At 50.5% G+C, this 72,089-nt stretch overlaps 2 long non-coding RNA genes across 5 annotated transcripts; one reads left to right on the top strand and one right to left on the bottom strand.

Moving 5' to 3' along the window:
- Positions 1-8,608: 8,608 nt before the first annotated feature.
- Positions 8,609-24,374, bottom strand: LOC120101817 (uncharacterized). Of its 4 annotated transcripts, XR_015684065.1 has the most exons (5): positions 23,985-24,374; positions 23,189-23,344; positions 22,964-23,097; positions 14,032-14,276; positions 8,609-12,454 (listed from the first exon to the last, which is right to left on the bottom strand). It is a non-coding gene; the product is annotated as an uncharacterized LOC120101817 (long non-coding RNA). The 4 variants fall into 4 exon arrangements; XR_015684066.1 differs by lacking the exon at positions 14,032-14,276 and having other exon boundaries at positions 10,757-13,984; positions 23,174-23,344; XR_015684063.1 differs by lacking the exon at positions 14,032-14,276 and having other exon boundaries at positions 11,841-13,984.
- A 21,278-nt stretch (positions 24,375-45,652) lies between these two features.
- On the top strand, positions 45,653-47,640 carry LOC108350627 (uncharacterized). The gene is made up of 5 exons (XR_015685016.1): positions 45,653-45,796; positions 45,967-46,046; positions 46,852-46,916; positions 47,008-47,066; positions 47,226-47,640. It is a non-coding gene; the product is annotated as an uncharacterized LOC108350627 (long non-coding RNA).
- Positions 47,641-72,089: the final 24,449 nt, after the last annotated feature.

Genomic DNA, 72,089 nt, shown 5'->3' with positions numbered 1-72,089 from the left:
GGAGAAACCCTTGGTCCTGCCAAGGCTGGACCCCCCAGTGTAGAGGAATGTCAGGGCAAGGAGGTGGGAAGGAGTGGGTGGTTGGGTGGGAGAACACACTCATACAAGAAGGGGGATGGGGGATGGGATAGGGGGGTTATGGACAGGAAATTGGGAAAGGGGATAACATTTGAAATGTAAATTTAAATAATCCAAGGGGGGGGGACAACCTCCCATCTTGTGCCAAATCAACAGGAAGGTCATTTTTTGCCTCTTCTCTTTGTCCCTGCTCCGTGGACTATGCCAAAGTGTTTTCTCTTCACTGTCTCTTAAACTCATGCCTTTCTCATTTCCCAGACTCTCCCAGGGTCAACGAAGGCTGGCATTCACAGACGATGGTGGCACCAAACCTCCTTTAGCGTCAACACTTCCAGTGAGCAGCCTACAGGAGGTGACTCACAGAAAAGACCATGTCGGGTGAGGTCACAGACACAGCGATGGCTCCAGCATGAACCAAGTTTCCAGAGTTTGTTTTCTAGTGACTTTGGAATCTGAGCTCATGGTGGTAGCTGGGGCTCGGGGGAGGGGCTCATGAAAATGCAGCTGAAAATAAAGAGGCCAGAGCAAGGTCACCCACGGGTAGGAAACTGTAAAAATGCACTACCCTCCCTTAGGTGACCCGCTGCAGCCTCCTGCCAGGGGGTCACTGGAAGACTCAGGGAGAGGGAACATTCTTGCCGTCTGACAGAGCAGGTCCATGGTGACCTCACCCAACAGCCCAGCCTGTTTTCCACAGCCTCATTTCATTAGGCTTCTAGGCACTCACGAGCAACTTTTGTCACAAATAGCATCCAAGTCAGCCAGCCAGCTCACCCCAAGTGCCTGCAGGCGTTGTCTTGAACCCAGCAGTGCTCATTTCCACCCCAGCCCCAGCCAATGCACCTTCGCCATGTGACTTTTCTGGGAAGACTCACCGTGACTAGAATCCCAAGTCCAGTTTGGGGGACCAGGGAATCACTTACATAAGTAAGGGACACTGGACAGCAGCTGTAGCACCAGAAACATCTGTCATCCCCCACTCCCTCATCCCACCACTTGTAGGGTAGGGAAGACTCAGTTAAAGTTGGGACCCCTCCATATTTAAGGGGAGTCCTAGGTGTGATTGTTACCACAGAGTTGAATGTACTGTAGACAGGACTTAAACTGCTTAGGACCAATCAGGGCCTAAGCAGTCAGACCTCAGCTGGGGGGTCTATTGGGATGAGCTGAAGGAATATTGCTACCAGGGTGAAAGGTCTTGGGTGTAGGGTTGAAGGGTGACAAAGAGGTAGATGGTTGGAGAAAAGACATCTATTGGAAGAGTGTACTGGCTGGTTTCGTGTATCAACTTGACACAAGCTGGAGTTATCACAGAGAAAGGTGCCTCCTTTGAGGAAATGCCTCCATGAGATCCAGCTGTAAGGCGTTTTCTCAATTGGTGATCAAGGGTGGGAGAGCCCACTGTGGGTGGTAGCATCCCTTAAGAAAGCAAGCTGAACAAGCCAGGGAGAGCAATCCAGTAAGCAGTATCCCTACACGGCCTCTGCATCAGCTCCTGCCTCCAGATTCCAGTGGAATAAACCCTTTCCTCTCCAACTTGCTTTTTGGTCATGATGTTTGGGGCAGGAATAGAAACCCTAACTAAGACAAAGAATCTTAATGCCATGGACAGATAGACAGACAGACATCATGGCAAAGGGTTCTAAATCGGATCCACATGGCATTGTCCAGATCCCTTCTTATAGGTCTCTGAGGGAAGGGGGACAGTTGGGGTTAAGAGTCTAAACCAAGTCTCTCTCTCTCTCTCTCTCTCTCTCTCTCTCTCTCTCTCTCTCTCTCTCTCTCTCTGATTCCACAACAGGTAGGAAAGGGAAAGGGATGGGGAAGAGGATGTGTGTTCACTGGTAGCCACAGATAGCCTTCTGTGTGTACAAGCTTCGGAACTCTCTTCCCACAACTGAAAAACCAGGGAAGCTGAAGTCTGTTAGTGAGGGATTCACAGACACTCTGAGAGCTTGTGGAAGCTGTCAGTGTGTGTGAGAGAAAAGCCAGGGAAGTGGCTGATCTCGGGAGAAAATTACTTTACAGAAAAGGGCAGCAGAGGAGGAGACCCAAGGCCTAGTAGGTGTTCACTTAATCTTCATTCTTTGTTTGTTTGCTTGCTTGCTTGTTTTTCCAAGATAAAGTTTCTCTATGTAACTTTGGCTGTCTTAGAATTCTCTCTGTAGAACAGGCTGGCCTAGAAGTCAGAGAGATCTGCCTGCTTCTGCCTCCCTAGTGCTGGGATTAAAGGAGTGTGGCACCACTGCCAGGTTTTGACCTTATTTGTTTAAGCTGACCAGAGATGAAGACATGGTGGTCAGGGCTGGGTCTCTGGGGCAGACAGAGGCAGACATCTGCACTGACACATCAGGAAGGTGTTACTGAGCCCAAGTGGTGTGGGGAACAGTATTCTGGAGAAGCCTGTAAGGGTGTGGGAACGGGGGTCTGTCCATGAATAACAGAGTCCAAAGAGCTACTAGTGAAAAAAAAAACGTTAGTATGTCAGGGAGTCTATGAAGCATTTAAAATCATTTTGAGTTGAATTGTTGAGTGAAGCTGGTGCCCAGAAAATTTGAGTAAAGACTCAAACAGAAACCAAAATAAAAAGTTTGGAGGGGTTTGTGGGAAGACAAAGAGCAGCAATCTGATTGGACAGACATAGTCAGTATACACATAATCTCTTTGTTAGTAGGAAAAGTGGAATTAAAAATATAGGTGTCTTCTAGATGGATTTGTTTTTTGTTGTGAAATGAATTATTATTCTGCACATGTTAATGTTGGAAATTAATATGGCAGGTAGTTATTCCATCACTGGAGAGTTTCCTAAATAATCACACAGAGACCTGCTAATATTTCAAAGCTTGGGCATTAGATGGAGAGACTCTCAACCAACTCATCTAAGCTAACTAGCCCACCTAGTCCCATCCAGCCACCTGGCTAGCTATACCTTCCAGGCACACCCATCTTGCCTTATATCTCCTGGCAAAAGACCTTCCGGCTTCTTCTTCCCAGAATTCCTTTCTCCCTCTCAGGAAGTCCCGCCTTCCCCCCCCTACTGCCCAATCACAGACTTCAGCCTTTTTACAGCCCAGTTAACTTGGGGAGCAAGGTGTTTTCCGTAACAAAAGCAGTTGTATGTGAAATTCATTTGTCTTGGGTGAGCAGATCTTGGGGTACAGAATTTAGTATTTGAGTACACAGCAGCGGCAGACCAACCCCAACATGTTGTCGTGTTTTATTTACAATTAGCTCCTTAATCTAGATTATTCTCAGTGAGAAAATTCATTTACATGGGACAAGGCAGGGCTAGAAGTTGAGGACACTTCCAGCCAAGAACCTAGTGGTGAATGCTGGGAAGCAGTCTTGTTCTCTCAGAGTTTGGGTCAATTTCTGGGTAATTTTTTTCAAAGCCACTGATGACTTCATAATGGGTTCCTCAGGAGTTGCCAGTGAGTCTCATCCCAGCATGAGCCAGCCTCAGTTCCCTCAGAAACAGCCACCAACAAAGGGTAGGCAGAATCGAGAAGGGATGTGTGTGGGCAGAGCAGGAAGCACTTCAGCGTCTTCTAACCTGACTTCCTGCTTCTTTCCCTCAGACTCTGCTTCAACTCATCACTCCGGATCCTCCCTGCTGCCCACAGTAACTTTCTCTCCTCAGTTGGCTCTGCAAAGTCTGCTCTCAGGCCCTAGCTAACCGCAGCCTCTCCTCTCTCCACTCCTGCTCTCAAAGACTCTGCTGTGCCCATGCTGGACTTTCTCCTGAAACTCATAGTCATTGACCCTCTCTCCTAGCTCTTGGTCCAGCAGCACCATTTCTTTACCTGGCTACACGGGCTACAGCCTGCAGTGTGGGCAGAGCCTCTACCTTCCAACCACCTTGTTTCTGAGTCAGGTAGTGAGGCTTGCTATCTGAGCTTGGGGCACGTATATGCCCATCTCCGGCTTGCTGGTGATCCATCCGTCTGTCTTCTGTACTGGCTGCTTCTTGAAGGCAAAGACCTTGCTTGGCTTTGTTCCTTCTGAAAACCCTGTAGCCAACACAGGGCGTCACTGTGGCCAAATGAAAGAGTGGTCATACCAGCCCATTAACCCATCAGATAGATGGTCAATTCATGCCTGGCTAGATAGGGGTCAGGGAGAAACAGCACCCTATCTTAGGAACAGGGAATGGAGGAGGCTGGGAGGCTCTGTGGTGTAGCTGTAAAATTATATAAAAAGTAAAATGTTGTCTTTTACCTCCACTAGATCCTACACTGCAGTGCCCCAAGATATCCAGTGGATGTCTTGCCAGAAACATGCATCCCAACTCCCTGAGAGTCTAGCCGCCACACACACTCTTAAACTTAAATCACTACATGAAAGAACACACAACACAATAACCTCTGATCCAGTTGATAAGAGATAATTGCCCATCTAAACATACAAAGCCCTGTTCACATCCATCCCTTAAGAATATTCATAACAACCTGTAAATATACAGAGTGGAATCTGTTCTCTCCACAGCTTCCTCTCCCTTCTCGTTCCAGTCTCCTCCTCTTTCCTAAAACTTTTCTATTGCCCATCCTTCCTTCTCATTCAATGACAGGCCTCGTTCTATCCTGTACCTGCCTCACGTATGTAATGACATCATCACACACTGTGGAACCATAGGGGTCCACGGTTACAAGTGTTCCCTGAACAGCACTCCCCAATAGCATTTCCATGTCAACCCTCTACCTCTGATGTAGCCATGGACCTGTCCTGCATGCCGGACCACTGCATGCTGTCCTGTGGACAGCCTTCACATTGTTGGATACTCAGTCCTTCACTCTCTTTCCCTTTGGCAAGCACCATCACCTTGGATGTCTCATACCTATGTGAAGACTGCTCTGCTGGCTCGAAGAGAAAGAGAGGGTTTAGATCCCAGATCACTACCGGGTTTCAGGTCTGCACGGTTGTGATCGTTAATCTTAACTGTCAACTTGGCAGGTCTGAGAGGCACTTGAGAGATCTGTAGAACCTGCTGTGTCTCTGTGGGGCTTTTCCAAAGAGACTTCATGAGGGTTCTGACCTAATGAGTAGGTTCATCCAGGGATGAAGTCAGATTGACACTAGACTGTAGGAACCAGCTTTTCCTGGAGGTGGTGGACCTGAGGAATTGGATTATGGTAGGAACACCTTTGAAAGGTATGTATGAATTTGGCCTCTTGTTCTTATTGCTTTCTAGGAAGCACCCTCAATGCTATGTGTTTTGGCCTCTGTACAAGCCAAAAATCGATCCAGGCAATCATAGGCTAAGTCCTCTGAGACCAGGAGCCCAAATAAGTCTTCCTTCCTATAAACTGCTTCTCTTGGGTATCTGTCACAGCCATGGAAAGACTGGCTAGTGTAGCAGAAAATAATTAACGCTAAGGTAGGAGGGACATGGCTCAGGGGTAGAGCATTTGCCTATCAAGCACAAAGCCCTGGGTTCAACTCCTAGCACTGGAAGAACAAAAGAGTTGACATTGTCTGAGGACTCTGTTTTGTTCCTGGCTCCTGGAGGCTCACCTCTAAGTGCCAGTCAATTTTTTTTGTTTGTTTGATTAAAAAAGGTCATTTTTTTTAACCTGAGCTTGGGCCACACTAGAAAGTCTATGCTGACTCTCACAGTGAGGCCCTTGGACTCTGCCTACTTAGCTGCCTCTGGAGTAGCTAGAGACTCTCACAGACAGTCATCCAAGTCTATGTGACCAGGTCCCAAGTAACACTTCAAACAACAAGGGTTGGGAAGGCTGCTACTGCTGGCCACACCCCCTGGTTAGGTTTTACATCATTGCCAGAGGAGAACAGGATGTCCTGTGTCAGCATCCTTAGGCTCCACCCACAAGTCTCTTCAGTCCTTGGCTGTTTTTATTCTGTGTCCTTTTCTGTGATCAAGTTCCATTGAGCTCTGAGTCCTTTAGCAAACTTATTGAGTCAGTGAACGCTCTTTGGGCATGCCCAGCTTTGAAACTCTAAATGACAGCCCTTGGAATCCCACAAACTTGGACCTTACTGCATGCATTAGTTTTATTGTCCCCTTTTCTAATATGAAACTGGGAAGGCTCGCGGATGGTAGCACCTTGCCCAAGCTACACAACCAAACCAGCATTTGAGCTCTGACTCGGAGCTCTGTATGTGTCAGCCCTCTATGGAAGTCTATCCTGGGCAATGAGAGGCCTGGAGCAAAGGGCCAGGAGTAAGAGGGGAAGCAGCAGGGGAAGCGATGGGGACCCCACACAGCACCAGTGTCTTTCCAAGGGTGGAGTCAGACTGTGATGGGGCCGTCTGTCCTGAGTGTCCACATGACCTCAAAGAAGCAGATGAAGGGGCTCTGTGTCCTAGGTTGGGAGGGTTTCAGATGAGAAATTACACTGCTTCAGTATCCTGCTGATATCAAACAGGAATCTGTACTCTGAGTAGGGGGAACAAAGGATTTTCTTTAGGTTGTCATTTTCTTAGGAGACATGGAGAAGCAAGGGCTGTCTAAGTGGATGATTAATGGGGGAGACTTCCTTTCAGCGAAGTGTTTCCTCTGAGAGGTGGGAGCCTCTCATCAGAGGGGTGTGGAGAGTAACTGCTGGGTTCATGTCCTTGTTTGTGTCTCAGCGGGAGCTGGGAGAAATGGGCTTTCAAGAGAGTAGGGTAGAAAATGAGCAGTTTGTGGCGAAGAGAAGGCTCAGAAGGGGCTCCTCAGATGTGGCAAAGCTGGTGTTTACAGCACAGATGCCATGGGCCAGGTGCCTCACAGAGCCTGAAATCTGCAGTCTTGGGTGTGTAACAACCAAGAAGGTGCTGTCCACCACCTCCAGGAAAAGCTGGTTCCCACTGTCTAGTGTCAATCTGACTTCATCCCTGGATGAACCTACTCATTAGATCAGAACCCTCATGAAGTCTCTTTGGAAAAGCCCCACAGAGACACAGCAGGTGTGTAACAGCAGGTGCCGTAAACACCCATTTTATAGATGATGCACAGAGAGCTCAGGAAATTGAGCCAAAGCCACAGGACAAAGGTATGGCTGGAATTAGATCTTCCCTGACTTGTCAGAGACCACCTTCTCCTTCACCCCCAGTGACTCTAAAGAAGACTCAGTTATGAGATGTGGGGCAGTTTATAAGTCAAGGCTTATCCCTAATCCTTAAATATCAGCCAAGTATGCCCGACTTTGGGGTTAGAGAAGAGTGTAAGTCATGTCCTTCTAGAGCTGAAGGTGGGTGGATGGGTGGGTAGAGGGATGAATGGTTGAATGATTGAAGGGACACCAGTGATGCCTTTGCTACACAGATAGATGTGTAAATGGATAAGTAGGTGAGTGATTGGTAGATGTAATGGAAGAGTGGATGGATGAGTAGGTAGAAAGATGGACATATAAGTGTGTGAGTGAGTAGACAAATGGGTGCATGAGTGGATGGATGGATGGATGGATGGATGGATGGATGGATGATGGATGGATGGATGATGGATGGATGGATGATGGATGGATGGATGATGGATGGATGGATGATGGATGGATGGATGGATGATGGATGGATGGATGATGGATGGATGGATGGATGATGGATGGATGATGGATGGATGGAGGGAGGGAGAGATGGGTAGATGGGTGGATGATGGATAGATGATGGATAGACAGATGGATGATGGATGGATGAATGGATGATGAATGGGTGGATGGATGGATAGACAGATGGATGATGGATGGATAGATGGACAGATGGATGATGGATGGATGATGGATGGGTGGATGGATGATGGAGGGATAAATGATGGATGGATGGAGGGAGAGATGGGTAGATGGTGGATGATGGATAGACGGATGGATGATGGATGGATGGATGGATGATGGATGGATGGATGGATGATGGATAGGTGGATGATGGATGGATGGATGGATGGATGATAGATGGATAGATGAGGGAATGGATGATGGATGGATGATGGATGGGTAGATGGATGATGGATGGACAGATGGATGATGGATATAGATGGATGGATGATGGATAGACAGATAATGGATGATGGAGGGATGGAGGGATACATGGATATTGGGAGGGAGAGATCAATGGGCAGATAGGTATGTGGGTAGGTTGGTATGGTGGTGGATGGATGGATAGATGAATGAATAAATGGGTAGGAAGGAAGTAGGCAGAGAGAGATGGTTGGAAGGGTGGGTGGATGGGTGGGATGGACAGATGAGTGGGTATGTAGGTAGGTAGAGAGCAGGAAGCTTACCAGGATCTGGGGATTCAGCAAAGGCTTCACTGAGAAACTGAGTAGAGCTGTAGCAATGAGCTTGGTGATGAAGGGGACAGAGGGACAGAATGTACAGAGGTCCCCAGGTTGTTTGATCCTGAGCTACCATGTTCTGGGATCCGAACCATGAAGGAGTAAGTGACTCACAAGAAACAAGAGCTGCAGAAGTTCATAACCCCCTTCCTGTTCTAGAAGGGTCCACGTTGTTACACACTCCCAGGAAGGGATGGTTTCTCTTTGGCCGACATCACAGAAATAAGATGGTTTGAAATCACTGTGGGCCTGTGACTCAAATGCCTTCATCATAGCACGTTTATTATTCTGGTGAGATTAAGCCCAGCATCCGGGAGAGGAAAAGGAAGTGTGGGAGACACTCAGAAGCTGCAGGGAGCCCGCACCCCCTGCCTGTTGCCCTTCCTACCCACCTGGGCTGCTCTGGTCCCCAAGTAACTTCCTCTCCAGCTGAGTCACGTTGTGGGGGGTGAGGGTGGGACCCTTCCACAGCTGCATTTCCTCAGCTCCAGGAGGCCAAGGAGATGAAATGGCCTCTCCCCACAGCCAAAGCCAAGCGAGCAGACTAACTAAGGCTGCATCTGCTGTAGATGAAACTCTTGGAAGAGCCATTTTATAAATATTTTTTCCACAGTCGTATCCCATATGGCCATGCTCCGGCCCTCTTCTGATGCGGCAAGAGGCCTGGTGCTGTTGCCTCCGATGTGAGCCGTGGACTCCAGACGCCTGCCTGCTTCTGGCTGAACCATGTGTCCTGGAGGGACTTTAGCTAGCTTCTGGGGGACACACAGGACTCCTGGGTGCAGCCAAGGCCTTTGGCACCTTCCAGAAGTACAATGAGTTAGAAAGAAGGCAGGCGTGGGGTGGTCTCTTCTTATTCTTTGTTTGGATGCAGGGCACAACTCTTTGTCTCTGCTCTGTGCTGAGCGAGGCACAAGGCTTCCAGAAAACAAATTCGTTCTCAAGCTCTCTAGTGAAAACAGTGTGCTGGTATCAGACTGATACTGGCATGGCACATGGAAGACAGTACATCTTCAGGGTCCCCAGTGCCTGCCTTTATAACAGAGCTTCTTGCCTATACCTCTCTGTGCCTATAACCACCCCTTCTCATTCCTGTTTCCTTACCCACCCACCCTTGCAGCTGAAGAATTAAACCTCTGTCAGCATGGGATACCCATGGAAACTTTCCAGCCCTTTAATGAACCCAGGTTCCAGTCTTTGATGATTTGTATATGCTAGGCCCAGGGAGTGGCACTATTTGGAGGTGTGGCCTTGCTGGAATGGGTGTGGCCTTGTTTGAGTGGGTGTGGCCTTGTTGGAGTAGGTGTGTCGCTGTGGGCGTGGTCTTTAAGACCCTCATCCTAGCTGCCTGGAAGCCAGTCTTCTGCTAGCAGCCTTCAGATGAAGATGTAGAACTCTCAGCTCCTCCTGCACCATGCCTGCCTGGATGCTACCATGTTCCCACCTTGATGATAATGGACTGAACCTCTGAACCTGAAAGCCAGCCCCAATTAAATGTTGTCCTTATAAGAGTTGCCTTGGTCACGGTGTCTGTGCACAGCAGTAAAACCCTAACAAGACACAGCCCCACCTCTGAAATATCAGCGTTCTCACTGGAACCTGCAGAGTAGTGCAGAGATGGCCTTGCAAGTCCACAGTGAGGAAAAAGGGTAGGTGTTCTGTGAAGACCCACATCTATCACAGGGTCACACTGTCAGAGACAGGGAGGGGGGAGGACCCATGAGCCCACGGGGAGTGGGAGGGCAAGGCATGGCTTCCTGTAGTTGTCAGTATTCCTTCTGTGGCACTGGGGATGGAACCCAGAACCTCACAAGGGCTGCACCTTGGCCACAGCACGGCCCTTTTTTACTTTGTATTTGGAAGCAGAGTTTCACTAAGTTCCATAGGCTGGCCTTGAACTCACTGTGACCTCAGACAGGTGCTGAACTCGTGATCCTCCTGCCTCAGCCTCCTGAATAGCTAAGATACAGCAGAGCAGGCTCATGGCTCACATGCATGCAGAGGCAACCTGCCTTAAACGGTTTCTTGCAGTATAGACCAGAAGCCTCCATCCCACCAGCCTTGGCCTGTGTATGTGGACTTTCTTCCTCAGGGAGCACCGGTGCCTTTACCAGGTTCCAGATCTGCATTTACGAGGCCTCTTGTTCTTAGGTGAATACAAGGAATGAGGGACTGCCCGATGGAAGGTGGCTAGTGTCAAGATCCTCTGGCAAGCATGGCATGGCTGAGTGACAGAGACGGTGAGAGTTGCTGGAGCGGGAACAACAAGTCTCCAAGGTTGTCTCCTGAGGCTGGGCATGGTGTCTGTAGAAGCAGTTTCCACCTCAGGGGGATAGGAGAAGGTTTACTCTGGAACCCACTATGGGCAACCGGGGCCAAGGAACACAGACTTGGGTCACTGTAGATTCCGTGGTCCAATATGGAAGCGGTTTTATGAAATTGCTATAGTAACAGCCTAGAGAAAGTCACAAGTCAACACACTTCAAAATACATCGGTGGAAACATCCGAGAGGCAGGTTCTTAAAAATCTCAGCTACAGCCTCAGATGCTGTCTGACAACTCTCTTAACTTTGGGGTGGGCAGAAGCTCGTGGTGGAAGATCCGTTGACTTAATCTAAGTTAATAGATTCCCACGGAAAGCTAGTGCTTTGTGCGGTGGCCGCCAGGCTGCTAGGTCAGGCCCAGAGAAGGGCAACCCATAGCTATCAAGAGAACGAAAGACACTTGGATCTGAACCTGCAACATTCTAAGCTCCAGAGTTACTGAGGCCCTGACCAGTTCGTCAGAAGTTACAGTTCTTTCTGGAACCTTCTTCTGCAGACACCGGGTGGGTCTGTGTCACTGTGACTGTTCTCTACCTAGAGAGAGCATCCCCTCAATGGCCAAGGCTAGAGGGTGATGGTGCATATGTGTGCATGCATGTGTGCATGCTTGTGTGTGTGCATGTGTGTATATGAATGCATGCATATATACATGTGTGTATGTGCTTGTGTGTGCATGCGTGTGTCTGTGCATGTGTATGTATGCATGTTGCATGTGTGTATATGTGCATGCATGTATATATACATGTGTGTATGTGCTTGTCTGTTTTTGTGCATGTGTGTATATGCATGCATGTGCATGTATGTGTATGTGTTTGTATGTAGAGACCAGAGGTTGATGCTAGGCATCTTTTTCAATTGTTCTCAATCTTTTGAGACAGTGTCTCACAGAACCCAGAGCTCACCGATTGAGTTACGCTGGCTCTGCATCCCCAGATCTGAGATTGCAGGAGCATGCCACCATACCTAGCAACTTGGGTTCATGTCTGCTTTGCTGATAGACATGAACCAAATGTCCAGATTCCTGGTCCTGGCCCTTAGAGCCTCAGTCTAGAGAGGCCCAGGGTCTTCCGTAGGGTCGCTCTGGGCGCTTGCCAGCGGTCCTGTGCCTGAGGCAAGGCAGCTGAAGCAGGTGTTAGCATCTCCCTGCAGACACTCGGGAGTCATTCGGTGTCAGTGGAGGGTATAATTAACTGAGTCTCCGGCTCCTGTGTGTGACTGTGTGTAGGTCTAGAAGGGACAATAGTCAGGTCCTGGCCTCAGAAGCCTTATCCCCACCATGTCAGCTCTCCTTTAGAAGAAGCTGGAGTCCCAACAATGGTGATGATGAAGGACCTACTGGCCAGGATGGCTTAACTATGCATCCTCTTGCCCTCTGCTTGGACATCAACCTCCTCAGGACCCTGGAGATGGACTCGGGGCCAGAAGACAGCCACTGGCCCTCTTGCTCTGCTGTGTGGTCACGCTGAATGCATCTTCCTCCTCTTCTCACCGTGACGCGCGTCTCCGGTCGCCCACTGAGGATGGTTACTCAGCTACCAGAGCCCAAGCACTGACCCTAACACCTCCGGGAAGAACGGCTTCTTGGCTGTCTTGGGGCAAGGGCCCAACTGATCTCTCCATGAGGAGGATGTCCGTGTGGGGTAGAAGCCTTTTTGTCTGCATACTCAAATTCATAACGTCCCCAGCTAGTGACATTGACTGACCTCCGCCTCTGTATCAGGCTGGGTGTGGACAGCCATGGGCAGCTGTCTTCCACCTCAGGGAGATTTTTTTTGTGAGGTTCCTGAAAGAAAGTGTTGTCTAGCAAGGTTAGTTGTTCGGCTCTGCTGGGGCTGGCAAGACACAGCAGGCTTTAGGATCCAGACAGGGCCTTGGTTAAGAGGAGCCCAGCAGCAGCCCGGCTCTCTGTTCGCATGCAGAGGCAGGCAATCTGTCTTCCCTCATTCCCCACTGCCTGCCACAACCAATCCTGGCCCCAGAAGGCACAGCCCTGTTCTGAAAGTCATTTCCTTTTCCTCGGCCAGAATTACCTAACTCCAGCAGTTGAGGTGTTCCCAGACCCACTAACTCAGAACAAGACGCGCACTTCAGACAATCTACTGGGCAAACTGACGGAGCTTAAGAACTCCGCCCACCCACCAACCCCCACCCCAGCCCCAAAGAGATAAATTCTCCGCTGGTGAGAACGTGCACGAATCATCTGGCTCTTGTAAATTAGAAGGACTTATTGAACCAGGGCGCTTGCTCACTCTCTGTCTGTCTCTCTGTCTCTCTGTCTTTCTCTGTCTCTCTGTCTCTCTCTGTCTCTTTCTCTGTCTGTCTCCCTGTCTCTCTGCCTCTCGGTCTCTCTGTTTCTCTCTCTGTCTCTGTCTTTCTCTGTCTCTCTCTGTTTCTCTCTGCCTCTCTGTCTTTCTGTCTTTCTGTCTCTGTCTCTCTGTCTCTCTGTCTCTCTGTCTCTGTCTTTCTGTCTCTCTGTCTCTGTCTCTCTCTGTCTCTGTTTCTGTCTCTCTGTCTGTCTCTGTCTGTCTGTCTGTCTGTCTGTCTGTCTGTCTCTCCCCCCCCCCAGATCCATGCTGCTGAAAGTTTACGGCAGCAGCCCTATCCTAGGGTCTGAGCTGAACGCTGAGCAAAGACAGAGCTACAGGTAGCGCTTAGGTGGGGGCAGCCAGATGCTCCCTCCCCCTCCAGGTTCAGGATAAGAAGGGAGAGAGTCAAGTAGTTTTGTCTCTAACAGAGGGACCGAGCATGAGGGGGCATGTCCCGGTGTGCTCCCCACCTCAGCATCCCTGCTTCTTTCAAGAGCTACCTTTCCCCACTGCACAGGGTTGGGCAAAGCCACCAGACACAGGCACCAAGCCAGGCCCCATCCACGCTCTTCCCTGAGGTCTCACCCCATGTGTTCTATTGAGCTTAGGCCTAAAGGCACCAGGTGCCCTCCCTCCCATGCACCTTTAGCAGTAGGATGGGTCGGGACACAGGGGTGAGCCCTGGGAAAGTAAGAGTGGGAAGGAAGCCTTCTGTGGAACACCTAAATCAAACCAGGCCTGCAGGCTCCCCCCTGAATTCTTCAGCTTATGAGCCAATAAATTGCCCTGCTTTGTTAAAATCGCGATGCGTTAGTTTTGTGACACCTGAAACGGAGAGAATTATGATCCGAGTCGGGCATCTGAACGGCCTTTGTGGAGAGGGAATCCTTTCTGTGGGATGAAGCAGATGAGGCAGAATGTAGGTGAGACAGCTGAGGACATGGCCCTGCACCTGGTCTTCAGGGTGTCAGCCTGCCTCCCCCAGAGCCAGTTCATGCAGCTTCTCTCTGAGGGAAGAACCATATATATTTAATCATTGTGAATCAAGACTTACTTCATTTCTCCACTGACAAATCAAAAGCAGCTTTGAGCCCACATTCTGGTGTCAAGGGCCTGAGAGGGGAAAGGAAATTTCTTGACCCTCTCGTTGGCATCGAAAATGCCCAGGACATCAAACCACAGGGCTTCAGGGGCAGCAAAAATCTGAGGCTGTGCTCTGACCATGGCAGTCGAATCTGGAGCCAACATGTCTTTCTTAGGACGGCAGCCCCGGGCTCCTGAAAAATACTGTTTTCAATACTGCGGACAGAATAGTAAATTCTCTTGTCAGCCACTATTGATTTTACAGTTTCCTGACTGCCTCCCTGCCCCCACTACTCGATGTCTTTGATTATTTTATTTATGAAAGACTTAACCTCGTCAGACAGCAGCCTCAGCTCTGACAGTTACTCACAGGTTGGCGCCAGGAGACAGGGTGGTATCGCCTCTCCCCGTTGGCATCTGGGGTGGGTGGGTGGGAAGGATTCCCAATGTGGTCAGCACACAAGGCACAAGTCTGAGGCAAGATACTTAATGGGGCAGCAAGGGACTTCCTGAGAACCCCAAGCTACAGTTCCCCCAAGTGCCCCTTAACTGAACCCCACAATCTCAGGGTTCCTATCTCCAATCCTGAGCTCCCAGGAAGTGGAGGTGGGGTGCTGGTTTTCACTCAATTCCCCAACTTGATGCTTTCAGAGAGTATAAGTGACTTTGGTCACTCAGACCAAAGCAGAACTTGGTGGTCTTGTAAGAGCTCGGTCCCCTTGGAGGCTGGGGGTGGGGAGGGGGAGACAGAGAGACAGAAAGAGAGACAGAGACAGAGACAAAGAGACAGAGACAGAGAGACAGAGAGACAGAGACGGAGAGAGAGAAGAGGAGGGGAGGGAGGGAGGGGGAGGAGAGGAAAGGGGAGGGGAGGGGAGGGGAGAGGAGAGGAGAGGAGAGGAGAGGAGAGGAGAGGAGAGGAGAGGAGAGGAGAGGAGAGGAGAGGAGAGGAGAGGAGAGGAGAGGAGAGGAGAGGAGAGGAGAGAGAAGAAAGAGAGAAGAGAGAAGAGAGGGAAAGAGAACCCAGGGCTGTAGTGCAGGTTTCATCAAGGCTGAGGGACCACAGTGAGGATGCTTAAAGCAGGACCTGGCAAGACAGGTGAGCACATTGTCCCTTTGCCCAGCCATGTCCTTTGCCCACCAGATCCTCAACCCAATCCCACTGACAAAGGGAGAGACTGGGGCACACGGCATCTGGCGCCACATGGAGCAACGTCAGACTCTGCGTGGAGTTCATTCCCGACCCACTCCGTCTCTGGGGCCTGTGTCGCAGTCCATGCTAGATTCTTAAACTTGGAATATTTTTAGAAATGGCCACTTGGCCACCCTTGCTAGAATGATCCCTCAGGCTACCCGGAGTGAACATCCTTCCATCCCTTCTTCCTAGCTCCTGGGCACTGCCCAGCATCTCCCAACACGTCAGGAAATCAGCAGTCAGAGCGAAGTCCGGGCTTGCCGTGAAGAACTTCCGGTCGCGTGACTGCCCCTTATCCCTCCAGCTGCCGAACCTTTCCTGAAACACTCCCTCACTCTCGATTGTCCCCAGAGTGTAAAAAGGACTGAAATGTTTTCCTGCTTTTTCGGAAACATCCTCCTCACCAAATTGCAGGTGGAGCCTGAGCCTTTCCCGGCAGTCCAGCCAGAAGTCGGACCTCCCACCTACTTGCTGTTCTCCCTACCTCCATCCACAGAAACCCCACCTACCATCGGGATCCGTGACACCTTGGGACACCAGCTAGAGCCCGGGGGGGGGGGGGGGCTAAAGAATCACAAGTGTGGAAAGCACACCCTCAATGTCAGAAGTGCCCTGTTGTCAACACACTACATCACAAGCAGCCTGCTTGTGTATCTCCACACCATCATAATTTATCGAATAACAATAAAATTCCAAGGCACATAGGTTTCCTTCACAACCGATTGCCAAGCAGTCCTGATTCCCTCGACAGCCAGCCCTGGCGTAGGCTCCTTTATTCCAGTTTTAAGTGCAAATACTGTCAGGTGGTACAACCATCCAGACTCTAGGTGATAAATACCGGTACGGGATGGACGGATGCTGTCCTCGTTTTCTTTCCCTGATACTATGATAAAATCCTCCGACGAGGGCAACAGGAGGGAGACAGGGTCTGTTTTATCTCTCATTTCTGGTCTCCGTCCATTGAGGCAAGGAGGTCAGTGTCTGGGGAGCCGGAAGTAGCTGACCACGGCGTTGTCTACCATCAGAAGGCAGCAATGGATGCAAGCACACTGGTGCACAACTTGCTTTATCTCCTTTAAAAAGTCCAAGATCTGTGCCAAGAAGTCATCACACCCACAGTTAGGATGGGTCTTTCTACATCAATAAATGTAACCAATATAATCTACTCCCTGACAGACTGGGCTAGAGACCTATGGCCCGGGCGATTCTGGATTCTGTCAGATTGACAATTAACACTAGCCATCATAAACAGATCAACATATTTGCACATAAATGTGTGTGTATGTAGATGTATGTGGATATATGCTCACACATGTATATACACACAGACAGTTGGTATATATTTAACTATGGAGTGTTGAAGAGGCTGCAGCAAATTCATGTCATTTCAAAGGGGCCTGAGGAGAGTCTGATAGGGAGGGGCACGGTGACTCTCTGTTGTCAACAAGGCTGCTGTGGCCACCACATCGAGTCAAGCTGCAGGGTCGGAGGAGAGCTGCAAGAATGAGGTATGGTAGAGACTGGAGAAGCAGAAGTCTGGACTGTGTCCAGACGAATGGATGGTGGACAGACACAGGGATGGCAAGTTTGGAGGGACAAAGTGGCAGATAGACACAGCTTTGTGTTGGTCACGTCAACAGTAAAGTTGAAGCCAAAATGAAGCCTGGGACAGTCGAGTGTCCCTTGACGCACGCCCCAGATGGTCAGCTGACAGGTGGGTGGAGGCGTTCCCATCAGAAAGTCAGGTACTGGGGTTGGGGATCTAGCTCAGTGGTAGAGCGCTTGCCTAGGAAGCGCAAGGCCCTGGGTTCGATCCCCAGCTCCGAAAAAAAGAACCAAAAAAAAAAAAAAAAAAGAAAAGAAAAAAGAAAGTCAGGTGCCCTCCTCATTTGGTACAGGGAAAGAGGTCTCAGCTGAAGTGGAAATTTCTGGTTTCTTTGGAGACTCAGTTGGGTCATGTGATGTTTTTTCTGGAAGTTGTCTTCTGGGAGGATGTTTTGCTGAGGCAGACACATGAGACAATGTTTTGCTGAGGTAGACACATGGAACAATGTTTTGCTGAGGTAGACACTTGAGGAGACATGTGATGTTTGGAAAGAATATAAGGGGAACCCAACAGATGAACAACGCTCTTGCATTGGTTCGCCTTGCCGCACTTTACTGGCCTTCGCTGATTTTTCACTTGTCATGACTCCATAGAGAGACACGCACCAAAGAACTTCCTCTCGTGGTGCCCTTGCTGCTTCTCGCCACTTCTGTAGTCTTGTGCCAATTCGTCAGAGCTTTGAAGTTTCTTCTGGATTAAGCCCCTGCTACTGCCGCTACTGCTGTGTGTTTGATGTTTTGGACTGGACTGCTGATATCCTGACAATGAAGATTGTTATCGCCCCCAAAGAACTACTTCTGAACAGGTCCTCACCCCCCTTGTCCTATTAACAGTCTTTCTCCCCTACCTTTGGTCGGTAGGCTAGAAGGGTGGTTGAAGTGTTTAAGAACTCTTACTGAAGTAGGTTCTAAGAATCTAAACCTACACTCACCCTCTCCTCAGTCTGCTGTGTCTACTAAGCTCACAGTCTGCTGTGTCTACTAAGCTCGCAGGCGTGCTTTTCCAATATGATCTACTTGGATAAATGTATAGAGTGTCACCCTTTCTTCTTTGGAGAGTAAGTTATGACTGTGCCTTGTCTGTGGCACGGAAAAGGTGGCGCCGTTTATATGTCCACCAGGTGTAGCCACTCTCTGTCCTCAAAAAGGGAAAGCAATTCTGCTCATAACGTGGACTCTCTCAGAGCAGGATCCCTTGTCCAATAATAGAATCTCTGAGGGCAGGCCCAGTGTACAATGTGGAGCAACCAAGGGCCAGACCCATGAAAGAATGTGGAGTCACTGAGGACAGGAACGTTGTACAATGTGGAGTCTATGATGTCAAGTATATTGTGCAACGGAGTAGCTCAGGGCAGCGCACGGTCTGATCGCAACATGCTGTGCATAGAGAAATCATTTCTCTCCTGGCAGCTTTGTACAAAGACCGTTTCCTCGGGGTCCTAACATCAGCCCCTGGCACCGAGTTTTCTGATGCTACACAGCCTTCATGCAACTCCCTCCCAGATGGCGAAAATCTGTGGGACAAACAAGCAAGCAGGGACCTCAGAGCTGGGTCCCTGTGCTCAGGTGAAATCTTGTAAGCTTGCCCCAGTCTGATTGTGACTCCAGCACTTTTGGAGATCAGTGTCCCACTGGGGTCGTGAGTGACGGGAAAGACATGCCACTGGGGAGGAAGAAGAGACATTCCATACTTCATCACAACTTCATGGGGCTCTGCCACCGCCTCAAAGTGGAAAGAGGTATAGGCCAATGGGTAAAAGCTGTGTCCAGGGGGAGCACAGGTGACTTGAGTAGATCCTATGGGGAGTGGGTGCTGAGGGGTGCAGGCCCCAAACAGACATCAGAGGCCGTGAGGAGCCAGTCACTGTGAGAGGGCAAAAGCTTTGGTTTCCCACAGCTAGCACTGAGTGGTTGGAGTGAAGACCCTGAGTGCTTCCAAAGCGAGTGTTGCACTCCCTGGGGACAGCCAAGATGTACTGAATGGAAGCCAGGAAGAGGTGTTAGTAAGATAGGGATGGATGGAGCAAGGCTAGGAGTGGCAGATATCTGCTACTCCCAGCACTGGAACCTGCCTTAGAGGTACTAATGAGGCAGACTCATAAGGCTCAGCTTTGAGATCTATAGCAATTTCTTGTCCATCTGTCGGGCTACTGTTTCCTTTAGATTGAAATATCCCATCCTGGAAAGAGAATGGAGGCTCATGGGGTTCAGAGAATGTGGGCAACTAACAAGGATCAGGAAGTATCCCAAACATACAGGATTCAGACGGCCCCTCCCTGAGATTATATTAGCAGAGGCAATTGCTGGGGAGGGGAGTCTGGGGAGATGGAGCTGCCTGTAAGTTGTTCAAGGTGGGACTCGGGGCTCCTGGGTCGTCACTGATGTCAGGATGAGCTTCTTGGTGATGGAGCTGGCTACAAATGGCTCATGGGTCTATGAGTAACTGCAATGGCCTTACTAGTTCACCAGGTTGAGCTTGGGTGTAATTGTTACTCTGTGTGTTGTTGAGTCCCCATCTGATGTGAGTAGATGCTTGTTCATCGCCATGGGGATCGGGGGGAACCACCCAATATCTGCCGTGGAGAAAGCATTTCCCCTTCAATAACAGATGGTTCTGGTGCCTTCCTCAGAGACCCAGGGAAATGGATGCATGCCACCTGCTGAGTGGAGCTTTCTGAACCCTCTCTGCTTACTCAGTTCTGGTGAAGCAGAGGCCCCAGCATCCTGACTGCTCACCAAACCTGGATGCAAGGAAGTCAAGGTTGTCTCTGGGTCTCTGTGGATCTCTAAAGGTGGGGCTGGAAGATGGGGGAGCACCTGAGAGTCTAAGTGGAGTTACCTCACCTCTCTGAGGCTTAATTCCCTCATCAAAAAATGAAGGTTTTTGACAACTAAACCAACAGCCAAACTCAAAATCTCAGTGTCTCACGAGTGTCCACTGCTGTTGCAGCAACAGCTACTCAAAGTGGGATTTCACTCTGGCTCACGACTGGAGGCTGCAGTCTGTCCTGGTGGAAGTCACAGGGGCATGAGGCAGCTGGTGACATTGCAACCACAGTCAGGAAGCAGAGAGAGGTGAGCGCTGGTGCACAGCTCCTCACTGTCTCCCTCCTATTCCGTGTGTGGCCCGGTTCTCCGGCCTGTGCTACCTACATGAGTCTCTCAGTTCACCAGCCTGAACTACCCACATTCAGGGTGGAAATTTACTGCTCGGTTAAACCCGCAGCACAGACGCAACAGAGGTACATCTCCTGGGTGAGTCTAAGTCCTTACAATCACATTTGCCCATACAGCTGTAAGTACCATAAATGCTGGAGTTGACTGAAACGTGCCTAAGCCTGTCTCAGTCGAGATGCCCAACCTCCATTCCCGCTAACCAGCTAAGCTTGACGGCTATATATCCTCCCAACTGAAATATCCAGTATAGAGACTGTGAGGCTGAATGCTGCAGGCTGGATAGAACAAGGGGGAGACAGTGTGCACAGCAATTACCCACAACAGTTACCTCTCCGACCCCACATCTCGTCTAGGAAACCCTCAGGGTGGGCTTATCCTAGAGTAGAACATTCCAGAAAGAAGAGGTAATAACATATGACCACCTCAGGTAGGGCATCTCTATTTCCCAGTATGCATCAGGGCAACTATTGACCCTGGTTTAGACTCCGAAGGCTCAGGTGCACCAGCAGCCAAAGGGTTCATAAGGGATCGCTCTCCGAGCTGTACTCTTTCTTGTTGATATTCCAATTTCCAGCACAGGGTAACCTGGATGCAAGGCTCTGTCATGGCCGCCTGGGCCCTCCTACATTCCCATTTGGCTTCTGTATTATTGCTTTAACTGCCACACCTCTCCTCCTGGGAGGCCTCATGGAGCAGAACAGCCTAGGCCCTGCACGCTCCGCCTCCCTAGAGGGCGTGCCCAGGTACCACCTGATGGTGAGGATGGGAACATAAGGGCGGAACTCTCTGATGAGCCAGACCCTCACCCACCAGAGGTGAGCTCCGCCCACTCACCCATCAGAGGCGAGCTCCGCCCACCTACCCACCAGAGGCCCCAAAAGCACAGGAGCTGGGGATCTGCCTGCAGGCTGCCCGGTGGGCTCAACTGCTTCCTACTTCTGTGTCTGTCTTTTCTCCTCCTGAACTCGGAGTTGGATATGCCCGGGGGCATTAAAGGACCAATTGTGTCTGAATCTCCCCAGTTGGGTCCAAGCCATGCTCCCAAAGGCAAACATTCCACCCCACCGTGACCAAAGCCATGCGTTTCTGAGCAGGTAACTACAAACCAGGGGACTTCAGTGTCGGTGTGGCAGCTGCCACCGGAGCACAGGGCACATGTGAGTCTAATGGTGAGTGCGCCTCTGGGACATGTAACTCCAAAGGTTCCCAGCCAGTCACCACTTCCCCTGAGCCACCGTCCTCCTCTCTCTGTGCAGAAGGTAGGAACCACTGTTCCAGTGAGCTTTGTCACCTCAGAGACCGGTGTGAGATAAAATCAGGGCCATGTGGACTCGAGGCGGGAAGGGGCAGGCCTGGTCTGCACAGCTCCGGTATCCACAGCACTGAGCAATGACCGAACCATCCTACATTCCTTTCCCCCCCCTTCACGAGCTCCGAAATTCCTACGACCTCTTCCTGCTTTTAACACAAACACAAATCCTGAGTCGTGGGTTCCTGAGCAGGGCCTGAAAGAGGAGGCCCGTGTTCGGTGCAACTTTGGGAATGCCACTGCCTTACTAGGAACATTTTGTGCCCCCAAGAAGTGAGGCAAACATCAGCCATCCATTTCTCCCCAGTGATCCAGGGAGCCCCTGTCCTTCAGTGCAGAAGGCAGGACTTTCAACCACGACTGGCATAGCCGTGAAGGAGGCAGCCTGGCCTTCTTCACTGAAAATACCACGGGAAGACAGATTGGGTAAGTAAGCCACAAGATGGGTTTCAGAGTCTGTGGGAGTTGCATGGTTTAGACAGACAGACAGACAGACAGACACACACACACACACACACACACACACACATTACATTTATTTAAGATGCAAAGGTGTGTCCCACAGTGAGCATGTGGACATCAGAGGACAACTTACAGGAGCTGGCACCCTTCCACCATGTTGGCCTTGAGACTCATACTCAGGTCCTCAGATTTAGCTCCAAGCACCTCTGTCTACTGAGCCACCCATGGCCCAGGAGCTATTTCCTTTCATCCAAATTCAAGCAGGAAATTTGGAGCGAGCTCCTGTTGTCTGGGTATATGTGTTTCATTTTATTACTGGGTTTTTTGTAGAAAAGAAGTCAGACCCAGCGTTTCTGCTTCCTGCCCGTGCTGTCAGATCCTAGGTGTAGAGCCAGAGTGGTGACGCAGGGCTGGAGGTGGCCTCCCTCGGTCACTTAAGGGTGATAATCACCTGCTGTAAACAGTCTTGGTGTAATTAAAGCTGGAGGCCCAGGACTGAGACAGTTTTCTCCCAGAGAACATCATCTGACAAAGCCAGGCTCAGGCTGCTCCAGGAGGCTGATGTCTGCCTAAGCACAGAATTCAGCTCTGTGCCATGGCCTGTGGCCAGAGGAAAGAAAGCTCTGGAGCCCAGGGAAGGCCTCCTCATTGTGCCTGCTTCTGATTACAGGAGGATGGGAGGTGCCATTCTCATGCCCCCAGGTAAGTTGACAGGCTCTGACTGCCAAGCACTGAGGCATCAGGGAGCTGGTGACCCAATGTGCCCCTCCCCCACACCTTCAGAGTGGGACACTCGCCCCAGGGTCCCCACTGCCTGCAGGAGAATCAGAGATAGCCTGACTTCATGAGACCTCTAAGAAGGGACCCACTGTACTGCATGGGCCTGAGTTCTCCCCAGAGCCCACAACCTGCCACTGTCTGTCTGTCTGTCTGTCAATATATTCACAGTGTTAACAGCTAACAAACCTCTTAGCCAAAACAACAATCTTCCTCAGTCTACCCCACAAAACTCCTGAGCTTGAGCCCGTCAGTCTGAACACAGGGGTCCTTGCCTCCAGCCATCTAGAAGATGCTGTTCTGTTCCCCACCGCTAACCATGCCTGTCACTCCTCCCACAAGAGTGCTCCTCCTCCGTATACGACTAATCAGACCTACTTCAGAGTGTCCGGTCACAGGGTGGAACATCCCATGCTTGCGTGGCTTTGGCACGTCTGTCCTGGTGGTCTGTCTTTCCCAGGATGGGCTCAGTCAGTCTTCATTGCCCATGTGCCTGCTGGGAGGTTTCAATCCTTAAAATGTGGGCAAGACAGTGAAGTAAGAAACCACTCCCACCCACCCCCAGCCCCCCACCCCACCCCCAGCCACCTCCATTGCTGTCACCGTGCTGGCCCTGCACTGTCATCTGGTTCTGCAATGGCTGGGTCCTGGCTTGTGTTTGGGCACTCTGGATGGGGGTGACATTATCTGAACATCTGAAGTTGTCATTTCTGGGGACACTGAGGAGCTCTGTCCTGGTCACCTTCAGCTGTGCAAAGTCTGTTGTTGGAGAGGAGCAGTGCTTAAAAGAGGGTTGGGGAGGGGGAGGGAGAGAGGGAGGGAGGGAGGGAGGGAGGGAGAGAGAAAGGAAGGAAGGAGAGAGGGAGGGTGAAAGAGAGCAGGAGGAAGGGAGGGAGGGAGGGAATTAGAAAGGGAAGAAGGGAGGGGGAGAGAGGGAGGGAAGAAGAGAGAGGAGGGAGGGAAAAGGAAGAGAGAGAGGGGAGAGGGGGCAGAAGGAAGGGAGGGAGGGAAGGAGAGAGAAGAGGGAGGGAGGGTCCTCTACTGTCTCAGCCCCAGGGCATGTCATCTGATGAACAGGACGCCCCCAGCTACCCACTAGGCCGGGCCTGGTTCCCACTGACCAGGGAGATGTTGGACCCGGACTGTTTGGGGAGGCAACCCTTCCCTCCTCCTTCCCTCCTTCCCTCCTTCCTCCTCTCTTCTCTTCCTCCCTCTATTCCTTCTTTCCCTCCTCCATTCCTACATCATCCCCTGCCTCCAACCCCCTTCCCTCTCTACCTCCCCCTCCCTTTTCTTCTCCTCCCTCTTTCCTCCCTCTCACTCCTCCTCCTGCCAGTCTTTCCTCTTCCCTCCCCACCGTCTCTCAGTCCCTTCCTCCCTTCCCATGAGATCCTCCTACCTCAGTTTCCCAGAATGACCTTTTCTACCTCGAGGGCAATGGTGCAGTGTGGTCACCCGACTGCTTACAGAGCAGGTCTCTACGCTGTGCAGACGTTTCCTCAGGTGGGCTTACGTCCTCCTGTTGACAGTTGCCTAAAAAGCAAATAAGTCACGCTCCAGCCACCCACACTCCCTCATATTTTCTTGTCTCATCGACCGGAAGTCACTGGGACCCAATTCTGTGGGTCTCTCGTGGCATCTTCCTCTTGTGTGCTCGATGACTGTGTCTGTGCCCAGGGTCCTCAGTCTGGGGAGGGCAGGCAGTGATGGCAGTGACAGAGGTACCGCCTTCCTGTGCAGCCACGGAGGTCGCATCCACCCAGGGACCTGTGAACACAGAGCAGGGCTCCTGCATGACTCTGTGTCCTCTCATGTCCCCCTCAGGCTCAAGTGGAAACTTAAAATGATCAGGCTCTCGAAGCCTAGCTCGGGGCTGGGCTGTTGTGAGTATTTAAAGGAATAACCATCCTCCCTTCTGAGAGAAGGAGGTTGGGTGGGTGAGCAGATCCAGTGCCAAGGCTGAGGGGAAGAGGGACCTGTGTGACTCTGGTGTGAACAGGGCCACTTACCGCTTGGGGTGGCGGTGGGGTTTCCCCATCCCATAACAACCCCACCATCCCCCGAGCTGAAACAAGATGAGACACAAAGCAAAAAGCTAAGATTGGCACAGCCCTCACCTTCTCCTGCACCCCAGCAGAGAGAGGATGGGATCTAGCTAGCAGGGGGTCTCCAGTCTCCTCCCGCCAAGGGGGTAGAGAATGTTTAATGCTGTCAGGATAGTGTATAGAAGTGAGTCACTGGGGCTGGCCTTTGAGGGCCTTTGAGCCAGCTTTTCTACTCCATCCACCAAGGTGTGAGATACGCTGTCACTACACCTCCTTCCCACCCCCGGCCCCTACCACAGTGGACTGAAACCATGAAATAAGTTCTTTCGCACCTAAAAAGAAAAGTTATTCCAGGAGCCCAAAGGCCAGGAAAAAAAATGCCCTCTTGGGACATTAAGCTGACTATAAAGGCTTAATACCACCCAACACTCACTACTCTGTTTCTTCATAGCTGAGGTTTTCCGCTGGCAGCGAGCCCTGTCCAGAGAGCAGCCACCAGTGTAGACGCTGTCCCTCAGCTCCAAACAGGACTACAGGAGATGCAGTGAAGCCCCCCCACCCCCACCCCGAGGCTCCCAGAGACGTAATGAAAACGGTTTTCATCTTGGCCACACTGTGGGTAGGCAGGCAGGCCCAAAGTCTAGATGTTTTCAAGGGAATTTTTAATTAGTATGTAAATCCGGCTCTCAGCATTCCAATGTCATTTGCTAGGTAAATGTTGTGCCTCTCCGCGCAGGTACCTCTTTGAGGCTGTCCCGCCAAGGTGCCTTTGTGGCTTTCCTGAGTGTGTAATAAGAGCATTTCAAAAACAAAACCAAATGCTCCCTCCGCCGCCGCGACGCCGTCGACGCGCGCAGAATATTTTAGGGAGGCTGTGCCACCGCTGGCAGCTGTACAGGCTCCCTCCGTCCTGCCTGTCTGGCACAGCCTACAGCTGCAAGGGGGACCTCACCCCCCAATCCTGACCCAAAGCAGTCTCTCAAGGGGCCCCAGCTGAGGACATGGGGATTACAGCCAGTTACCTGCATCCAGGGGATTCAGAAGGAGGCCATACACGTGCACATTAAAACACACCAGCATCCACACGTCCCCACAAATCCCCTCAGAGGAAACGGCGGAAGATAGCACATGACTTGATGTAGGGCTCCAAAGGGCAGGAGAGAGAAGCTTCCAGCCTCCCATGTGTGTTCTCAGCATGATCGGAGCACACCCTGAATGTCAAAGAAGCCTCGCCGCACTGTGGATCTGTGTGTGTCATGTGTGCATGTGTGCATGTGTGCATGAGCAGCCTTGCTGTAGCCCTAAGCTGCCCGGTCCCACTCCCATTGGGGGGGCATTGGTTTCCCAGCTATTTAAAGAGAGGGAGTGTGTCAGATCTAAGATGACTCTGTGTGCATGCATGTACGCTTGTGTATGCCTAAGGATAAATACTCGTGTTTGGGTGCACATGTATGTATGTGCATATTTACATGTGCCCGAGTACATGTGTACTATAGATGAGTGTCTGCTTGCAGCATATATATGTGAATAAGCATGTATGTACCTATTAAATACACATACGAATAAGCATGTGTGTATTCCTGAGTATATTGTGTTCTTACATGTCTACAGGACTAAATGCATGTATGTATGAAAATATGTGTGCACCTGTTTGTGTGTTGCTGTTGCATGTGTGTCTGTTAGTCTACAGGTATGCGTGTGTACCTTTAGTTATTAAATATAATTATTCATGTGTTTGCCTATTGTGTTAACATGTAGAAATGTTGATGTGTGCACACATGTATGCATGAGTGTGCATGCATATGTGTATCTATGTATATGTGCATACCAATGTGTCTATATGTTTGAATATGCATGCTTTGCATGTACACACACATGAGAATGTATGTGTGTGCCTATGAGTATGAGATATGGGCAATTCTGCTAAGCCCAGAGCCTCCCAGACGCAGATCAAAGCCTAGCAGCCTAACTCACTGATGCCCCAGTCCAGCACCCAGTCCCTGGGATGGCTGCCAGGGAGGGTGGTGACACAGAGGGACAAGGCCATGCTCAGAGTCCTGACGAGTGTGGCTGGAGGTGTCACCACTCACCACCAGCACCCCAGTGTCTGAGCCATCAACTGTCCCCAGGCCCCCCTTCCTGCTCAGAAGTTCCTTCTTGGGCAAGCCCCAAGGCCAAGTTCCTCAGATGCTCACCTGGTGCATCTCACGATGCTGAGCGGGTCCAAGAGAATGGGCCACATGCACTCGGTGTTCATCAATAAGGCTAGCACAGAAGAAGCCATGTGAACCCCGGGTCTGGCCTCGGGTGCTAGTAGAACACGATGGGCAGGGACGGGGCACCTCCGTGGTTACACCTCTACTTCACAGCATCAACACTCACAGCTGCTGTGTCCTGTTCTCATCACACGCGGTGCTCAGCAGCTTGCGTGGGTCTAATGTTTAGCAGGACCCCCTTTCAGCCAGCCATACTCTGCTGGTGTCCATCTCTTGTTTCTCCATGCACCCATCTTCCATCTATCCATCATCTATCCACCCATCAGTCATCCATCCATTCAGCCATCATCCATTCAGCCAGCCACCCGTCCAGCCATCCTATATCCATCCATCATCTATCCATCCATCCATTCATCATCCGCCCACTCACCATTATTCATCCATCTATCCATCATCTCTATCCACCCATCCTCCATCCATCCATTCGTCAAGTCAACAGACATTTTTAGAGAACTCCTAGTGTATCATACATTGCCCAGATCCCTGGAGACAACCAAGAGAGATGAGACCCCCGCCCCAACCCTGCAGGAGTGTACAGTCTAGAAAGGCAGAGGGATGAGAAACGGGCAATCAAATAGAACACCAGAAAGCTTTGCACAGAGGTGAGTACTGAAGACATCTCTCCATCATTTCCTGGAAAACAAGGAATCTAATAAACCATTTCAAGCCACTACCGAGGTAAACCTGAATGTCTCTTGACATAAGACATGGTGACAGGGTCCATGGTTGATGTCCTTGCTGTGAGTCTAACGCCTGATCCCAGCACCCGAGAGTACTGTGGTCTAGATGTGAGCTCAGTGTTTGTAACTTGGAGCCCAGTTCCCTAACGCCCTGGTATTTGAGGTGGTGGTTTGGGGAACGTGAAGATGGAGTCCCATTAATGGAGTCAGAGCTTGGATCAAGAAGAGATCCCAACCCTGCCACCTAAAGGCCTGGTAAGAAGGTGCTGCCTGTCTAGTGGGTTTCTCAGAAACCTCATCCTGCAAATCAGCCTCCAGGACCGTGATCAATAAATACTGTTCATTCAAGCCACTCAATCTAGGCTCGGCTTGGTTTTGTGCCCTGAGAAGATCCTAGATAAACAGAGGTTGTACTTGAGGAAGCCTTGTGATTCCCAGACAGGAAACCAAGCTGAAGAAGGTAACAAGCTTCCTGTGCTTCCTGTGCTTCCTGTGCTTCCTGTGCTTCCTGTGCTTCCTGTGCTTCCTGTGCTTCCTGTACTTCCTGTGCTTCCTGTGCTTCCTCTGGCTAAGGAATGAGGGCTAAGATGGGCCTGGTGTGATTTAGAGTTCCCCTAAGCAGTGGTCCTATCTCACAAGCACATAGCTTAGGGATCTCTGGTTTCTCACGGTCAGACACAATCACACCTCCATTCCCAGAGTCCTACCTGTGCATTCCCAGTGGGGAGGGGCCTAGAGTCCAAACACAGGTGTCTTCCAACCCCCCAGGTGAGCCTCCAAACAAAAGCTCATGCTGCACTTGATATCATCATGGAGCAGGTTAAGTAACTTTCAATGACGCTACCTGATCTTGCCTTAATGTTGTTGTCTTAACTTGATGGCTGTGTCATGTGCCCACGCTCTCAGCTGAGCAATGAGTCTTCTGGGTCCAACTCATGACCCAGGGAGGGGAAGATCTACAATTCTAGGACATCACCTTCTGGTAGAGGTTGAGATGCCAATGTCCTCATATACCAGGCAAGAGTTGACCCTTGACCCCATCTCAGCAGTCTATGGAAGAGACAGGAAGTTAATCAAAACAAACAAACAAACAAACAAAAGACCCTATTAGGACAGTAGGTCAGAGACAGAGGAAGCAGCTGTTCCAACCTCATTATTTGCAAGGTTCCTGTCGTCCATGGAACACAGCAGAGCTGATGCAATGGTACAATCTGCAGGTCCTTCCTCTCCTGAATTCCCTCTCTCCCACCTCTGTCGGAATGGTTAAAACAGCCACTTACTTCGGCTGGAGAAGCCCCCCAAAATCCCCACCTAAAGCAGGAGCCAGGGAGTGTGGAACAGGTAGCTGAGTGGTGTAGATAATGTCTCCATGAGCCATTCGGTTCTGAGGGAGGGAGGCCAGAGAAGATCAGGCACCATTCTACAGTGAACGTTCCATCCCTTCATGAAACAGGAATAGCAGTGACTGATGAGTTCTCAAGAGAGCCAGGATAACGCTGGTACTTACACTGAATCCCTACAGTCTTTCTCTACCCTCTCAGGGCAATGTGTTCTTACTGATTTTGTGAAGTTCCCTCCTCTCCCGATGTTCTGGGGGGACTGACCTAGGCATTCGCCCCTGACTAACAAAATGCTTCTGGGAGTCTGTCCTGAATGTTGTTACCTGAATGTTGTTGCAGCCTGGCTGAGGAAGTGAGTGGTCCTGAGACCTGAGACCTGTAACCATAGCTGGAGATTCTGTCATCCATGAAAGAGACATTCTGAAAAAGTGGAAGGCTCTGTCCCCTCAATAAGGCCTTTGAGCCATGAGTAGACTCCAAGGTCTTCTTATGACGTCACCATGTACCACACTTAGGCCAGCTCATCATAGACTGTGCCCTGTGAAGCCCAAGGCACCCCGACGGGGAAATATGGGAGTGGGCATGTTCCCTACCTAGAAGAGCTTGTAGGGGACAAAGGTGACAGAGTCTTAGCCACCTCTGGACATAGAAGAGTTTCTTGCCACTGCAGATCTCTTCGTTCCTAAGGAAGTCCCACCTAACTTTTGATCTGGCCAAGCAAAGGCAAATGCATTCGACATCAGTGGTCTCTGCAACCTGGCAGGGTTCCCTGATGATCTGTCTGTGAGGATCAGCCTGCAGCTCTCTGTGGGATTTCCACCTTTGTCCTAAGCATGGCGTTACCCATGAAGAAGGGCAAAGATGAATAGGAACCAAAGACAGAGCTGAGGGAGGTAGGAGGGAGGCAGAGAGGGAAGGAGGGAAAGAGGGAGAGAGAGAGAGAGAGGGAGAAGGAGAAGGAGACAGGGAGGGAGGCAGGGAGGGAGAGAGGGAGGGAGAGAGACGGAGGGAGGGACAGAAAGGGAGAGAGGGGGGAGAGGGAGGGAGGGAGAGGGAGAGAGAGGGACAGAGGGAGACAGGGAGGGAGAGGGAGGGAGGGAGAGAGAGGGAGAGAGGGAGGGAGAGGGAGGAAGGGAGAGGGAGGCCAAGAGAGGGATAGGGAGAGGAAGGGAGGGAGAGAAAGAAGGAGGGAGGGAGAGAAAGAGGAAGGGAGGGAGAGGGAGGGAGGGAGGCGTTAGGCTAGGAAAAAGTCCAATGCACTTGAGGGTGGCTTCTAACATGAGTTATGTACAAATACATATTAAACTCCAAGATTGTGTGAGATAAAAAATGAACCCAGCCACTTCTGGGTCCGCATCTGAGAGGGACATCGGAAGAACACGGCTGGAGAAGAAGGGTAATGCGGGCTGACCTCTGTTTACCGAACCTTTCATTTTCCTCGGGCCAGACAGGCCACAGTGAGGGGGTCCTGGCACAAGCCTGCTGTGCCTCAAAACGCGGCCAAGAGCTGTCACAGCTGTGGGTGACAAGGTTGGGAAAGGCAGGGAGTGGTGACACAGGATCTGAGGGGGCCACCACTGAGTGACATCCGTGGAATGGAACCCAGTCAAGTCACTGCACCCCTTCTCTTAGAGGACCAAGAAGGCGCCTGGCTCCAACCCACGACCCTTCATAATCTAGACTGTGGCACTGGCCCCTGTCCAGATGAGACACTGAAGCACACGGAAGTGAGGAGGGTCTTGCCCGGGCTCACAGGGCTGAATCTAGAAGTTGCTTGTAGACCACGCCCAGGCAGTAAGAGATCCACTCTTAACAGTCTACATTCCTGATGGCCCACGTTTTGTGTTGAGCAGCCATAGAGGAATCTCTTAGGCCAGAAAAAAAGACTAGAAATCAACCAAGCTAAGAGTAGTCACGGCCTCCTCGCGCTGGGACCAGTAGCCAGCAGGTAGCAGTCCTGACAGGCGGTGGGCCCTGTTTCCCCTGAATGCCACACTCTGTGATACAGCATGGGAGCAGCCGAGTCCCTCCACAATCTGAGGCCATGAGGTGGGGGTGAGACAAGGCCACCTCTGAGAAGAAGGGCAGGGCAGAGACATGGACTAGAGTCATAGAGTAGATCCCTTGAGGATAAGCCATTCGAAGAAAGTAGTCCCCTATGGTACACAGAGATGCTAGTGGGATCCAGCCCACGAAGGAAAGAGGAGGACATCCTGGATGAGCCTCCCTCCAGCGCAGCAGCCCATGGAGCGGGGTGTGGGATCATTGCCACCTCTACGACTATTTCCTGTGTTCTCACCGCCTCCTCTGGAGGGGGATGCCCAGGACGCGCCCCCCCCCCACACATGTCCCTGCTGCTAGGCCGCATGTTCCCACAATCCCGGTGCCACGCCACATTCAGCTTTCCCAGCTTGTCGCCTCCAGGGTCATCCCAAGGTCACTCATGCCCTCCCTTCTCCTCCACATCCCTCAAGCCAACTTCCATATTCTCTCTGTAACCCGTCCAGTCGCATTCATCCTCAACCCTGGTCTGGCCGCTGCCACCTCAGAGATGACCACCATGGCCTTCCTGCTCTAGTCCTGCTCCCCCGTGCAGCTACATCCCCCAGCAGAGGGGCCATTGAATGACTTGTGTACACTCGGCTCCAGTCTTGAGTCCCGCTGGTGTTTACAAGACTCCATTGAACCAGTGCTAACAGTGTGTATCTGTTGAGCCTCCGTGTCTGTATCAGGTCGTCCTGAGAAGTTTTCTGTGTTCGTCGTCCATTGACTCCGACACAACCCCAGCCCCCCTCAGGAGGATGACTTGGAGGTGCACCTTTTAGTTACAGAGTTTCCAGGACCTGGAGGTGCTCTCGCACAGCTACAAACAGATGATCTGGGGCCAAGTCTAGACAGACAGTCTCTCCATCCCAGTGTCACCATGCTGAGTGGAGGAAGAAACAGATCAGATGTGTGTGTCACAGGGGAAAGGCCCAGTCCTGGCAGATGAGGTTCTAGTCCAGCCTGGGCTGGCTCTGAGTGAGTGTGACGGTGACTACTCTTCTCAGACCACAGGCTCTCCTACATGGTCTGATGGTTTCTTTTCGTGACCCGTCCCTTGGTGACCACCCCGTGTAGCCCAGTAACTGGGCAAACTGGGTAAACAGAGAAGATCATTGTGGCTTCTAATCATGTGTTATTTCAGTGTTGTGACCTCAGGACCCAGATGACACCGGGAATCTGGCTAAACCCCAGAGAGAGGGAGAAAGTGGGCAGGGGAGGAGGGCCCAGCTCTGCCTGCCAGCCGTGCTTCTTCAAGTTCCAGACACTCATGTTTCCTGGCCAGTGCAGACATACCAGCAGAAATGAGTTACCTCCTGGGGCCATGTCCCAAATCTTCCTGAAGTCCCCAGCCACATGGCCCTGCTGACAACAGATCTGTCATATATGTTTGTGCTGGCATGGAATGCTATGGGACTCACGGTTCTGAAAGGGAGACACCCCGCCCTCCATGATAGGGAGCGTGATCCATGATGACCTCATATCATGCTAATGTCCTGGGCCACTGAGAAGTCCCTCTTAATCTCGACACCAATGGCTATCAGAAGCTCTCTGGTGGCCTTGGCCGGACCTCGTTTTCTTCTGTCTCACAGCTCTAACAACTGAAGATCCTAGCATGGTGTAGTCCTGCAATTCCAGCACTAGAGAGACTGAGGCAGGAGGGTTACAAGTTCAAGGCCAGCCTGGGCTAGATAGTGACACCACTCTGGAGGAGGAGGAAGAAGAGGAGGAGGAAGAGGAGGAGGAGGAAGAGGAGGAGGGGGAAAGGAGGAGGAGGAAGAGGAAGAAGAGAAGGAAGAGGAGGAGGAGGAGGGGAAAAGGAGGAGGAGGAAGAGGAAGGAAGAAGAGGAAGAGGAGAAGGAGGAGAAAGGGAAGAGGAGGAAGAGGAAGGAAGAGGAGGAGGGGAAAGGGAGGAGGAGGGGAAAGGAGGAGGAGGAAGAGGAGGAGGAGGAGGGGAAAGGGAGGAGGAGGAGCAGGAGGAGGAAGAAGAGGAGGAGGAAGAGGAGGAGGAGGAAGAGGAAGAGGAGGAAGAAGAGAAGGAAGAGAAGGAGGAGGAGGAGGGGGGAAAGAGAGGAGGAGGAGGAGCAGGAGGAGGAAGAAGAGGAGGAGGAAGAGGAGGAGGAGGAGGAAGAGGAGGAAGAAGAGAAGGAAGAGAAGAAAGAGGAGGAGGAGGGGAAAGGAGGAGGAGGAGGAAGAGGAAGGAAGAAGAGGAGGAGGAGGGGAAAGGAGGAGGAGGAAGAGGAAGGAAGAAGAGGAAGAAGAGAAGGAGGAGAAAGGGAAGAGGAGGAAGAGGAAGGAAGAGGAGGAGGGGAAAGGGAGGAGGAGGAAGAGGATAACTGAGGATCAGAATCTTCACATCCCTTCAGCTTCAGGCAAATGAGGGTTCAAGCAATCCAGTCGAACCCAGGCTCCAGGGGAGCTTGTACCCAGGGATATAGTAGTGTGCCACAAGTGAGTGTGCTCTGCTTCACCAGCTCAGCCGGACCAGTAGCCAGCGCTCTACCACCTGGCTTCACAGTGGTGAAACGTGAGGTGCAAAACTTATCCATGCCGCACCCCAGAGCTCTCACACCGACTAAGCATCTCCCGTGGCAGCCTCGCAGTGTCTCTGCAGCTATTCCATTGTGGGGAGAGCAGTGGCTCACTGACGCTGTATTGTCCCTGTTGAGCATTTTCTACACATCTAGACTTCTCAGTTCACAAAAGAACTTGTACATTAATGCGAGTCTGAAAAGTTTTGCAGAGCAGAGCGGTCAGTCTCCTCTCGTGAATTCTCTTTAATGGATATATAGTTTTAACTCTGTGTGTGTGTGTGTGTGTGTGTGTGTGTGTGTCCACATGCACGCACGCACATGTGCGCTCATGCACATGTCTGTGAAAGCCAGAGGTCCCCGCGCAGGCTGTCATTCCTTAACAGCCATCCACCTGGTTCTTTTGAGACAGATCTCCCATCCAACCCAGAGTTCAGTGATTGGGGGAGGCTGGCCACACCTACCTCCAGCTCCCCAGGGCTGGGACTGTAGACAGGTGCCACTGTGCACAGCTCTCTATGTGGGATCTGGGTATGGAGCCAAGGACCTTGTGCTTGAGAGGCAAGTGCTATCCTAACTGAGCCATCTGCCCAGTGGCTGGCAGACTGAGCCATCATCTTCCCAGACTCTATTGCCTTTACTCAAAGACTCAGTTCACTAACCTGGCCATGTGCACCCTGAAGCACTTGGTCCAACCTCCAGCGGTTTAAACTGCCAAGCAAGGGGCGGAGCCACCTGCAGCTCACATGGCCTGCAGGATGGACAGAAACATTCGGGGCTGGGCTTTTAGGTCTCCCAAAGCAGTGACCATGTCCCTAAAACTTGAACTTGCTGGTTTGAAAACAATTGAATTATTCTGGTAACTAGTTAAAACCTTCATTTAAATCGTCTTTGAAACTCCGTCTGTTTGTGCATCTGTGTGCGCATATGGGTGTGAATTGGCGCATGAGGGGGCACTGGCTGCCTTCTCTAGGACTCTTGATCCTACATTTTTGAGAACAGAGTCTCTCACTGAACATGGAGTTTGCCAAACGGCTAGACTGACTGACCGTCGAACCCCAGCCTTGAAATTACACTCCACGGCACCCATCTTGTTACGTCCTCCGGCTTGCACACCAGGCAGTTCATCCACTGAACCGTTTCCCTGGCCCTTCAAGTTAATTAACTAATTAATCTTTTAAACTTTATTGACAAGGTGAGCTGCAGCGCATGCGCAGAGGTCAGAAAACGGCTTGGGGGCGGGGCTTGTTTCTTCCCTTCCCCATTTGAGTTCCAGGGACCAAACTCTCGAGGTTTGCAACCAGCTCCTTTACCTGATGAAGTCTTACCAGCCTAGAACGATGTTTTATTTGTTTGTGTTTTTTAAAGGAAACTCATACCGAACAGAACTCCAAGGTGCTTTAGGAGAAATGCTCCGGTACTGCATGACCATGAGGAAAGCACTATCCTTGTGGAACAGTCCGGGACTGAGGATTCACACAGCCTGGCCCGACACAGGGCTTACCTGTGAGGGTCTCTGCTGCCCTAGAATGTCTCACTGAGCTGTGCTGTGGCCTGGCGTCTGGCAGGGCCCTGGTGACTCCAGAGAGCAGCTGGAGTAACGGGCCTCTCTCCCCAGATGACAGGTGAGAGTTATCGGAGGGACAGTTGCCAAGGGCAGAGAAGTGCTCGCCAAAGCCCACCCTCCTAGTTCTGCAAGCATCACAAACTTTGGAGGTGGCCCTGAGGCGAGAGGGAACACGCAGCGATTCACAGTCGTACAGGAGAGGTATTTCTTCCCGATTCATCAAGCCAGGGCACTTTATGCTCCTGGTCAGGCTCAGGCAAAATGGCAACTGAAATCAAGCTATCTGGCCAGGTCTTCAAAGTCCCCTATGCAGAGAGGACTTAGAGAACTCTCAAATAGGTAAGTTTGGAGGTAAACTCTCTTGTCCTTCGTGGGAGGATGCACAGTGCTTGTCTCTCAGAGTGTCCTGTAAGTTTAATTATATTTCAAACCTTATTTTTAATGATGATTCTTTTTTTTTTTTTTTTCGGAGCTGGGGACCGAACCCAGGGCCTTGCGCTTCCTAGGCAAGCGCTCTACCACTGAGCTAAATCCCCAACCCCTTAATGATGATTCTTAAACACTTTAACCTCCCTTGTAGTCCATCACCCACCAGAGGAAGTGGAAAAGAAAGGATACGGGTATAGTGGACCTGTTTAGAGAGGTTCTTTGGAGCAACTCCCATCTGTGTTGTCTGGAAATCAGCAGTTCAGTTCACAGGTCAGCAGCGGAGCTCGATCCACTCACAAACACCTCATGGATACACCAGCAGTCCAGTTTGGTAGAGATGGACTGCAAACAGAGTGGATTGCACTACCTAGCAGAGGCAGCCGGGCCTCAGCCTCAGCGCATGTCAGCAGGAGGGACTAGGAGGGACACCAGGAGACGTTCTCTGCTGTGCCTCTTTCAGCAAAGGAAAGATCAGCAAAGACACAAGACCAACAAGCATTGCCCAGCTAGCTCTATAAGCAAGCCTAGCTCAGCCTCTGCCATTGTCTGATGACACTCTCAAACTCTTAACACGCTCTCCAAGCATCACGTGTCCTCCACATGTCTTACCTCAGCATGTGCATCTGTCTCAGCTGACATCACTCTGCCAATCAGCCCGAGTCTGAGGAAGCAGCACAAAACTGCAGCATACCACCACAAGTTTTAGAAGGTTTTTCTCCATGGAGTCCAGACAAAGGCAGCTCAGCTATGCATGGAAGTCAGACCAATACACGTGTGTTGTTAGCAAAGAACCCTTCATCACATGCCCTTTCATGTGCTTGCTTTAGCAGAACATCTTTCCTGTGTCTACTTTAGCTAAACATTCCTTCAGAAATCTGCCTTAGTCTTTTACCTATGTCCACTTCAGGAAGAAAAAAAAAAAAAACAAAACTCCTTCATGTGTTTGCCCCAGCAAAACACCATCTAACACAGCTGACTTTCCAAAGAACCCTTAAGTTTCCACTCCAGGGTCCCTTGCAGCCTCGCTACCCAGGAGATGACCAAACCGCTTGTTAAGTGGGAAGGGCTTAAGAAAACGCTCAGAAGTCTCTGCTGAGTGCCCACGAGGCTGTGCTTTATTTGGGGGTTTTGACAATGAGTTTTCAAATGTGATTGACCAGATAAAGAGGCTAGGTATAGTAGCACAGGCCTCTAGTCCCAGCCCTTGCAAGGCAAAAGAAAGCAGAGGAGGAATTTCTATCATCTGCTTTAGATGTTTAGAAACAAAAGAGAGATTGGTCTGGACATCTACTGAGCACGAAACTGACTCTGGGAAGGCCCCAAGGCCATGTTACCTTGCAATGGGTGGTACCAGAAAGGCAGAAACATTTGCAAAAGGAAGTGCTCACAGGAGGGCAAGAAGCCAGAGCAAGGCAGAAGGACAAACACATGGAAATGGCACTTGAATTCATGTGTGAATGCATGCGTACATATGTGTGCACATGCTCATGTGCATAGACAGAAGATGGCAGCCACACTGACTAGTGGTAGGCAGCTGTGCCTCTCATGAAAGCATCCCCTCCTGGATCATGAGAGTCAGGAAGAAAATCCACAAGTCTTAGGAAGTCCCTGAAACTTTACAAAATTCACAGGGCCTCTCCTCTCCCACATCTACGGAGTTATTTATCATTAGATGACAATGTTGAGCAAGGCCACCTGGAGATTGTCCAGCAACTTGGGTCTGAGAGACCTGACTGGGACAGCAAGGGGATGAGGAAAGGACAGCCACATGGACAGATAACTTGGAGGCAAATGGGTTATGCTGAGGAAAAGACAGTCACACAGACACACAGACAGATAAATTGGAGTCAGACGTGTTGTACTCACTCTGAGGGAGCCCTACCAACTACAGAAGCAGCCTGGCACCTCTGAGTGTTTATTATGTATAGCACTAAGGGAGGATCTAACTAGCCAAGGTAGGAGGTACCTGTAGAAAGCAGTTTTTTTTTTTTCTTTTTTTCTGGCTGTGAACATCCAGGAGGAGGAACCCACAGTGGCTAGTTTTCGAATACACTGCCAACATTCAAACTCAGACCAGAGGAAGGCTTTGCCATTCCCATAGGCATGAAGCATTGATCCTTGACACGGCTATGCCCATGTTAACATACACATTCATACATGTTAACATTACATACACATTTTCTCAAGGTTTCCTTGGGTTCCCATACTCTCCAGGTAACAATTGCAATGAGAGGAGATCCTCAGGGCAGCCAACAGCCTGCAAGCCAGGCAGGGAGTTCCAGGGTGCTGAGGTGTCACCTGTGCTGGGGTGGGCTTTTGAGGGATGAAGTTGCCTCTGATTCATCCGTGCTCCAATAGGTGACACCAGTAAAGTCACTTGTTCAAGAAGCTAGACTTGCCTGGAACCTGTTCTCTGCTGTCCTCAGTGCCCTCCCTGGGGGAAATACATGTTTGTTCCTGTCTTCCTGGCAAAGGTCACACAAGGAGCAGCAAAGGGTGAAGGGTGTGACCTCAGTGGTTTATACACTTCAGAGTACAACCCGTGTGTTTCCCATTTTATGAAATTCAGAGAAACTACTCAAACTTGGTGATTAGGAGAAAGATGCCTGCTGCTTTTCCAGAATGTAACCAGAGCTCAATTCGTAGGGCCTGCATACAGGAGAAAAAAAAAACCAGCCTCATGTGCTTGTATGACCTCTCACTGTCAATAGAGTTTGGGCTCTACAAAGTTAGGTGTCAGTACGTACAAGACTGGCACATAGTGATGGTGTGTGCCCATGACGATGTATGTGTGCCCATGTTGATGTGTGCACATGACAATGTGTGCCCATGTTGATGCGTGCCCACAATAATGTATGCCCATGATGATATATACTGATGATGTGTGCCCAGGAAAAGCCAATGCTTAGGTGTCTTAAGACTGGAGAGGTGACTCAGCAGTGAAGTCCACTTATTGTTCTTGCAGAAGATCCAGGTTTGGGTCTCAGCACTGACACGGTGGCTCACAACTGCCCGTAACTCCAGTTCTAGGGGTGCAAAGCCTTCTTCTGACCTTTACAGATAACATGTATGTACATGGTACATATACACACACATGCAGGCAAAACACTCATAGTCATAGAAATAAATATTTTAAGGCTACCCCATCATATGGATGGTGTCAGGGTTCTTCTAACCTTCAGGAACTGAAGGGACCCGAGGCCATTTTCCCTTTGGGAAACTCTTGTCATGCCCTCCCTTACAGCTGTCTCTCCTGGTGAAGCTCTTCCTGGAACCTGAACACTCACTTTCCCATCCAGGCCAAAATTCTCTAAACAAAGTTTCTTAGGGGTGATTCACCTCAGTGTCCTTTCCACCGGCTCCCCCTACCTTTTACGTACACTGCCCATTTGTCCTCTCAGCTTTGGAGCCAGCTCTGAGGCCCTGCTGGTGTCCCTCAACGATGTCTTCAAGGTTTTTGATTATCAAGTTTTTGACTCTATAGTCTCTCTCACAACCCCTGTTGAATGATCCCCCTGGATTATTTCCAAATGAGAGGGGGGAGTTGAAGGAACATAATGCTACAACAGGGCCCTCTTTACTTTCTGTTTCCTTTCTAATCCCTCAGAGTTTCTCAGAACCAAACTGGCTTTCAGTGAAAATCCAAGTAGCTTGTAGACCACGTAAGCTCCAGGCCCTGCTAGTTAGAGACGTGAGACTAAACAACCAAAGGTAATTGCAACTGCTTGTCCTGTCGGTACTCCAGGAAACCTGACAAAGCCACCTAAGGGAAGAAGGGAGCTTGGGGCTCATGTTGTTGTGAAGTTGTGGCGGGAATGCCCCAGCAGGAGACCGCTGGTCAAGTCGACTCTGCATCAGGAAGAAAGAGGAAGGCCATGCTCCTTGGGAACGCCTTCTCCTTTTTACTCAGTGTTCACCCAGTCTAAAGGGTGGTACCATCCACATTTAGGAAGAGTCCTCCCACCTCAATTAACTAACTGGGGTGATCCCTCCCAGACATGCCTAGAGATTTGTTCCCATAGTGGCTCTAAATTCCATCAAGTTGGTGGTCAGGGTGAACCACCACAGAAATCAATGAATTTCCAATTCTTTCATTTGCTAGGGATCCTAGATGCATCCGTAGGCTGCTTCTGGAACTCCAGATGTCCCCTCAAGAAAGAGCCAATGCACAGACGTTTGTCCCTTGTCAGTGTAGGGTAAGCCAGCACTCAGAGGCTCACAGCCATGACTACTACTGCACTGGTTCCTACAGTGTTCTCCACACTCTGCCACAGATTACCTGGAGTGCCCGTCCATGTGCCAACCTTCTGCATTTGTCTCCTGGTAAGACATGCGTGGGGCTCCGTGAGCAAAATAAACCCTGACTCCAGAATCTTTCAGAACCCTCCAGAGATTTGGTCCTCTATTTTCCGAAACTATCTCTTGCCTTTGAAGAGCCCAAACTTTTGCTGGATCTTGTAGCCAGATTAATAATGTGATCTGAGATGATTTAAGGCTATGTATTTAGCTTCTGTCCCACTGTGTGCTTAGTGTGTTTGTTTAACCTGACATTATAACAACCAACCTTACTTGAGTTGTATTTCCAATCTAATCAGCTTTTACAACCTAAGCCAACACACACCCAGTCTTAAATTATATATTCTTTCATACCCTGATCTAGAAGAGTGCGCGTGTGTGTGTGTGCCTGTGTGTGTGCGTGTGTGTGTGTGAGATGTGTGGTGTGTGTATGTATGTATGTGTGTGGTGTATATGTGTGTGGTGTGTGTGTGGTGTGTGGTGTGTGTGGTATGTGTGTGGTATGTGGTGTGTGTAGTATGTGTATGTGGTGTGTGTGTAGTATGTGTGTGGTATGTGTGTGTATGTGTGTGCATGTGTGTGTGTGTGTGGTGTGGTGTGGTGTGTGTATTTGTATGTGGTGTGTGTGGTGTGTATGTGTGTGGTATGTGTGGTGTGTATATTGTGTATATGTGGTATGTGTGTGGTATGTGTGTGTGGTGTGTGTAGTGTGTATATGTGGTGTGTGTGTGGTATGTGTGGTGTGTGCATGTGAGTATGTGTGTGAGTGTGTAGTGTGTGTATGTGGTGTGTGGGGTGTGTGTGTGTGTGTGTGTGTGTGTATGCGCTAATAAGGACTTATATACAGAGCCACCTCCTCTTATGACCCTCACGTGAGTTTACATATGCACACGCATTCTCACGTGAGTTTACATATGCACACACGCACAGCACATTCTCAGAGGTAGGTGTGTCTCCGCCATGTTCAGAAACTCAGGCCAAAACTGGGTTTGGAACGTCAGACTGAAGGAGTCTCTGCTGCAAGTATCTTTCTGGGACAAACGGCCCCTGGGGAGCCAGGAGGGACACAGCGATGCCTGTGCCCTTGGGGCGCAGTCCGTGAGTTTCTGGGCCCCGTTCTAACCTGCTAGGGGACGAAGGATCAGTGGGGAAACTTTCGGGGCCCTTGGCACCTTGCTGTCCATGGTGACCAGTGGCCTAAGGAAGGGGTCCATGCTGCACACCCTTCCGTGTCTAAGATATAGCTGGCCGTCGCCTGCTGGTTCCGTAAGAGCTGAAGAGAGAGACACAGAACCTAGTTCTGCTTGTTGTTAAGGCGGCAGAGTCGGAGGCAGAGAAGCCAAGGGAGGGAATACACAGTGCAAGGTGTCTGTGGAGGTGGTGACTCAAACTCATCCTCTGGCCACTATTGCTGTCAGCTGACTCCTTCCCCCATGAAGCCAGGGCAGCAGCTTTTCCATTAAAATCTCCATTTCCATGGTTTTATGGCTTGGCCGTAAAGAGAGACTCTCTGGATAAACAGGGGCCCTGTGGGAAGCTGGCTCTCAGCTCTCTAACCGTAATCGTCTTCTGTGTGTCTCACCGGCTTGCACCATGTCCTAATGGGTGCTGGGCAGTCATTGACTACAGTCAAGGTGTCACACAGACACTGGGGATGGGTGGCCATAGCCTTCCTTGCCCCTGACCGTCTGATGTCGCCTTGCAATTTAGGAGTCTCTTTGTAGGGTGTTCTCAGTCCCCATGCCTCTGACCTCAGGCTTCACACTGCCTTCCACGGGCTGATGGGGCCAGTACCACAAGCCACAGACCACGACCATGGACCATAAATGCCCTGAGACTCACTGGAAGAACAGCCAAGGTGGGTTCGCCCAGTCCTCACGGGGTTCTCTTGTGGTCCAGAAATACCCAGCCACCGTGTTATTCCACCACACTGTTGAGCAAGTCCAGTTGGAGTCCATCCCAGGAGACTCCAGTGGGGACTGTGAGCCCATCCCAAAACTCCACAGCACCTCAGATTCTGACGTCCACTAGGTACACAGGCCATCTGCTCTCTCCTCTTAGTGGGCAGGAACCTGCAGCTGACAGCAGTGCCCATTTATGCGTCTGTGCACACTCTGACACGGGCTCATGAGCACACATGTGCACACACATATACCACATATGTGTACAAATGGGGGCACACATATACAGACACATTTGCATGTGTACATGCATATGTACATATATACAAAGACGCACACACAAGCATTTACACTGTCACATGCATGCGTGCACATATACAGTTACATGGGCACACACGCACACTACACAGGTGCATGTGCACGCACACTCTTGGTCCACAAACGCACACCCCAGGAACTGTTGGAAAACCTGTTAACAAAGAAAATAAACAAGCTGGGAAGCGGGCCGCAGTCCCTCCCTTGTGTGTTCTTCGGATTTCTTTTCATATCCAGAAGGGAGAATGGAAAAGGGTCACTCTACCCTGCACAGAGCTGGTCACATCTTCAGAGCCAGGTCTAGGGCTCCAAGGCAGCCTGGCTGGCTATGAGCAAAGCGAGACATTTGTGAGCAATGTTTGGCTGCAGGAAGAGCCCAGAGCCATGGATTTCTGCTTTCTACCAGGCTCAGGGCGCACCTCAGAGCCTCAAGGCAGGACAGACTCACATTCTGTTTGACCTTGGGGTCGGCGGCTCTCTTAAAGAAACAGATACCACACACACACACACACACACACACACACACACACACACACACACACACGGCCATCTTGACCCCTCTGCCCTGGAGGATGAAGAGGGATAAACCAAAGCTGCAGGGCCCCACAGTCTGCACACCCTGCCCACACTCCATTTCCTGGCAATGCTCAAGTATGAACTTGGCAAAAAATCAGAAGGAGAGGGGTCAGGAATGAAGGGATGGAACGAATTACCCTGAAGATCAGACGCTCGGGCTCAAGCCCGGATCCTTTCGGAGTCTTGCGCGAAATCTTACAAGCAACATAAACAGAGCCGGGGCCAACATCCCCACCAGAAATATTCACTAATAAAAGCCAGCTGTGGCCCCGGCCCTTCTCAGGCAGCGCTCACGGTTCCTGCCACTGGGAACGCTGACAGAGGCAAAAACTGCCAAATGAGAGCCAGCCTCCTTTCCTCCCAAAAAGGGAAGTGTTTGAGAGCTGAGGTCCAAACATTCGCTCAAAACTCCAACCCTCCATAAAAATAATTTAAGATGCAACCTCTTGGAACCTCATCTGACCGCCATGGCCAGACCCTGGTTGATCCCGGAGAGGCGGCTGCTTAGACTGGATCTCCAGTTTTGAAAGGCTCTGGGTCCCTCTCTGTAACTTCATCCCAGACTCTGTGAACTGGAATCCAGCATGCTGGGAGCAGGGGTGGGGATGGGGGAATAGGGGTTGGGGGGCTGTGTGCGGTAAAACCCAAAGAGGCTGGGCCAGATGTAGAATCAGAGCCCTGCAGCCACGGCCCCTGTCCGCTGACCTATGGGGCCCCAAAGGATCTGTGGTGATAAAATCCAAGCTTGGCAGAAGGCACAGCAGGGTGGGGAGGAGGCCAGAGGACTGGAGTTCTATGAGGTTCTGTGTTCTCACAGTGGCCACGCCCATAAAGTTCAAGTCCAGGGTGCGGGCTGTGTGGGTGGAGGAAACAGACGCACGGTCAGCTCAGACAGGGTGTAAGTCAGCAAAGAAAGAGGAGGGAGGCCCTAGGTGGATGAGGGCTGAGTTCAGAAGGCAGTTTGACTGGCATTCCTACCTAAGAGACCAAAACGGTAAAGTCAGGTCTGGGAGCTGGCTCAGTGGGCGAAGTTTTTGCCACAGAAGACTGAGGTCCTGAGTTCGGTCTCCAGAAGCCATGTAAAAGCTGCTCTTGCTGCGAGTGTGCAACCCCAGTGCTGGGGTGGGAGGTCGGGGGTCCTTGGGGCTCAGTGGCCAGCCAGCCTGAGCCAGCGAATGAGCTCCAGTGTCTTAGCTAAGGGAGAGACACTGTCTCAAAAAAGAAAAATGGAGAGTCACTGAAGACCCCTCATGTGGACCTCTGGTGTCCACATACATTGATCATATCACAGGTACACATACACACCACATCACACACACACACACACACACACACACCACATCACACACACACATACACATATACCATATCACATACACACACACACATACACATATATCACAACACATACACACACCACATCACACACACTTACCACATCACACATACACATACATATCATATATACACACACATCACACACACATACACATATACCACATCACACACACCACATCACACACACAGCACATCACACATACACACCATATCACACATACACACACCATATCACACACACACCATATCACACATACACACATATCACATACACACACATCATATACATATCACATATACACAACACATCACACACACATACACATATACTACATCACATACACCACATCACACACACACCACATACCAAACAGACACACATACACACATATTATATCATATACTCATACACACAAACACATACCACACACACACTATATCACATATACATACTATATCATATGCACACACCACATCACACACACATACACATATACCATATCACATACACACACCACATCACACACACACCACATCACACATACATATACACACATCCATACACACATCACATCATATACTCATACACACATACACATACTATATATCACATATACATACTATATCATATGCACACACACATATACCCCTACCCATACACACCACATCACACACACCACATCATATACTCATATACACACACACCACACACACACTATATCATATACACATACATACATACCATACACACAAACATCATATCAATACACACTACATCACATACACATACACACATGTGCACCTAAATACACACATGTACTCACAAAAATTATACTCCAATTTAAACACACATCTCATACACAGAGAGAAAGAGAGAGAGAGAGAGAGAGAGAGAGAGAGAGAGAGAGAGAGAGAACACCATGGAGGAGGGAAGCCTGCGGCACTGTTGACTGACAGACTTAGGACTTTCACAGAAGCTGGAACATGGAGAGTGGGTTGCTGAAGGATGTGTACAAGTTTCCCTAGGACCAGTGAACCACAGACACAGCATCTCAAAGGCGGGAGAGAGAGCCCAGCCTGTTGTTGAAAGCTCTGTGGCGCACTAATTAGTCACACCCTGCCTGTCTGTCTGTCCCACCCAGCATGCACTGCCACGATTCCTATAGCTTCATCCTCTCTCCCTCTTCCTTGGCATCAGCTCAGTGGCTGGCACATGTGTCTTTGATGTGGAGGCAGGCTTGGGGTCAGCCAGGCTCACTCTGGAGTCAGAGAGATCCAAGCACTCCCAGCCCAAAATAGAGACCTCTACACATGGGGAAGGCTACAGAGAAGGCACAGGAATAGGTGCAGGGGTTCTGGCCTCAGAACATGCAGCAGCAGCATTCCCCTGGCAGGCTTATGGTCCACCAGGGATGGAAGATTCCTTCTCCAGTGGGGCCAGGAAGGAGATTTGGTAAGGCTCTCTAGAATGCAGCATCCGAGGACAGTGCCCAGCTGCCTTCCTGCTTGGCCACTGGCCGTCATTTTCCTTTACATCAGTGGGAGAGGAGAGGCCATGTATGTTGCTTCAGGCTGAGATCAACTGGAAGATGTCAGACTAGAAAAATACCATGAACATTAGCCAGTTACAGTGGCCTTAGGGTAACTCCCCTCAGGAAGGTCCTCCGGCCCCAGTGGACCAAAGGCCCTGTGAGACGCATGCCATGCCTCACCTGCATCCTCTCCCCCAGTCTCCCTGGAACACCTTCAGTCAGAGGTGGTTAGCCTGGTGCCCTGTTAACTGAGAGACACATTGCAGAGTCAGCCCAAGTCTGCGCCTGCCCACGTCTCAGAGTCACTTTCCCTGCCGACAGCTTGCCGTCTACCTCTACCAAGTGAGTCTCACCCAAGAGTGGGGAAGACTCTGGAAAGAGAGTCAGATCTGCTGCTCCAAGCAGGAAACTCAAGAGCCGTAGCAGGAGGGGAGGAGGTGACTTCAAAGGGGCCTTGAGGAGAAGCGCCCCCTTTTCTGTCTACATCTGTATTTATTCCTCCTGCGCCCCAGATTTCCATGATGGAAGTGGAGCCGTGCCTCACCAGACTTCTATGCTGCCGCCATCAAAGGGACCGGCTCATCTCCGGAAGGTACGGTCCTCAGTTGTGACAAAGACAACCTCCACACCTGCCACTCAGAGCCAGGTGCCGCCCAGCAACCGGGCTGCCATCTGTTTCTCATCCACTCATGTCTGCACGGAGGAGCTCTGTAAAGGCTTCTGCGGTGAGGCTTCTCTCAGGGTGTGGTCGGACTTCTCCCTTTGACGAGATGATGACAGCAACACACTGCAATGACCTCTCAGGGCCGTGACAGCACCCACACTGGACATGGGGTTGGCCCCAGGCCTTCTCTCCTGCCTGTCCCACCTCAGAGTGCTGGATCTTCCTCACCATATCTACAAACAGTCAGTGAGGTAGAGATGGCCTCTCCACTCCACATGAGTGCTCTCAAAGTCCAGGAGGGATTCCTCGCCATTAGATGCCTTCAGTTAAATCTCCAAAATACTATCTTAAAGCAAAGTTAAAAGGCAGGGCAGATGGTTCAATTAGTAAAGCATTTACTGCCCAAGCATGACAGCCTGAGTTTGGATCTTCACAATCTACACTAAAAGCCAGTCTTGTGACACATGCCTGTGACTTCAGCCCTGGGCAGAAAGTGACAACCAGCCCTGGCAGGAAGTGACAAGGGTATCCTTGGGTCTCACTGGCCACCCAGCCTAGCCACCTACTGAATTCCAGGTTCACTGAGAGGTCCTGCCTCAAAAAATAAGGTAGAGAGAGAGAAAACACTCTTGAATGCCAAACTCTAGCTTCCACACATACAAACACACGTACACACGCACATGCACACGCGCACGTGCACACACAGTTAAGTTCGCTCTTTCCCTTACAACAGACCTCTGCCCTGGGACAGCACCCTGGAACCCCATCTTGCATATGATCAGGCAAAAGGCCTTTGAGGTTCATTCTTGTGAAGAATGGAGGGGTGCCTTTTCCCCTTTGCCTCTGGCGTTGGCTGAGCTGTGACTGTGAGGCTGTCTCTTCCCCATAGCCTTTTCTTCGGCAGCTCCCACAGACCCTACCACCCTGGAGAACACCTTGTGTTGTGATGTAAAGGACAGTGACCGCGGGGAGGGGTCAGGGGGGAGAAGGCGGGAAAGGGGAGGAGGGGAGGAGGGGACGCCCGGGGGAAGGGGAGGGTTGCATCCGGGGTCATGAGGGTACTAGTGGGAAAGATGAGATTCAAATTCATTTCTCCGCCTAAGCCAGAATCCTGCTCACCCCGACAGACTGGGACGGACCCAAGCAGGAATCATAATCCCAAGGCGAATAAAGCAGCAAGTGACGCTCCTTCCCAGGGCAGCAAGTAACAACTCCTCCTCCCCCACCAAACTCCAGGAACCCTGTCCAAAGCAGATGCACGTGATCCTCAAAGCAGGGCTCCGCCCAACCGACCTGCTGAGGGCTACCATTCACAGCCCACCCAGCCTGCGGGGAGATTTCGTTCTTCCATAAAAGGAGGTCCATTTGCCAAGGGAACCTTCCAATCAGAAGTCGAAAGCGATTTGCTGTAACTCAAACTCGGATGTGGATGGCAAGCCTAGCTCACGACTATTTTGAGCCCAGGAAAGCCCACAAGCACGTCTATTCTGAGACGGTGACACAAAAAGATACAGTTAGGAAACTGTGTGGAGACTTGGGAATTAAGAGTCACTCCCACGCGCCAGCGCTCACCCGCAAGAGCAGCTTGGCTCTGCGCTTTCGAAGTGGTGTTCTGCCCCATTGACACCAGGGGCACGTGGTTTTCCCCACCGCTGGTCCTCCCATGGAGGGGTTGGGGTACCTGGAGATGCAGGCATCCCTAGAAGGGGGTGGGGTCCCGAAGGAGGGAGCCAGGGGAAGGGGAATTGTGAGGAAATAAGGTGATGGAAAGGGGCTGAGGTGTAACCTTCTCTTAAAATAAGCACCTCAGCAGCCATTAACACCATTTTGCCCAGGGCGGGGTCTGAGCGAAATCCTGGGCTTATTTAACCAGCCCCCAAAAGACATCTTATTAGAATTCCTCCCTCGATGATTATGGATTAAGACAAGGGGGCTGGAGCCATGGCTCAGCAGTTAGGAGCCATCTGAACTGTTTTCCACTTCCGTGTTCAGTTTCCAGCACCCACAACAGGTGGCTCATAACTGCCTTTAATTCCAGCTCCAGGGGATATGACACCTTCTTCTGGCCTCCACCGGCACACACACACACACACACACACGCACGCACACGCACACGCACACGCACACGCACATTCACACACAAACACACACATTCACACACAAACACACACATTCACACACAAACACACACACGCACACACGCACACTGCACACATATGCACACGAATATGCAAACATATAAACAAATAATTATCAGCTTAAATAAAGAGAGAGAAACCTGAGGACTTTCTAAAGCCACTGAGCAGAACCTGGGAGGTGACAGGTCCTGGAACCCGGGAAGCTAGTGGTATTTGGAGAGTGCATGTGCACATGGTCCTCCTGTGTGACCTGGGACCCGGTGGAAGACAATCCTCTTCATAGGAGAGAATGTAAGAAGATAGGGGCGGCAACTGGGGCCTTCCTTGCTGTGATGGAGCAGGAGGGAGCAGCCTCCAGTGTGTCCACGGCCCCCAGGACACCTCAGTTTGAGTCCTGGTCCCTGGGGCTATGGTAAATGCCACCCCTACTCTAAGACGCCCAGTGTGGGCCGTCTCTCAATCCGCAGCAAAGCCTCCTCTGCAGACAGCTAGCTGTCAGACATAAAGATGAGAGAGCTAGCCTCAGGGCCAAGTGGTCCCACAAGGGTTGACCTGCCCTGGTTCTCTGGGATGTGTCACATCCCTGGGGAACCATCTCAGGGGTGTCATGGGGCCAGTCTGGCACTGAGAGAGCTGGGCACCAGGAAGACCTATGGGCAAGGGCCACTGTAGAGCTAAATCCTTGGCCACCAGCTAATTCTGCACCCTCGACTGCCCACGTCTGTCTAGTCGCTAGCACTAAATGACCTCATTTGAGGTCATTTCCCCCAAATCCAAACACTCTTCCTCCCTCTCCTCACCTCCCATAGAGAGAAAAGGCACTTGTGGGATTTACCAGGAACCTGGAACCACCAAAATATTCTCACCAAGCAGTCGTGGCTCACGCCTTTTATCCTAGTATTCACAAGACAGAGGGAGGCAGCTCTCTGAGTTCAAGGCCAGCCTGGTCTACAAAGCATATTCCAGGATAGCCAGGGCTACATAGAGAGACCCTGTCTTGAAAAACCAAAACCAAACCAAACCAAACCAAAGAGTAGAAAAGAAAAAAGAGAGAGACAAAGACAGAAAAGGAAAAAAGACAAAAAAGAAGGCTGGAGAGATGACTCAGCAGTTAAGAGCACTGACTGCTCTTCCAGAGGACCTGAGTTCAATTCCCAGCAACCACACAGTGGCTCACAACCATCTGTAATGGGATCCAATGCCTCCTTCTGTTATGTCTGTAGACAGTGACAGTGTGCTCACATACATGAAAATAGATAAATTTTTTTTAAAAAAGACAAGAAAGAGAAAAAAAGAAAAGAAAGAAAAATATACTCAAGTGTTTGTGGAGTGTCCCTCAGCTCCATGTCCATACAAGCTACAGCCTATGGAGTCATTTTATAACATTCCAAACCCTAGCCCTCGAAACACTGCCTGGTATGTCAGCTGCATCAGATCTCCCTCAGGGAAACACCTAATTCCATGTCCAACCAAGAGACACAGCATCCACAGGGACTGGGGACAGAGAGCAGCCTGGTTCCCCTGTCTCGGTGCAGACTGCTGCCTGTAGTGAGCGTAGACACTGGGTCACCACCCCAAAAGCTCATAATCACCCAGATCCATGTGCCCAGAGGCAGGACATGAACCACCTCTCTACAAGGGTTGGTATAGCCCACTGGTCGCATCCATACACCCCAGATACCACAAGAACCTGGCTCTCAACACAGAGAGACAGAGTGAACTCTCTCCATTTTTAATTAGGTGGCTCAGTAGATGTCTTAGTTACTATTGCTGTAAGGAGACACCATGGCCAAAGCAAGTTGGAGAGGAAAGGGTTTGTTTGGCTTACGGTCCCTTATCAATGTTCATCAAAGAAAGAAGTCAGAGTAGCAACTTAAACAGGAACCTGGATGGGTGCAGAGGCCACTGAGAAGGGCTGCCTATTGGCTTGCTCCTCATAGCTTCTCACAGAATCCAGGACCGCCAAACCAGGTGTGGCCCCACCCACAGTGAGCTGGCCCCTCTCTGGTTGATCACAAATTAAGAAAACTCCCTAGGGTTTGGAGAGATGGCTCAGCAGTTAAGAACACTGACTACTCTTCCAGAGGTCCTGAGTTCAATTCCCTTCAACCCCCATGGTGGCTCACAACCATCTGTAATGGGATCTGAAGCCCTCTTCTGGTGTGTCTGAAGACAGTGACAGTGTACGCATATAAATAAAATAAATAAATAAAAGAAGAAGGAGACAAGTGTCACTGGGGTGAAATCAGAAAGAAAGGAAGAAAGAAAGAAAGGAAGGAAGGAAGGAAGAAAGGAAGGAAGAAAATTTCCTAAAGGCTTGCCCAATCTCATAGAGGTTGGTGGTTAAGAGCACTTGCTGCTCTCACAGAGGACCTGGAATTGGTTCCTGGCACCTATCAGTCATCTCACAATTGCCTATGACTCCAGTTCTGGGGATCCAAAGCCTTCTCGTGGACTCTGAGGTGCTATATGCACATGGTGCCCATTCATTCTGGGACTACACAGGAAAGACTAAGAGAGCCAGGGTTTATCCCTCCAGAAGAACCCAGCCTGCTTGCTGGACTTCTCACCATGAGGGAGAAATGAACCCCTTCTTTTGGGGGCCCTTTTGGGTCGGCACTCACTCGGCTTGCAAGGAAGCCTTCCTAGCCAATATAGCACCGTTCCACACTATGCCAGGGGAGGGGTCGCTCGCAGAAACCTTATTTGCTACAGGGCACATGTTCCGGGGTTGGAGATCTTCCTCAAGATCCGTGGCTCTGACTGTGCACTCACTGGGGCTCATATCACAGACCAGGACACTGAAGCACAGAGAAGCTAAGCCACCGACCCAGAGTCACAGAGCCGAAGGTACACAGGTGAGCTTTGCATGTAGACAAGGTCCCCCAAGCTCCTGGGCCCACTAGGCTGCAGTAAGCCTGGGTCCCCACCATAGCCATGCTTCCCCAGGAAAGGTCTCACGGCCTTCTGCAGACATGGCTGCCCTGCAGAGAGCAGCCTCACAGCCTTGCCAAGCATTTGGTCTTTCCTGTATGTTCCCACCGGTGCCTGCCAGTGGCAACTTCCCAAATGACTGGCGAAGGGCTGACACTGTGTGCACTAGCTGGGACTCACACGTGTCTCTCTTCGGCTTATGACAAAGACAATCGAGTTGTATCCCCAGGCCCTGTGCCATCTGGCCCATCCCTGAGCTTCAAATGGCCAACGTGGATCCTCTTGTCCCACTCAAAGCCGCTGGCGCCATGTACAACCCCATCCCCAGTGGCTCGTCAGGCTTGGCATTTTATAACGTGATACTCTTCACGAGATGAGCTTCGCAAGAAAATATGTCTTCAACTTTGTCGGTAGTCGCATCCAGGGCTAGAGACAGGCTCCAGCCCAAGATGGATCGAGAGACATTTACAAATGAGGGAACAGACCCTCTGCAGGCCATGTCAGCTGTCCCTGCCACCAGCAGTCCTGTCTTTGTAGGGCCGGAGCCTGTCCTACCTGAGCCAAGGCCATCAGTGTGTGCAGCCTCAGATGCAGCTCCCAGAAACCATGGTTATGTGGCTCCAGCAGGGAAACTCCTGAGCTCACAACCCTCCACGGGTGTCATTTCCTGCCAGCCGCCGCTGGGTGGGTATTCGTACTCTTCCAAAGCAGCCCCTCCCAGGGAACACTGTTGTTCAGATTCTGCAAAGCCCACACTGGGGGAGCAGGTTTCCAGGCCCATCCGGAAGCCTGTGGAGCAGCTCGAGCCTGAGGAGCGCTGGCAGCGCACGCTCCCCTTGCTGTGCACAAGCAGCTCAGAGGCTGTATGGGCTGATGCCTCCACTCTTTCCAACGTGTTTGGCTGGGAATAGGAGCGGCAGAGCCATGCTGATACAAGGCAAAGCTGAGATGCTGGCAAGTTCCCTCCTTCTGTGGGGTCCACAGGGAGCCACCGCCTTCAGCCGCAAGTCCTGTAGCCGCACCTTGCCAGTCTGACTTGCTTGGGCCCGGGGGGACACTATAACCCACAGGCTTCCCCTCTGATGACAGGATGACAGAGTTCCCACCTCACTAGTTCTTACCAGGGTACTGTGGCAGGCCTCAAGTCAGGGTTCTCTTGTCCCCTCCCCTGAACAATGGCTATTGGACAGGGGTTGAACTCTAATGCCAACAAGCTATTCTCTCTTTCCTTCTCTCCTCCTTTTCTGTCCCCTCCCCCAACCCACCCCCAGTCTCTTCTCTCTCCTCCCTTCCTCTCTCTCCTTTTCCCCTCTCTCTCCTCTCTCTACCCTCCCTCCTCTTTCCTCTTTCTCCTCTCTCCTCCCTCTCTCCTCTCTCTCTCCTTTTCTCTCTCTCTTTTTCTCTCTCTCCCTCTCCCTTCCTCCCTCTCTCCCCTTTCTCCCTCTCTCTCCTCTCTCTACCCTCCCTCTCTCCTTTTTCCTCTTTCTCTCTCCTCTCTCCTCTCTCTCTCTCTCTCTCTTCCTCTCTCTCTCTCCCTCTCCCCTTCTCCGTCTCTCCCCCCACTTCCCAGTTCTGTTCAAGTCTGTCTCTTTCCCTGAACTCACAGTTCTAGGGCCATGGGATGCTCCTAGTCACCTTGCCCTAGGCCAGGATACAGAAGGAGATACGACACCTTACCTAGATATGACACTTCTGAACCACACAACCTTAAAGGGTGCCATGGTGGCACGCATATCTTGGTGGTAACCAACATCTTTCTAATTGGACTTAAGTCACTAATCGGACCCATTCAACAAAAAGCAAATCATGCCTGGTTACTGGAAACCTAGTCAACTCTCCAGGGCTGGGGAAGTCTTGGATCCCAGAGAACCTGCAGGCACCGTTTTTACCAGCAGAATCCCCAACTATACTTTATATAACTGCCCTTATACCCACAGATAAGTGATGCCCTCGCCCTCATCAAGAAGGCTTCTCTTTGAAACAGATGGGCACCACTACAGAAAACCATGACTGGTCAAGAGGCAGAGCTGTGGAGCCCAGTCACAGTAAAGACGTCAACTGCACGGCTCCTGTACTCAAGGCTCTGGGAACACTGCAGAAGAGAGTAGAAAGATTTAAGAGCCAAAGGAACAGAAAGTTGGCTGCTTCGAGATTCTGTCTCCTAGAAATGCCAGAGTCTACACCTACAGTCCCACCGCCATGACTGCCTAACCTGAGCTGAAAAAGAACAGTAACAATAAACCTATAACATGGACCAGACCGTGAGGATAAGGAGTCAGGAGACATCAACCCTAGACAAAGAACCTCAGACAGCCAAGGAGTACAGAGAGCAGGGGAAATAGACTTCCCCAGGGAGAAGCACAGCGATTGGTAATTCAATGCCAACGGGTCAACCCTGAACACACACATACAAGGACATTATAGAAACCGGGCGGGTTGTAACTGTGTATTTGTATTCAGGTATGTAATGACATTTAAATAAACTAACGACGGTTAAAGAAAAAGATGCCATGAATTTGAGAGAGAGCTTTGGGGGGGTACATCGGAGGTTTGGAGGGAGTAAAGAAAAAGGAGAAATGATCTAACTATATTATAACCTCAAATCACTTTTAAAAATACATTTAATCTGGGCAGTAGAGCTCGTGCTTGTAGCCCCAGTGCTGGAGGGTGTTCTTGTTGGGTTTTTGTCACCTTGACACAAGCTTAAGTCCTCAGGGACGACGGAGCCTCAATTGAGAAAATGTCTCCATAAGACACAGCTGTAAGGCATTTTCTTAATCATTGATCAATGGGTAGGGCCCAGCCTTTTGTGGATGGTTCCCTCCTGGGCTGGTGTGGTCTTGGGTTCCCAAGCTGAGTAAGCCAGGGGGAGCAAGCCAGTTAGCACCATCCCTCCATGGCATCTGCACCAGCTCCTATCTCCAGCTTCTTTTTCCTGTCCTGACTTCCTTTTATTATGAACAGAAGTGCCAACCGAATAAACCCTTTCCTCCCTAACCTGCTTTCTGGTCATAGCGTTTTGTCCCAGCAACAGAAACCCTAAAACGGGCAGGAAGGCGGGTCCCTGAATTTCACTGACCAGCAAGCTTACTCAAAAAAGACAAGCCCCAGGTCCCAGTGAGAGACTGTTCCTCAAAAAATAAAGCAGGTAGCACCTGATGGGGTTGCCCTGTAGCTCCCTCTACACGGTAAAAGGCGATGGCCTTCTAAAATAATCTGACACTTCTCTAATGCCCCCACCCACCTCAGCAGCCAACCCGAGGCGCAGAGAGGCGAGGAACTGGCTACAGGGCACACAGCTTAAAAACAGTCAGGGATGGGTGAAGCTGCAGTCTCCTTCACTGACCCATAAGTGACAGCCGAACCTTCTCCACTTCCAGTCGAGAGAGAAATAAAACAAGACAGTCGGTGAGATGCCAGCCAGGACCCGTCCCTTGCTCCCTCTCCACTCCCAGCCCGCCGATTCTGAAAGCTAATTAGGAGTTTAATGGTCCCAGTTGCGCAGTCACGCGTTCTGACAGCGGTGCGGCTGGAAGAAGATGAAGCCCCCGTCCCAAGCAACCTTGTTTTTATTGACTTGTAAGCAGCTAAATTGTCTGGGAAAAGGCAGCGCACCAGCCAGTGCCTCTGGGGCTCCCTGCGACGTGGTGATATGCCCACAACTGGGACCTCTGCGGCGTCTGCTCAAGAACGCAAAGTAAATGAATCCCCCGAGCTGGGAGCCGCGCCAGGGGCTGCTGTGCCGGCTGCAGCCTGGAAATCCAGTTCTATCTGAATGCTCGCCCTGTCTAGACAAGGCGCCCGGCGGCCCAACATACTAAACTGCCGCGCTCTGTTCTACCGAGGCTGGTTAGAATTCTGTCTTCTATTCTTCAAGGCTTAGAGTGCAATTGTCCTTGTCAGGGAGGCACTGTGGCTTGTCTCTCATGTCTGCTAAAGTGTCCTGGGCTCTAAGGGTAGAGGGTTACATCGGTAGCTCTCCCCTGACAATTCTATGGGCCTCAGTTTCCCTATCCAGGAAATGGTTATGATATACTGAGCTCACAAGGTCCAAGAAAGAAAGAGAGGGGATAGAGGGGAGTGGTAGAGAAGAAGAGAGGTAGAGATGTAGAGATGTAGAGAGGGAGAGAGGGAGAGAGGGAGAGAGGGAGAGAGGGAAAGAGGAGGGAGAGAGGGAGAGAGGGAGGCAGTGACCAAACAGATACTGTGTCAGACCATATCGTGTCCTCAAACCAAAGCGTTTTAAGTGTTACTTTAGGTGAGGCTGCCTTACAAGGTGGCTGACCTAGGGTCATGCAGTACAGCAGGTGTCCTTAAGGAGGAGCCAGTGCTCAGGGAAGCTGGGGGGAAGAGACATACATCATGGGGATGTCATGTAAAGGCAGAGACAGGAGGCAAGGGCCTTGAGTCTGGACCTGCCCAGTCACCTGCAGGCCCTCAAGGACACTCCTTTAGAACCTCCAGAGGGCAGTGCCCTCCCAACATCTGGCTTCAGACGTCTGGCCTCTGGAGTTAGTTAAGTCATAAATTGTAGAGTCTTATTCCGTGACCCTGGGAGATTCAACAATCCCAGTAAAACAATGAAGTTCCTATGACCCTTTGCACCTAACAAAAACAGTTCTGCAGGATCTGGGAGGCGGCCTGGCCACCTGAGCAGGAGACTCAGCCGGCAGTAGCCCAGGCATTGTGCGGCCATGGTTGAAGAAGCACCGTCCACTCTAGCTGAGACACTCAGTTCTATCACAGCCTGACCTGCCCTTCCTCCCAGAGGCCTGAGTCTGCTCACTTCCACCCGATGTCCTGCTTCAGTCAAGTTCTGTCTTTCTGAGTTTTGTTGTCCGTCACAACCCTTCATCCAGGCCTCTTCCTCACACACTAATGGAGTGCCTACTGCGTGCCTAGTCCTACAAGCCAGGAGTGGACAAGACACCAGAGACGCCTTCTGGAAGCAGCAGCCTGTGATGAGGGAAGATGTAGAAGGGCCTGGGAACTGAGGTCTGGATGACTCGGCTAGGACCAAAAGACTGGGACTGAATTGGAAGCTAGCTCTGCAGAAGAACCAGAGGCATTTGCAAAGGCTGGGGGAGGGGCAAAAGAGCACCTCCTGGGGTGACAGCACACCCTCCTCCCTCCTCCCCAACATCCAGGAAGTCAGGTGGAAGAATGCATTGGCTTCACTGGGAGGTGGGTGGATGGCAGCCACTTCCTGGGCCCTCTGATCACACCCTGCCCAGCGCAGCGCGTAGCAGGAGGCTTGTCTGCATTCAAGTGTTCTTGCAGACTATGTGAGAGCCTGGGTAGGTCTGTCTCCTTTGTCCGCTGTCCCAACAGAGCCCTGACCCTGTCTGGCAGTGTCACTGCCCCAGTAGTCATGACACAGCGCGGCAATGAACCATAATAAGTTACACACATTTTGAGATTTTTGCTCTGAGACAGATCTCACTGTGTAAGCCTGGTTACCCTGGAATTTCCTGTGTGAATCAAGCTGGGCCTCAGAACCACAGAGAACCGTCTGTTTCTGCCTCCCGAGATTAAAAGCTGGACACCCCACCCAGCCTGCGTTACACGTGTTTTAATAGATAGGTATGTGTTTCTCATGTAGATCTGGGACATGTTAAGAACCAGACAGCAGAGACGCTCATGGCTTCCCAGAACCCTGAAGCTCCCTGGGGACCCTGATTTCAGTCTGCCGACACCAGCCATAATAGCTGACCATGACAGCACCCTCTTGGGGAGTGAGCCTAACCAATGCCAGGCACCCCGATGGGCCCAGCCCCCGCGACTGATTCCACAGGGGTTCAGCCCAGAGCCAAGGCAGGCCCATGGGAGCCAGCAAGTTTCCATCCCAGCCGAGGTCTCAAGGACCTGTAAGAGCACACTTTCCTCCTGCTGATTTGAGCTGTGGTGGTAACAAGCAGTTAGAGGTGTCACTCTGTGACAGGGCACCTGCTGAAGTAGAGGTCAACACTGGATGTGGATGGGAGGGGGAAGATCCCACCCAACCCTGCCACAGGTCTTGAATTTCCCAGGTACAGCAGGTCTCCATGAAGTCTTACTAACAAAGCCTCTTGGAGGAGTTGCAGGAGTGAGTCAGCTGAAGCTAACAAACAGAAGCCCAGAACCGCAGCACAACCTTCCTGATAAAATGGATAAGGAAGATTTCTACCTCCAAGTATCCCACAGGCCTCTCTCCATCAATCAGACATCTACCCCAAAGGTCTGAGGATCTGAGCTGTCTTAATGGGGCTGAGTGAATCCTGGGGTCAGTCTGCACTTGGGAAGCCTGGATGTGCACTTGAGAGACCCCTGAAGTCCACTCTGGCTTCCTTGTCCGTTACAATGCTGTTTCTCCCAGGCAAGCGCTCAACCTCACCTGCCTATCAGCCACAGCCCAGGCCGCAGCGGTGGCTGGGCAGGAGGAAACAGTCCAGAGGTCTGAGCCTGAGGTGGGGCGCAATTCCAGGGTGTCAGGAATTCCTGGGGAGTTCAACCACAGGGCAGAGAGCATAATGGCCTCCCTGGCCCCAGCTACAAGTTGGCTAGAGGGGAGGCTTGTCTTCCAGTGATGTGTTCATAAATCCAACCACAGCAACAGCCTTCCAGGCTTCTCTGGGGTCGTTTGCCTCTCTGATGTCACGCTTTTGGCTGGGTCTCAGGTCTGAACTGGCTTCCAGGCACAAAGGAGAAAAACAACTCTTTCTGAGCATCCTGACAGAGCCTGCTGCATGAATAAAAAGCCATTCCTGGGGTAGGAAACACCGCTGAGGATACCTCAGGAAAACTTGATACTTAGAGCTGTGACAGAGTCCTGTGCTTTTGATGTGATATCTCTGGGCCCTCTCCTGGCTCCTAAGGGCCAACACACAGAGAACTCTGTCTGGGCCGCTTACTCTCCTACTTTAACATTGTCCAAGTAAATCACTCAAACCGAGTGGTGCTGCACACCCGTAATCCCAGCATTAGGGAGGCAGAGGGGGCAGGGGCATGAGTTCAAGGTCATCCTCAGCTATATAGCAAGTTTGAAGCCAGCCTGGGCTACATGAAACCTTGTCCCAAAACAACAACAGTGGAATTCTGTCTCTCTGTCTCTCTGTCCCTCTGTCTCTGTCTCTCTCTGTGTCTCTGTCTCTCTGTGTCTCTGTCTCTCTATGGTTCTGTCTCTCTGTGATTCTGTCTCTCTGTGATTCTGTCTCTCTCTGTCTCTCTGTCTCTGTCTCTCTCTGTCTCTCTGTCTCTCTCTGTGTCTCTGTCTCTGTCTCTCTCTGTCTCTCTGTCTCTGTCTCTGTCTGTCTTGCATTTAGTTATGTGAGCTCTCAGATGCCTTTGCTTCACCACCACGGACCCTGACCCTCTGAAACCACAAGCCCAGCTAAAGTCATGTTTTAAATTGAAATCACTGTGCTTAAGAGATCTAGAAAACAAAAATAGCTCTGGCCTCTAAGCCCCATTGCCCAAAGCCAAGTGACTTCCTGAAATTCTGGAATGCTCTTGCTCACGTAAAACGCGTGTTTTCACTTCTGTAAACGAGGGTGGCTGCCCCAACAGCCCAGGAGATACTTGATCACCCAGAAGTGGGAGGTATGTAGGCAGGAAGTGCACCAGGATGTATGCTTGCCACAGATTGGGCGAAGGTAGGAAATGTGTAGTCTTGAGGGGTTTTGCCTTTAAAAACCCAGAATTCACAGCTATTTTTGGGAATCCTGGGTATGGACCTGGCCCACCATCCTGGGCAGTATGTTCTGAAGGAAAATTCTGAAGTGTGTGGTCTCTGGTTCGTTCAGCTCGTTCAATTGCTCTTTGTCCAAGGTAGGTGTGTAGTTGTCAAACTTCCTAGACTCTGGGCTGAGGGCTTTTGGTTAAGGGACAGTAGATTGGGAACTTTGGAGTGAGAAGTATTCATGCATGGGGTGAGTAGAGAGCCTGTGGTCCCTGCTCAGCCTGAAGCCCTGTTTCAGTCTCATCTGGATGTGTCAACACCACTTCTGTTGTATACCCACACATGCACATACATACAGCCTACACACACAAACATATACACAGAGCCTGCACATACACACCACACACACACACACACACCACACACACACAACCTGCACACACACATACACACACAGAGACACAGGCTCTACACACACACACGGCCTGCACACACACACACACACCACACACACACACAGGTTGTACACAGACGCAGCCTACACACACACACACACACACAGCCTGCACATACACACATATGCACACAGGCTGTACATACACACACAACCTGCACACACACACACATACACACACAGAGACACAGGCTCTACACACACACACACACACAGCCTGCACACACACACACACACACACAGCCTGCACCCTGACTGTGATGGAGACTGTCACATCTTTCCAAAGTTAGAAGCACGGAAAGTGTTATTTAGCGATGAATTGAGACTGGAGACCCACTTGTGCAGAGACTGAGGCACTTTCCCAAGCTGCCTGCTGGACAGAACAATAAAAAAATTGTTCCTGAATCTCAGTCCCGACGACTTCACTCAGCCTCCGGTTTCCTTCCTCTGTGGCTCAGCTCCTGCCTCCTTACCGCACCGGAGGCTCTGCAGCCAGACAGCCTGCTTGTCTTCCTGCCAGCTGGCAGAGGTGTCTGGACCAAGGTCACTCCACTCACGGGACTGCTCTCTGGCCGCCAGGAGAAAGAGGCCAGCAGGGCAGCCAGCTCCCTTCTCTTTCCACTTCCCCGCTGCCATGAGCAGGTGGGGTGAGAAGGAAGGCAGAGGCCAGCAAAGCCAGTGTCCTGAGGGCTGGGGAGAGCTGCTGGGATATCCTTTTGTAAGTGATAGCTTGCAGCTGCCCTTCTCATCCTGGTCAGAACGCCTCTAGCCCCTGTGGTGGCCCCATGACATCCACTGTCCCAGCACCCGTGGGTGCGGCCGTGACCTGGCTGTCAGTCAGCCTCCTGAAAAGGCAAATGCTGTGAGGGGAAGCAGGCTAGGGACACATCACCACGCTCCTCCCTGCATCCCTTGACCAGCTGCACAGGGTCCAGGAGGCCTGCCTCTACCATCCCTTTTCCTTCCCCACGGGAATGGGGGTGGGGAGTACAGTCAGGCCCTTTGCAGGAGACACCTACCTCTCCCACCCCACCCCCACTGTTATTATCCGAAGGATTTGAATACAGAGCTCAGAGCATGCTAGATTCCTTTGCATTGCTTCCCAGGGTGAGCTCTGTGTGCTCTCAGGTAGGACAAGCTCCAGGTAAGAAACCCTCCTGGGGTTTCCCAGATAGCAGCTGCAGGGCCTCAGACATGCTCCCATGGAAATGTGGCCTTGAATTCCACATGCATTAAAAGCAGGAGGCTTTTTCTCAGCACCTCGCAACCTACTTCCCACCCATTGCAAAGGGGCATCTCCGGATGTGGGACCATGGAGCCCCAAAGCTAAATAGCACACAGTAGCGTCTGCGCCCGCCTCCGCCTTTATCTCCAGCCTCCGCCTCACTGGACCAGGGTTCTGAGAAGTTCATTGGAACATAAAGGACAGGGCATGCCCTAGAAAGACAGCCGACAGCTGTTCCTATCACCGTGGGGCTGACAGACACACTCTGGAGAACGCGCACCTCCCATATGGCTGTGGAAATCGGAAAGCTTCTTCAGAAATGAAGAGTGCGCTGGGGGGGGGGGAGTGTGTAGAGGCTCCTTCGTGAGGTTCTGGCCCAGAAAAGAACTTTCCCGGAGTAGGGAAGTTGCTGTGTTTGTTGTCCTCCCTCGGGAGAGCATTTCCAGCCGGGTGTGAATCTTCCTGCAGTCGCCCCGAGGTGGCAGACACCCCCTGCGCTGCTCCAGCTGCCTATGCAGCAATTCATTTGTTTACCAAATGTCTGAACCGTCTAGACAGGTTTTGGGGGTCAGACGCTGAAGTCCCCCGGCGGCGGCTTCTGCAGGAACTGAGTAGAAAGCTAGGCGCTGCTGTCTGGAGCTCTTGGCTTACCCTCCCGTTAATTCCCTGCCCTTTTTATCAGCTGACAGCTTCCGGCAGATAAAGCGGATTTCATTTAAGCTTTTGCTCACCGGGCAAGATGAATATCCCAAATTCCAGTCTTCTCCCCAGGGGTAGGAAAAGAAAGGGATGTTTTGGAAACGTTGTGGATTCTCAGAAGACATCAGAGCCTTGGGTGCCAAATGAGGCAGGCACCCCTGAAGGAAATGGAGGGTGTAGGAGAAAGTGGTCCTGTCCAGGTGAGGGTCAAATGTGTGTGCAACAGCCGAGGCTTTGAAGGGGAGGCCTGGCTGGCGTCTGAAGTCAAAACCAGAGGGAATGGGCTAGCGACAGACCCTGTCTGTGGATTAATCATGAAATTGCCACCTTTTAACCGAGCGCATGGAAGCAGGTCTCCTCCTTTCTCTGTACCCCAGTGTCATCAACAAGAATCCAAGAGCAGGGGCAAACATCTCTGGGAAGTCCCCTGCTGTTCCTGCTGTCACAGGGGAAGTGTCTGTGTGCTGTCCTTTCTAGGGTCTGGGAGACCAGAAGCAATTGGAAAGACATTGAGCTGAGGCAGGGGAATAAGTCGGGGTTGGAGACACACAGTGGGGCTACAGATCTTCCAGAGCCTCTGTGTAGGGGTAAGAGCTAAGCTCAAATGCGGTGGGACAGAATGGAATCTGTCTGTGAGGCAAATGCTTACCCAATAGCCATGGCCACCAGCACCAGATCAGGGCTCCTCAGGTCACAATCTTGCACCTGGCCACCGGCGTCACACCAGGGCCCTTTAGTGGATTACAGTGCATGGGACCCCTCAGGTCACCCTCTGGCCACAGCTCCAAGCTTGTGTCTTGTTTATTTCTCAGTTAGGGCGTGGGTCTCAGACACGCAGCACAAACCTGTGAGCCTGTGCTGGGCTAGGGGTCTCTGGGGCAGGATTCTGAGCCATCTGTACCCCCACCTACTCTGAATCCCAGTGGCCTGTGCTCCCAACTCTACCCCAGGTCCGGGCAGGCAATGGACAGACATGATGGAGAATGGCCACGCACATGGTCCAGGGGTCAGTGTGCTGCGTAGCACTTCTGTAGCTCAGCACAAGTTAGATTATCTGAGAAGACAGAATCAGTATTAGGGATATGCCTCCATAAGACTGTCCCCTAGGTCAGCCTGTGGTACATTTTCTTAGTCAGAGATTGATGTGGGAGGGCCCAGCCAACTATGGCTAATGCCACCCTGGGTGGGACTGGTGGTCCTGGGTTATATAAGAAAGGGGGCTGAGCATGACATGAGGAGCAAGTCAGTGAGCGTCATTCCTCAAAGATTTCTGCTCCCAGCTCCTCCCTTGAGCTCCTGCCTGACTTCCCTCAGTAGTGACCTGAGAGCTGGAAGCTGAACTAAACCTTTCCTCCCCTATCTGCTTTTGGCCATGTGTTTACCACAGCGATAGAAATCCAGCTAAGGTAATCCACCTGACTGGTAGGAGCCGCTGTGTGGCTTTACCACCTGTAGAGGACTTGGCTCCCGGGGGGGGGGGGGGGGGGTCCCAGCTCCTCAGTGTCTCAGCTGGGGTGGTAGGGAAAGAAGCCTGCACAGATGGTCATGTGACTAGAAGCCACACCCACAATTAGTCCAAGGCCTCCTAAGGAAGCCAAGGAATATATGAAGGTGCTGTTGATACCCTGTCTTAACTGTCACACCAAAGTGCAGCTGTGTGGAAAGTTTCCACTGGAGACACGAGGCTCGGGACTCACAGTTCACACCATTCTTGTTTATTGTTTTTGGTATAGAGATTTAACACAGGCAGGGTTTGCCTGTGCTAAAACACACACATGCACAATGAAACTATAGAAAATAGAAGTTTTCATCTTTTGCCGTTTATTAACGTATTCTAAAATTACAATCGAGCAAGCGTCTTCATTCACGAGCACTGCTGGGAGAACCGAGGCAACCAGGTGCAGACTAGTCTGTGTCTCTGTCTCTCTGTCTGTCTCTCTATCTCTGTCACTGTGTCTCTGTGTCTGTCTCTATCTCTCTGTGTGTGCCTCTCTCTCTCTCTCTCTCTCTCTCTCTCTCTCTTTCTGTGGTGTTACTTTGTGGGCGGGGATGGGAGGCAGGGAGACCACAGGAGGGTCACCTGGGGGCAGACTCATATGCTTTCACAGGACACCTGGCCCATGCTGAGAGATGCTTTGAAACAAGATACACACACACACACACACACACACACACTCACACACATACACACATATACATACATACACACAGATGCACATAGACACACATATACACATACACATGCACATACACACATATACACACACATGCACACACACATACATATGCACATACACACATATACACACATGCACATACACACATACATACATATGCACATACACACACATATACACACACATACACACATGCACATACACACATATACACATACACATGCACATACATATACACACACATGCACATACACACATACATACATATGCACATACACACACATATACACACACATGCACATACACACACATATACACACACATACACACACATGCACATACACATATACATATGCACATACACACACACACACACACACACACACACACACACGGGACTACTCTGCATACTAGCCAATGTCATGGCTCCAAGTCACAGGGAGCCACCAATTCATAAGACCTCGGGCTGCATGTTCTAGACCCCAAAATTTAACGACAGGAGTAAGTTCAGACATAGCCAGGAATAGTTCACCCCCAGGAGCAAGCATAATAAGGATGTGGGGCAGGGCCATAGTCTGGGGCGGGGGACTCTGAAGACCCTGTCCTGGGTCCCATGACAAGTCCAAAGCATCTTAGTTAGGCAGCAACATGGTGTGGCGAGGGCACCTCTGGCTCCATGCCTCTTCCAGATCTGAGGCTGACATTCTAACGGGCTTTTCTGAAGTGCCTGGGGTTGGACACTATCAGACCCACTCACACCAAGATGCAGCAACAGGAAACAGGAATGTTCTGGCAGCTACCGGCCTACCACCAGGAGAGAGAGCCGCAGCTGACAGAGAGCCGCAGGGGCCCTGAGGGAAGCTGAGCCGCAGCCATGCCTCCTGCCGACCTCAGTGGAGCCATGCCTGTTTACAAATTACCCGAGCCACTTGCTTGTCCCTGAGAGGAGCTGCAGGAAAATCTAATGGTTTTCTTGTTGTGGAGATGATGGGGAGGGTTCCAAAAACTTTTCAGGAGACAGCTTTTGAAGATTTTCCACCTCCCAGAGCAGAACACACGGTGTGTGTGGTAGGTCACCCAGTATGGATGGTGGTGTTATCTGGGCCCTCAAGGGGTGTTTCCTAGATAGGAGCTGACCCAGGCATCAAAGCAGAGGACAAGACAGCCCCCCTGCACGGTCTGTGACAGCACAACTGCTTTTGGTTGCTTCAAAAAGTCAGCCTCCTGTATAATGGCCCAGGTCTGTGGTCCCAGCACCTGAGAGGCTGAGGTAGGAGGTTGTCAAGTTTGAGGACAGACTGGCTCTCATGTAAGATCCTGTCTCACCATTATCCAAAGTCAATGTCCTGGGTAGGAAGGGACATCACAGATTTCAAGAAGCTCAGCGGCCTGAGGGTAAGTGCAGTGTAAAGAGGCTGTTAGATTCTAGGCTCAAAAACAAAATAAACAGGTCAGGGGCGTGGCTCGGCTGGTGAACTGCTCGCCTCGATTGCATGACACCCTTGGTTGTGCCCAGTGCTGCCTAAACCAGGCATGAGGGTGCAGAGCTATGATCCGAGTACTAGGGATGTGGGGGCAGGAAGATCAGAAGTTCAAAGTCATCCTCAGTCACACAGTGAATTCAGGGTAGCCAAGATGATAGATAGATAGATAGATACATACATACATGCATACATACATACATACATACATACATAATAGATAAATATAGAAGGATGGAAAGATAGATAGATAGATAGATAGATAGATAGATAGATAGATAGATACATAGATACATCATACATAGATACATAGATACATAGATACATACATACATACATACATACATACATACATACATACATAATAGATAAATATAGAAGGATGGAAAGATAGATAGATACATAGATACTTAGATACATAGATACATAGATACATAGATGGATGATAGATAAATATAGAAAGATGGATAAATAGATGAATAGATAGATAGATGATAGATAGATAGATAGATAGATACATACATACATACATACATACATACATACATAATAGATAAATATAGAAGGATGGAAAGATAGATAGATACATAGATACTTAGATACATAGATACATAGATGGATGATAGATAAATATAGAAAGATGGATAGATAGATGAATAGATAGATAGATGATAGATAGATAGATAGATACATAGATACATAGATACATACATACATACATACATACATACATACATACATAATAGATAAATATAGAAGGATGGAAAGATAGATAGATACATAGATACTTAGATACATAGATACATAGATACATAGATGGATGATAGATAAATATAGAAAGATGGATAGATAGATGAATAGATAGATAGATGATAGATAGATAGATAGATACATAGATACATAGATACATACATACATACATACATACATACATACATACATACATACATAATAGATAAATATAGAAGGATGGAAAGATAGATAGATACATAGATACTTAGATACATAGATACATAGATACATAGATGGATGATAGATAAATATAGAAAGATGGATAGATAGATGAATAGATAGATAGATGATAGATAGATAGATAGATAGATAGATAGATAGATAGATAGATAGATAGATAGATAGATAGATAGATACATAGATAGATAGATACATAGATAGATACATAGATAGATACATAGATAGATAGATAGATAGGCAGGCGGGCAGGCAGGCAGACAGAAAATTTCTTAAAGGAGCACAGGCTGGTCTCGAACTCACAGAGTAGGCCTCTGCCTACTGAGTGGTGGGATTAATAAGTCATGTGCCACAATGGCCAACATAATTAAATTTTTTAAGTGGGGTCAACATCCTAGCCTGTCCTTAACCCAGGAGTGGCCTGGAGAAAAATGATTGGCTGGTTTAGCCTGCTACTTCCTCGAGCACTGAAGGGGGAAGGGAAGCTGAGCTCTCAGAGCTCAGGGGCTCTCCCTTGGGAGTCCGGCCTGCAGCTCAGCTTCAGGGTTTGGGCTGAGGGGAAATACCATCAGAAGACAAGAGCTGCAGTGTCCCCACTCCTCCGTCATGGCGGAGTGAAGCACTCATGAGCCCAGAAACACAGAGCCTGTTACCTACATACATCGAATGGAATGGGTGAGGTAAGTGTGGTAACACGTAACCTCATACCACAATCAAAGATTAGATTTTTAAAGTGGGTCTTCAATTCATACGAGCACTGGTGTAGCCTTTTATTTGCTTGTCTTTGAAGTCTCAGGGTCCCCTCAGCATTTATCATATTTGGTGGGGGAGGGGGGCGGGTTGAAAACCTGAAATTCCTTCACTCACGGTTTCAGAATATTCAATTAATGATTGTTACCCGTTGGACTAGTTATTTTTAGGGTCTCACTGTGTAGCTCTGGCTGTCCTGGAACTCACTATGTAGACCAGGCTAGCCTCCAACTCACAGGGATCCCCCTGCTTCTGCCTCTTGAGAACTGGGTTAGTTCATTTTTTTAACCTCATCCAGTACCCTGTGACAAAAAAATCAACCTGCGGGAGTAAGGGCTTATTTTGAAGAAACTACAACCCTGACATGACACCAAAAGGAAAAGCTCCTGGACGGTAGGTGTGCTGGTGGAGTGATTCCACACAGATCTAACTGGATAAGCCAAGAGAGAAACAGCTAAGCTGCACCCACAGAGTTTCTCACCACGCACCCTCTGAAGCAAACCTAGTGGCTGCCACTGTCCCACTAGGCCTGTGCAAACCCCTGGAGCTGCTCTGAGGGAACTCATTGAAAGTGACCCTGCAGATGAGCAGCTCCCAACTGACTTTGAAGTCACTTTGGCCTTTGCTTTCCTTCAGAGCCACTGACCTGAATGCTAATGTCTGTGGTGGTGGGGGGGGGGGGGTTCATTTGTATTCAAATGGGAGGAGGAGGAGGCACTCTAAGGATTGTTTAATTAGGTCTAGCAGTCTTGTAACACAGGGGAAAATAGAAGGTTTCCTTATGCCAAATCTCCAGGAACTCCAACTCCAGAGGATATGTTGACTTGGCTTCTCCACAGAACCAATAGCTGTTGGCTCCTGATGCAGCCAGAACCAGGAAGGAGAAAACAAAGACAGGTACAGGATCGTCATGGTGGTGCAGACCTGTAATCACAGCAGTTGGGAGGCTGACGCAGGAGGACTGCAAGTTGGAGTCATCCTGGGCTACTCGGCCTAGGGTGTGTGTTTTCTTCTAGTAGTTTCTTTATGTTGGGTCTCTGAGCCATTCTGAGTTGGTAACTTTCACTCTTCTGCACGTAGACATCCATTATTCCCAATATCATTGACTGGAGAAACTGTCCTTTCCTCTCGGCCTCAGCCTGGAAGGTGACAGGCATGGGTCCACTTCTGGGTCCAAGGAGAGGCAAGCCTGGTCAACAACCAGGGTAGAATGCTCACAGCACCTCCAGTTCCCAGGGAAATACAGGTTAGAGCCAACATGATAGCCAGCCTCCTACCTGTCAAGATGGCTGTCTTAGTTAGGGATTTACAGCTGTGAACAGACACCATGACCAAGGCAACTCTTATAAGGACAACAGTTAATGGGGCTGGCTTACAGGTTCAGAGGTTCAGTCCATTATCATCAAGGCAGGAGCAGGGCAGCATCCAGGCAGGCATGGTGCCGGAGGAGCTCAGAGTTCCACATCTTCATCTGAAGCCAGTAGAAGACTGGCTCCCATGTGGTAAGGAGGAGAGTCTCATTGCCAACTCCCACTGTTGGCATTCAGTCTAGGCTCTGCCCCACAGTTTCTTGGGGCAACAGCCAGGTGGTCCTAACTCAATTTAAAAGGGGCTGCTTGTCCCCCTCCTCTCTCTCTCTCTCTTTTTCTTCTCTTCTTATTTCCCTTCCCCCTCTCTCCACAAACTCATGGCCAGCCTATACTCCTCTCCTCTTCTCTCTCTCTCTCTCTCTCTCTCTCTCTCTCTCTCTCTCTCTCTCTCTCTCCCCTCCCCTACCCCCTCAACTTCCCTCCCCATGCCCTAAATAGACGATTCTATACTGCATGGCTGGTACCTCAAGGGGAAGGGATGCCTCAGCATGGGCCCATGGAGGCACCCCCTTCCCCCACATCATACCATGTCTCCACCAAACATATCCCTGGCTTCTTCTTCTTTTTTATAAAACTCGACACCCACAGTGGCACACCTACGGCAGCAAGCCCACACCTCCTAATAGCGCCACTCCTTGGGCCAAGCATATTCAAACCACCACAATGGCCTTTATCCAAAGGAGAAATGATAAATGTATTGATAGGGAGGGATGGGAAGCCAGGAAGGCCCTCGCATGTTCTCGGGAAACATGAATGTGTGCAGACATGTGGGGAGTATGGCGGCCTCTGGGGGAAATTCCAAGTGCACTACCTCATAACCCATCCATTCTCCCGTGCCCAGCCAGGCCCAGGGGCCCTCTCTGAGAAGAGAGGAGCCAGTCTTCCAGGAAGACCAAACAGGAAGTGTAAAGGCCCTGGGGTGGGAGCATGCTGAGTATACATGAAAGAAGAAAAGAGGACACGTGTCAGAAGGTTGTCTATGGTGGGGAATAACCCAAGATGGGGTCATAGACCAGGAAAGACAACGGTGCGGCCTGACAGTGTCCCCAGGCACCTGGAAGTTGTCCCTCTTCTCCACAAAAGCTAGAACCAAAGAGAACAAGGAGTCTCCTGCACCCCTGATCATTTAACTCTGTACACACACACACACACACACACACACACACACACACACATACACACACATTACACACACACGTACACACTCTCTCACACACACACTCTCTCACACACACACATACACTACACACATACTACACACACACACGCACACACACACTACACACACATGCACATACACACTCTCACACACACAATCTCTCTCTCTCACACACACACACACACACTCTCACACACACACACTCTCACACACACATACACTACACACATACTACACACACACACGCACACACACACTACACACACATGCACATACACACTCTCACACACACAATCTCTCTCTCTCACACACACACACACACACTCTCACACACACACACACTCTCTCACACACACACTCTCACACACACACATACATACACACACGTACACGCAGGCGCACGCACATGCACATACACGCACACATACACGCCCTACTCTGCCACATTTCGATTCATCTCCCAAAGGTCCTAAGCTATCCCGTACGTTCCTGGTAAGATCAGCTGGATGCCTGAGGACAGGGTTCAGAGTCAGGGTCCCACTTGTGTGACATCTACTACATTGAAGACATGAAGAGCACTCCAGCAGTCAAGGTCTGGATCCTCATCTCCCCTCTTACGTAGATACAGACCCAGCAAAGGCAACTGGGCAAATGTTCAGTCCTCTCTGGGAATCAGAGGAAGGAAGGCAGTCCAAGCTCCCAGGCCCTGGGTGGAGCCGTCAAGGCCAGGCAAGACGGGGCAGGAGTTTATGCAAGAATGGGCCAGCATGGCAGCAAGCAGCAAGGAAGCATCTTCACTGAAAGCTAGTGGGAATGAACCACAACTTCAAGCTGAACTACCTGCCACCCGCCTGACACATGCCTGCCATCCGTCTTTGTCCAGCCCATGTGCCTAGACTGGAGTCCACATTTCTGAATGGTTGGGAGCAACTCTAGTGACCCCTGACGTCCAGCTGTGTGGAAATCACTTGGAGCTCGGATTTCACAGTCTAGACATCAAGTTTTGTGGCTCACTGCCATACCCAATTGGTACCACACACTAATGTCTGCTCTCAGGCTCTGTCCTAGTAGAACTGTGACTGGAGCCCAGGCTCTCCCCACACAGAGCCCATACACAAACCACTCTGAGATCCTGCAGGGTGTGTGTGGGTTCATCCTGTTCTCCCTGCCTTTTGAGTCTTCTGGAGACCGGGAAGGAGGGAAGGAGCAGGTGACACTGATTAACCCCTGCTACCTTCCAGGGCATTGTAAAGTCTCCATTAGTTCTCAGGCACACCGCACTCCCCCTCAACCCCAACACACAGCCCCCTCCAGACGTGCTGGCTGCAGTCCCATTTTACTGACAAGGAAATTGTGCCCTAAAGGTAAAATGGTTTCCCCTAAGGAGCCAGGCGGGATTCTCACACAGAGCCCTCTGGTCCCAGAGCCTTTTTGCAGACAGTTGACCTTAAACCCTGGAGCCTGAGGAGCCACCACTCCCATCCAGAAACTCTCGGCCCAGAGATGACTCACTTTTGAACCACAAGAACAAACCCAGGGTCAGAAGCCTGTCTAGCCCGGCAGCTCTCACATGAGGGTAGGGAGAGGCGTGTCCAAGGGACCCGAATCAAAGCGCCTAGTCACTGACATCTGTGGCCCTGGGGGGGGGGGGGACAGCAGGTGCTCCTGACCCACCCTAACCCAGCCTCAGCACCTTGACTGCCTGGAGCTGGCTGCCTCCTGGGAACAGCTACACAACCTCAGGGCCTGCCGGGCTGTCTCCACTGCATCTTTAGCCAGGTGAGTGAGGTCTCACACATTTTACCAGCTCCAATCCAGCCGCCTGGGGAAATTGGAATCTCAATAAACAAGCAGTCATCTTTCAGTTACCCATGAGCTCAGTGCATCCCAGGCAAAACTGACATGTGACTTCAAAGCAGTGTCTGGTGCTTACCCAAAAGTCAGACCCCACAGGAAGCCTGGATTTGGCTTCAGATCCCACCAGCCACCTTCTACTTCAATCTTCTCAGCTATCCCTCCCAACTGTGTTCCGGCCCCCATGACTTTTCCTTACCTTCTAGAACGTACCATCCTTCTTCCACTGCAGAGCTGTGCACCGGCTCCATAGATCTCCTCTAGTCCCTTCATGACCACCCCAGCAGGTCTCACCATCATCCCTCACCTCCCAGGAACATTACTCTCCTGTTCTAACACACATACGCACACACAAATGTGCACACATATACATGCACACACGCATATACACACACAAACATGTACACACATACACACATATGCATATACACAAGCATGCACACATGTAAACACACACACATATATACATACACACAAACATACACACACATATATATACACACTCAAACATACATACACACAAACATAGATACACAAACACACACACACATATATATACACACAAACATACACACACATACATATATACACACAAACATACACACATATACATATACATACATACAAACATACACACACATACATATACATACAGACAAACATACATACACAAACACACATACATAGGCACATGTATTCACAGACATATACAAACCTACATACACACATGTATACATACATACACACAAGTATACACACAGACATATTCACATGTATACACACAGACATACACACAAGTATACACACAGACATATACACATGTATACACACAGACATAAACACATGTATACACACATGTATACACACAGACATACACACATACACACATACACACACACACACACACACACACATATACACACATGCACACACCCCTCCACTTCTACCCTCAGGTGTGAAGTGATCAGGAGCTCAAGTCCAGCTCACAGACCACAGTTCTACTTTTTTTTTGGTTTTTTAAGACAAGATCTCATGCAGCCTAGAGTAATCTAGGGTTCCTGATCCACCAGCCTCCACCTCCTTAAATTGAAAACTATTGGTCAA

The sequence above is a fragment of the Rattus norvegicus genome, chromosome 3, assembly GCF_021556685.1.
Source record: "Rattus norvegicus strain SHRSP/BbbUtx chromosome 3, alternate assembly SHRSP_T2T, whole genome shotgun sequence".
In the NCBI taxonomy this organism is placed as follows: domain Eukaryota; kingdom Metazoa; phylum Chordata; class Mammalia; order Rodentia; family Muridae; genus Rattus; species Rattus norvegicus.
The sequence above is the reverse complement of the archived record's forward strand: the minus strand, read 5'-3'. Positions and strand labels throughout refer to the sequence as shown.